Genomic DNA, 72,089 nt, shown 5'->3' with positions numbered 1-72,089 from the left:
GAAGTAGAGACATGTTTATTATCCATGCATACTTTCCACTAATATAAATTATTAGCCTTCTGCATTTCAATAGAGATGATAAATTAAATAAATACTATTTCACAGTGATCACTTTTTACAGGGTGATCGGAAATAGGTGTAAATAACTGAAATCTAAAAAGATTTCAGTTATTTACACCTATTTCTATTTATATTTATATCTATTTCAAAAGCTGACAAATGAGCTATATATTCACAGTTTTAAAGCTTTAACACCTTTAACCATTCGCACTGTAATAAATAAAATTATATTAATCTGTAAAGTATTGTTGACTGTTTTTACCAGACATGTGTTACCTAAGCAATTCATGTAAATATTTTTTTTTCTCGAATACGTTGATAAGCAAGAAACTTAAGAATAACTCGAGATTTCAGACGGCTGATTTTTTTAACAGAAAGTTCTTTTTTAGGGAAAAAAATTAAAATTCATTCAAATATTTAACTATTAACGCCTAACAAAACTAAAAATGGTAAAATAGGATGTAATCAAACAATAAAATTACACAAAAACAAATATATCGTATACAAGAGATAATAATTATAAACGTTTGGTTCCATTGTTATTAAATAATCGTGGTTTCTTATTAAGTCAACAAATGAAGTGATGACTTTGTAATAATTTGTATTGACTTCTTTTTTCTACTCAACTGTAACTTAAAAGGGTACAAATTCTATCAGAGCCGCTAGCTAATTCGATAAAACGGTGCCTACGCTCTTCAGAAAGTCCTCGAGCCTCCTTACCGAAGGTTTTAGGCTAAGCACCCACTGTGCTTTGCACCTTTGAATCCATTGATATGTAAATACCACTTGAGGAGCAGCGTAAGTTGATATATAAAAATAGCTAATTTTAAGATCTTCGAAGATTTATTAAATTCTTATTCGAGAAACTAGATGACTAGACAGGAAAATGAAGGAAAATATGTAAAAACACAAACAGATTCACTGTTTCTGAGTTCGATATAGACGTGGAAGTCATAAAAACTAGTAACATCAAATAAAAACTAATAATTGTAGTTAAAAATATCTTAATTATCATTTACGACGATAAAATATAAACAGAATAAAAATTTTACTGAAAGTCAGTCTGTATTATGAATTCAATAAATATGTTTATGTTAGAGGAAAACGAGATGGATGCTAAAATACAAATACATATATGTAAGAAAAAATTTACGAATACGATATAATATACCGATACGATATAATATAACGATATAATATACAATATAATATACTTTATGTGAATAAAAGAATTCAATTTGAACCATGAACCACATTTTAAATATTGTGTAGACAATTTAATAAGATTCCGCTTAAATATAAAGGAAGCTTCGATTTTCAGTCTTTTTCAAATGACTACGCAAATGCTTTCGTATCGTCTGCTTGGAATTTTAATATTTCCCTCTCTCAGAGTTTCGTATGAGCGTTTGAAAATATTCTTAAGAAATACCATTTAATTCAAGATTTTACAAAAGTACTGCGATAAAGGACATAATTGCGATTGTGGGTCGTGGATCGATGTTTGGGATACAATCTTATATAATTCACACTTTGTGCCTAAATTATATAGGATTGTCATTACTCACAAATAAGTTTTCAGAAAATGGGTAGTAACGTCCTCTGCACACATAATACCACAATGCGATCGCTCACCAGGTAAGCGTGGCGATTAAAGTATATCCCACAGTAGGTGTCTATATGAGGACTAGGCCTTGCAGTGGGCGTTTGTAGGCTAAAACGAAGAATCGATGTAAAACTTCAAATCAAAATTTATATTGTGTAAGTGTAAGATAATGTTTATAAATTAAACTTTTGGAAAATGGGCGAGTGAGTGTAAACTTTTAGTTACTCAAGTTTTACTACGTATTTTTGACAACATTTACGATTCTATTTTTACTTTTCTTAGGCTTCACTGGTTAAAGCAAAGTAGTCGAACACATTATGTACTACAGTCCAATCAACGCGAGTTAATATAAAAGTCACGCTCTAGAATAGTAATTAAAAATAATAATAAGATTGCATCATTTTTAACAGAATCTACTAAACTTTTTTTTGGCAGGGAATTAATATTGCGATACTTTTTCCCCGCGGTGAAAAGGACTATTTTAAAATGCCTGATTTCTAGCGGCCTATTAAAAGCACTATAGACTTCTATGACGCTTGTTAGTGACACTGCGTAAACGCATGAAGTCCAAGACTAATGGTGGATTTGGAGTTCTTCACTCGTCATTGTGAAATGCATATGAAATTAACTCTCGCTAACGTAAATCCCTTACGTAGGTGTGGCCACGAATCGTACACAAATCCAAGTAACTGGGATATTTTTATTTGTTCCATTATAATTTTTTGGAAAAGGAACGTTGATTTGAATAAGTTTCACCGTTCTTGTTTTATTTATATTGCTTCTTCTATCAATCACATTCTCTCGCAATCCATCTTCTTCCAAGCAACTGCTTTCATTTACATACCTTCCTTGCATCGCTTTCCATCTTTCGCCACTTTTTTTTACGATACTTAATTTTGTTTTCATTTTTTAACACTTTATTATACAGATCTCTCTTGATTTTTTAAAGTATTTATTTACTTTTCTTATTTTTGATTGTTTTGTTTATATCACAGTTATTTTTCTACAACTGTTTTCTATTCATTTCTTTACCTGTCAATATATTTTTGTGACCACTTTTATTATTAATTTTTCTTATTGCAAGATAGTGGGTCGATTCGAATCACCACATTTTAACTCGGAATTGTGTTTTCAGGTCTGTTTTCAGACTGCAAAATACGCAACATTAAGTGATTTTGTGCACCACGGTTTGACTTTAACAAGTTTGCATGTTGGCCTTTGAATACAATTTTCATTTGATTTTATTTTAAAGTATTTATTTACAATTTCAATATTTATTATGTCTTTTTCCTATATCACAGTGATTTTTCTACACCCGTTTCTTTATTTCTATCACCACTTTCATTATTTACAATTATTGCATTTTCCAAGAAAATGTGGCGATGTCCTCGTCAGGGAGGCGACGCTGCGGTGATCTATTTTACACCTAATTCAAGATCTGTTTTGATGACGGAAAATATGGGACAGTAAGCAATTATATGCATCGCGGTCTACACAAAAGGTATTGAGAAAGGTGGCGGTGTGACCTGCTTTAACATTCAAGTGCTGTCCAGGTGTTCCAGATGTTGATATGGAACTCTGCGAAAAATCTTCATCAACCAAAATAGATTTGTAAGCATAAAGAGCCAACACTTTGTCCATTCTTCTTAGTGGTTTATTTTTATTGTTGAAGTTCACGGAAAGCCTTGATCGAGGATTCGACGTTATTTGACCTGGCGCCGCGCTTCCGTCACTGAGAAGTCGCACCCGTCATCAGCACTGCGTCCGCCCATTGCGTTGGTGATCGCCCTCTTGTTCTCTCTCACTTTACCTATCCCTCGACAATTTGCTTATCTAGACTCTATGGTCGCCTCCAAGCTGTGGTCAAGAGCCTGGTTTTTATACGGAGTTGATCGAAAACAGATCTCTTGTCTTTTCTCCTCCTTTCTTCATTAAGAACAATACTGCATAGATTTATCCAGAATGTAAACTAAACGCAATACTTGAAACAACTCTATTTTTCCTATCTAATGCATGTATGAATACTGTAGAAATTCATTAAAAAGTTAAATAATTCATGCTAATACTCGAGTACGTCTTAATGACTATTCTTTTATTGGCGTAATACATTAAAAAGATAAATAGGAGTATAAATGTCGTACGAATTGAATTAATCTATTTTTGGAGACAAATGTTTTCCGTTATAATTTGTTTTTCGGATATCCTCGTTAGGTTTTACCAGATAATAGAAGTTTGACCGGTAAACGATAAATCAATGTAAATTTTTTACAAAAATAAATTATTTATGAACATTTGTGAATCCGAACAAAAGAAGCGCGCTTGTAAAACTTTTGCCTGTCATTCCGATAATCAGAGATTATCCTCAACAAGGTAATATTTATTGTGACTTTTTAACATACTTTTATAACAATTTTAATAAATTCTAATTCTAATTCTAAAATCTTTGTTATAACACCATCGTAATCATTTCACAAAGATGATTGTAGGTTTTTTTTTTCAAAATAACATATTTTTTTGGTGCCCGCTATAGGGGACCTCTCGTTCCACCCCTATTTTATTCGGAACAAGGATACACTTTCTTTATTAAATTTTTCACTTCCTTTAAATTATTTTCATACTGTTCTTCCATTCTTCAAAATCTCGATCATTCTGTTCTTCATTCCATAATTCAGTCTATTTTTCTCTTCCGTTATAATATCCTTTCATTCATCCTCAATAACTGCAGTTTAATTTATTTAAACAATTTATATATATCACAGATTTTTTAGTTAATTTTAAATCTTTTACCTATATACTACAGTTCTCACTTATTTAATTTATTTCTCTTATCATTAGTTCTAATATACATTTTTGTATTACAATGTTTGTATTTATAACTGTTGATTTGCTATATTCAATTCTATGACTTTTTTAAAAGTGCTTTTATTTATTTGTTTATAATCTAAATTTGTCTCATTTATATGGCTGCTTAGGTATTATATACACTCGTAATGCCTAAATTTCGTTGCCTAAATTTTAACAAAAAGTTTACAAAACCTTCATGCGTATGCATGTACGCATATATAATAAGTTCCACGAGATATCTTAGCCCTTAGATTTCTTAGTATAAAAACTAAAATTTAAAGTACGTTTTAACAATTATTATTGTACCACCAAGAGTTTTTATTTGATCGAAATTTATCAAACTTGGTTTTTTTGTTTGTTTACATGATCGAAATTATAATGTACATATAAAAAATTGATAAATTTCATTTAAAAGAGCAACTATTGTGTTTCTGACAGCTTGTCAACAAATCAACGTTCCGAGCTGGTGGTTGCTTACTACTTACATGTTGAAATAAGCGACGATTCAACAGCGCATGTAAATGTCTACTTGAATTTATATATTGTCCTTATTTTATCTACAAAATAATCAAAATTTGCACATAAAAACGTAATTTTATGTCCTAAACCGTCAAGAACAATTGTGTTTTTTTTGTAGGTTTTACTTGGTACTGCCTCCTATTAGGTCAATATAAAACTACTTATATATATTCATAAGTTATTTTATAAAAGCATAGATAGAAATTTATCTCATGTGAAATTTATACGTATTATAAATTACAATTAATAAAGTTTTACACAGAATTCCTCTCACATCAATAAGTATTCCTTAGTGCGAATTAAAAGTTTCTCCTTGTTCTGGATTCTTAAAGTTAGCATACATTTAAGTGAAACCTTTTGAAAACTTTCTATTTATTACGTAATAATGATACACTATTTTAAATGGCGTTTACTGTATGGTTATGTGGAATCGTATTATGAACAATCTAATTTTATGATTACGTATATAGAAAAAGATTAATTTAGAAAAACTGTTTATATATCAAAAAGCCTTTTGTAAGTTATGTTACTTTATTTGACTATCCAGTTTTAATATAACTTATGCTACATGTCAAATAAAGACGATATGTGCTGGATAATTGGGTAAACCGCATATTGCTTTATATGGACTACAGTATCAACCAGCCTATATCAAAGTATTTTGTGGTTAATATTAACAAATAATATATTAGTAATACATTATACAACAAGGGTATTAATAATTACAATAATTTTTAGATTTAAAACTACAAAATTATATCAAAATAAAGCATGTAACTAAAAGTATTTTTAGGTCATTCAAAAATTGTACAAGGAATTGTTATGTTAGTGAAATGAAACGTCGACTTTTTTTTCTTTTTTCAGCTGCTCAAATGGCGTTTCTAGCGAAAATCGAGAACTCTCTTCATGATTGGGAGACTACCGAACTCTAAAATTGCTTCGGCGGTCGCTCCATTGAGAGACTAAAACTAAAAGCACCCATGCGAGGATCTCGGCTTTGGCTGTCATTATTGCCAATACACGCTTAGCATTTCGATGTGTAGGCGTCCTAGAGAGTAGAACCATGAATTGGTCGGTTGCTATTACCTAGCTTATAACAGTACTACTATTTTGGAAAGCGTTAACGCTGTCAGAAGAAGAAGAGGAAGAAACTCTAGCAACTCTTCTGTCCAGTGATATGGGATTTGCCTCCTGTGATATATGATCGGGTTTCGTTAGAAATTCGACCGGTTGGCAAAGGGCGAAAGCTTCAAACTCTCTTCGCGGCTCTATGTTGTGCGTGTGCTTGTAAGTATGCAACTTAGCATTGTGCGGAAGTTTTCCAACACGTGTTTTTGTATAAAATAAACTGCCATTTACTTAACAAAGTTGTTAAGATATTATAAACTGAGAAAAGTACAAAAATTTCTCTTACGATTTTAAGGAAAAAAATATTGTAGACTGTTTTCGGTTAGGACAAAGCATTTGAACGAACTTAACCCACATAAAGCGTTGCACGAGTTAAACTACCAAAATCGAGTTTGAATTTATAAGGTATCTTAAACTTACTTTATAATAATAATATATATAACACATCTTCGTTTTTTCAAGTTTAAGGTAGCAAGATTGAGCGTTAGTCTTGTAAGTTTTGATACTTTTAGCTCGCTCTGGGTTTAAATTCAATAATGTTTGTTATTAATTAACTGCTTATAGAAATTGTGTGTCTATTTTCGATATATTTAACAGCAAAGTTTTACAATTACTATAGCTTTAAACAGTACTGGTAGGCGATGTCGAGCCGGTACGGTGTGATAGGTAAACGACATATTTCTCTCTCCTGCTCCTGCTATAATCTTTTTTTCTTATTGCTGAAGATTTTGTCCGCATCAAAATCTATCTATAAGCCATTTCGATCGTTAGTAATTGCAGTTTTTACGATATCTGGTCTGTTCAACATTTAAAACTTCCTCTCTGTGTCTTTTTCAAGAATGTCACGTACTTTATAATTTGTTTAATTTTGCAACTATTTAGGAAGTCAGAAATATGGATGAAAAGGTTAAAGACATCTCATATCTGATATTGATATTGACTTTCGAAATGGATTATTGACTGTACCTGAGCAAAGGTTTCTTTACAATCAAATAGAATGTTATAAGGGTAATAAAAACAAATTCTATTAGGGAACTAGTTTGTTCGCGAGAAAGTCAGAATATCTGAATATAATATACATATACTTTTGCTACTTCGTGACAGAAATCACGAACAGGAAAAAGTCTTTGTATGCTATAAAAGGTTTTAATAACAATAAGGCCATGTCACATTTGTATATTATGTTATTGTCATACTAATTTATGATCTTTAACTAATGAATTGCCATTTCATGTGTCTGTGTTAGTTAAATCTATTAGATTTATAAGAAAACTTCTCGACAGGTTATTATTGACAAATTATTTATTACCGTGATCAAAAGTAGGTGAATTTGTTAATAAAATGTAAATTCATTATTTATTCTTCCAAATCAATTTCATTCCCTTCAAAGTGACCCTTGTCCGATAAAATGCTTTTTTTCTTTTGGATTAGCTTTTGTTTGTTGAATATTTAGACGTCGCACGAATTCAAATCAGGCAAACACGGTGGTTGCGGAACGACATATATCGAGTCTTACGTTTTTTTTTTTCAATAATTTGTGCCATTTTGTCACTAATCTAGACTTGACGCGTTTGAGATATAAAACATCATTCAAAATGGTTTGGGCAGAGATAAATGATATTCAAACTTTTGACAAACAGTCGCAAATGTTGCACGCAGTCCTATCATCCTAGGAAAAACCTTTACCTGCCTTCCACAATTTCAACTTACCCTTTTATCACAGAGTATTTTCTATGTTACGCATTCCAATAGCATAAATAAATTTATGTAATATAAGTCAGTGGTCACTTTATACAGCGAGGTTGAAATTACTTGGGAAGGCTTTAAAGAATTTTGCAGGGTAATGAGCTGTATTTTCACACTTTTTAAGCTTCTACTCCTATCTTCAATCATTCTATATATTTTTTATGGAGCCAGTTTTTGAAGATCTCTCGTTCTCCTTTGTCATGATTCACAAGGACTTTTTCGACAAAATTAACTTTTCACATAAGATTTTTATTTTGCACTTTCATCATGCTGTATATTATGTTAACTTATTAAATGTTTACATTTACGTATCCATAACAACGCGAATATATTAAAAGGTATTTTGAATTAATAGTTTGGGTTAGTTAACTTTTATTGATATTATGTAAACTAACCTTATTGGATTAGTTGATATATTTAGGTTATAAAGTTTATGTTATAATTATTGGTAATACCTTTAATTGTAATGTGATTAATTAACTTAATGAGACATTATAATAGCATTTAATAGCAAAACCACGTAATTAGTTATTATTATATACTATTAAAAACACAGGGTGTCCTTATTTAAAATAAACTTGTCCCTGAAATATAGTCAACAAACCGTTATATGGATAAAAAGAAGGATCGAGACCTATTTGCGGCAGACCGGTCACCACTCTCTCTAATAAAGAATCATGTACATATCATATGTACATATGTATGTGTAATTAATTTATTTATACATATTATTCATATATTTGAGTATGTATTTATAAGCAGATATTTAATGTGTGTAACATTTAAACACCTGCCTACTGAATATCTTTGCACAGTACACTAATTATAAAACTATTAAATAAATATATAAGTGTATATGTTTAGGAATTGAAGACGAAAACAATATAAAGCCTAGATAAATCGGAGCGCTGACATTTCGGACTACCTTTATAGAGGGCGTTGGTAGTCGAGTGCCTCTTGTTATGGTGTGACGCGGGTAATCAAATATTGAGGTTCCGTTCAGTTGAATGGAATAAATTATATAACAACCCTAGCAACTTTAAATTGAAGGAAGCGTTTATTTTTGATATTGCTTCATTTTTTGGGCCTACCTTCCCCCCTACATGTGGAAAACGGATTTTGTTAACTTAATTTTTTTTTTTCATTTTGTTTTCTTTTCCATACATCTTAAGCTCTTTTTTTATACTTTTGTCTTCTCTTACAATACCTTCTCTTTCTTTATGTTCTTTGTATTCCTTTCTAGAACTGCCTTTCAACTCTCGTCTCCATTCCCAAGGTATCACAGTCTGTTTCTTATTTTATTATCACAGTACGTTATTATTGTGTTTATTTTCTAGTTGATACTTATTATTGTACAAACTTTCATATTTTCTTATTCGAATATTTTAAGTTCTATTTCCATTGATCGTGTCCTGAATTATACTCTTGCAGTACCTCAGAACTCCTGCAGAATCCTGGGGCGAGTCTCGTCGTCACCTACCAAGGATTATCTCTATACATTTCCCTAGCTCTATCTTGCTGACAATCCGAAGTTCCCCAAATATGGAACAGTCGATTCAGGTGCACCACGGTTTAGGATGCATCATTTAAATCCTAGTTTCTATTGAATTTGGCTCATCTGGCATTCTTTCCGTGACGTCCACGAGTGATTGCGGTAAACATACCACATTATAACATCTGTGATGTTTCTTATGCTTGTGCGTACCAAAAACAAATTTAAAAGAAAAATTATGAAAGAAAAATGAAGTTATAAAGTGGGAAAATAAATTTGAACACAATTTAGATAATGGAATCGCCCCGCGTCGGAAAAGTTGTTGCACGGAAGTGCCCTCATCCGATACTTTATTTTATATTTTATTAACTTAACTTATATTATACGTATGTAAACTAGCTGTTCCCGCGACTTCGTCCGTTTGGAAATTTAATAAATAAATTATTTACTTTATTTAGTTTCTTTTTCCTATGAGAATTTTTTGAGATTAAATTAGCCTAAGTTACTTTTTGCCTCGGGTGATAAGACCGCCTATTATAATTTTTTGTTTATTATTATGAAACTATTTATATGTATCCTAATATGTACAAAAAAGAATATGAACTAAATAAATCAAAATAAATAGTCACAAATTACTTATGTATCTTCTACATAACTCTTATTTTTTTTAATAAGGAATCTTTTGCGCGAGAGTATTTAGGTGGCTTCCTTAGTCTTATTTAAATCTGACACTAATCAGTAGAGTCATATCGATGTTTATGTGTGGCGAAGTCATTAAAATTTAATTAAAACGAGAAACTTGCGCGACATAATCTTTTCAATATTCACATTAATCCAATCGCATTGTAAATTTGCAATTTTTTTTAATTTTCGTCATTGTACACGTAAATACAAATTCTATTAACGCCTAACTTTTGATTCGTTTATCTTCTTTAGAGATTATTTACTATGCCATTCGATTATAACAAGAATTTGGAATAGTGTTGTAATTACCAAAAATTTTATTAATGTTGTCGACATACCAATATTTTTCCGACATATATATATAATACTTGTATTAATATATGAAGAAGAGAAAATTTGTTTATCTTTTGCGTACTCATGAAGTGTTATCAATAGCAAAATTATATTTTCATTTCAAATTTTTAAAGTAGGGTTAAACGTTGCAAGCGACATTTGTTCAAACATTTATTTTTCACACACAAAATTTTTCTTTCTCAGAACTTTATGTAAATTTCACTTCGATATTCAACTGAACAAAATTTTACTTTTTTAAGGAGATAGAGAATTCATATTAAGCATTGTCTATTTAAACTACTGTCATTCAATATTTATTTATAATCTTTCGTATAACTTTTACCTCAGAAAGATACGTATTGCTATGATTTTATCGGCTTTACCGGTATTAGTTAACGTTAAACTTGATTAGCTTGATTATTAGGTTAACCTCTTTGTAGTAACAAAGTTCGGAGGCTGCTTTAATATGTTGATTTGGCAGGCTTTCGTTCTTTTAGATAATATAGTGTTAAAGCGTTCAGTATGTTCACTAGGTTTATATGGTCATGGGAGATGGAATAAAAGTTTTTGGAAACATTTTAAATTATCTTTAATTAATACGTGAATATAATTCACAAAAGAAGACGCAATGAGAGTGTGGGAACGACTGGTGACGCAGTCCGTCCACCATTCACGCTTCGCTAATCATGCTGACACCATAAAATGTATGTGCACATACAATCACATAGGGAGATGCTTTGTAGAGATAGGCACAAATTTAAGATAAATAATCATTATAAATGATGCATTAATGATATATACGTTAGGGTTTAAACAAAATCTATTTGTTTCGTTACCATAATATTTCATAGGATGTCCACTGTTGGTGGCCTAGTCCATAGATTTTGGCAATAACAATAGAATCGGTTAACAACCCTACATTTAGCGTTTTCCGATGTCTTACGCCAAGCTTGCCAAACCGTAGTCTCTAGAAATTTAAGACCAGAGCGGTTATCTGTTCCGCACGATATTTGGCTTGCCTATTGACACTTGAACTTGCCAACTCGATTGGCTATATCGGTACATGTGAAAACGTTTTGTTTGTTGACACATACAAATATACAAGCATTGCAAGCAAGCGGTGGACATCATACACTTGTAATCTATACGAATAAGAGTAGGAATAAGGAAGTGGTCACACGAAACCTCATTATAAAAACTGGACACTGTTAAGGCGTCGTTAAAATAGATCAAGGGACTTGGTAGACACTGTAAAGGAAAAACGTGAAAAACAGATTATTAGAAATATTAAACGTTAAGGTAGAAACAAAGGCACGGACGCTAATATCTGTGGAATATGAGAGATCAGAAAAAAAAACCTATACAGATAAATAAAATTGGACTGTTTGTCTCTAATACAATAATAGCTTATTATATTTGAACACACACACATACACACACGCACACACACGCACACGCGCGCACACACACACATTTTTACACACACATATATATATATATATATATATATATATATATGTATATATATATATATATATAGAGGTGCATCAATCGCAATTTTTAAAATTTCAGACTGCCTGTATGTTTGTACCGTTTAATCTCTGAAATGGCTGGATCGATTCCATTTATAGGATCTTATACTAGCTCGTAGTTGATGTAATAAAGAGTACTTCAGTAAAAGTATTGTTTAATGTAGTGAATAGTTACTCCGTTAAAAATTAATTTATCATATCACTTCGGATGGTAGATATTTTCATTTATTTTTTATTCGTACCATAAAACTTACCTTTTTTTCCTAACCTAACCATTTGGTGGAATTTCTTTCAAAACACCTATATTGATTTTTAAAATATTCCTCAATTGACTACAGTTGCCTTTTAAACCCAATACAAGACAAAGGTAAGTAATTAATAAATATCTTCTTTGATACACTTTGACTAATTTTTCAGATATTTTATTTTTATTTACCTACGAATACGCTAAGAGAAAGCTATTGTTTCGTTGATATCTCCGTTGTTGTATTAAGTTCAACAATGGTTAAATTTAACTCGGGTCTTAACGTTCAACTTAGTATATTTCAAGATATAAGTTTAAGTAAATATTAAACTTTTCTTTTATATAAATAATTAATATTTTTTTACTAATACTGTATTCGGAATTTGTTAATATGTTATATATTTGGTATAACTCTATGCCAGCTAGTAAAACCGCAACGGATCAATAGCAATTAAGGATTGTTTATCTGAAACTATAACCAAATAAGCATTACAAAGAAAACAATAGAATCGCAAATAAAACACTTCCCTCTAAGCCTTGTAGGCTTTTCCGAGGTTGTCGTGAGGAAAAATACCACTACCCTTAAAGTAAATATCATGTATGTGTGTAAATTGAGCAGCGGTAGAAGACTGATAATTGGGAGTTCAATTCTAGAGATATAATCTTATATAATTTTCACACTTTGTGTATTAGCTATATCAGATTGTTATTAGGATGCTTCCTTATGTATATATACAATAAATACAAAGGAAAGACACAAGAGTTTGGTTTTAACGTAACATTAAATTTAAAAGAATTAAATCTAATTTAGTTCATTTTTAAAAATACCAAAATTAGGATTAAAAATATATTTACCAATTCTTTTGTCTTTAGAATAGCAGTAGCCGTAGATGACTAGACTTTTGATCGTAGGCCACGGATTCGATTCCTGGTATATAACAGCCTTATATACAATGGATTTTCACAACTTACAAATAATTTTCCAGAGGATGGGCGGCAGCAACCATCAAACTGCCTTCCAAGTTTGGAAATTATGGTATATCTCCTCATAAATATCTTCGGGGAGGACTATTTTGAAATTATATTTAAAAAAAATGTATAATTAATTTCAAAATCCGAACAGTATTAACGAAAGAGCGGTTGAATTTGCTAAGAAGTGTTGTTACCAATTATCCACCCAATTTTATAGAGTTATCACAAGTAACATTAATAATGTATTTAATTTTTAAAGTGAAATTATTACAAATATATTATCGCGAAAATAAACATACATTTAAAATCAATGTGCTTGGCCACCCCTGGTAAACATAATGTTACGATGGAGCGAAATTTCGTAATACGCATATTGCGTGCCAAACAGGAAACTAAGTTAGGCTTAAGTCACTTATAATTTTTAAACATACATATACAGAAGAATAAGAAAGCATCAAATAAAAAAGTGAGCATCTGCCCCAAATATTTCAATAGAAGTTTTTGTAATCTGAGACAATACTATTTAATATCAAAATTCTTTGCAGAATTAAACTTATGAAGCGATAATGTGACTTATCATGTCACTTAAAAAAACGTAATTTATACATCTAGTATACTTATAAATTTAATAATATTTTAATCAAAAATGAAGAAAAATTGCATGCGTTTTATTAAATGCCGGGGAGAATAAATGCTTTTGTATATATATCGTGTTAGTTGAGAGGTAATTTTTTTTATTGAAATCTAAAAATTACACCACGCACACGACAAAACCAAAGGGCTACGCATATAAGAGTATGGCGTCTGTCTTTAGTAAAGGCACACGTGTGTTACCGTGTAAAAATAACACAAAATCCTCTCTTTATATGAGGAGGCAGAGTTTGGTAAAACTTTCGTCAGTTTTCACTCACAAAGAAATTAAATTCATGTTTGGAATATTTTTATTGTTCGGGTTCGGACCTTTTCAAGTGATAAAGTCAAATAAAACCTCACCGGGACCATTGATAAAAAAAAGAAATTATCAACGTTGAAATACCCTGGAGGGAAACTCGTATGAAGTTATTTACAACAACCCTTAGCTCACAAACGTTTCTAAATTTAGCATACAATATAAGCGGTAAAATATAGGAATATTTTCGTTCACTTTTAAACGAATTTATTTCGTTTTTTTTTTCATTTTTAATTCTTCTATTAAAACATCTCTTGTCTCAAAATGACTTAGAACTTTTAGAAATATCTTAAAAAAATTAAACTCTTATGCCTTGAATGCTATGTTGAAAAATCATGTAAACTAATTTTAAACAGGTACTTAGTTATAAGTGTAAAAGGTACAAAGGGTAAATGCGTATCTCACTAGTTTTCAAATAAAAAAAACATATCGTTGCAAAAGATGTAAAAAAGTTACATCCTTTCCAACGATATATTTTTTTAACCATAGGTTTCAGAAATAATAAATGTTAATATAGTAAGAAAAAGCGTTTACTATATTCTTAACTACGTTTTAAAATTAATTATCGTTTACAATTTGTCTCAGCAAGTTTTATTCTACCAGAAATTATTGACATGGCGCATTGTATCAATAAAAAATAATTAATGCAACATATTTCAGAGTGATCTGTTTATACCGGGTGATTTGAAATAGTTGTAAGAGTTTTTACACCTTTTCCACGTAAATATACATTTATAAATATGTTTGTATAGTATATGTTTATAGTTATGTATATATATACACAAATATATGTACACCCTCTCCTTCATGTTTCCCATCTCCGTGCAAAGATTGTCTGGTAGAGATATCACCTCGAGCGATAAGACCACCTCTATATAAATAGTTTCTTTTTTTTTTACTTATTATCTATAGTGTACAAAAAAGTGTAAAAAATACAACCATAACCAACCAACTACCAATACATATATAATACAGTATTTTCTACCTTATTTTGTATAATCTCCTTAACTTATCTAAAATACATTTGTTAATAACGAAAGGGTTGTGAAAAGTTCTTACTTCCGAGTGATTTTAAAAAATATCTCAGCGCGCATGCGTTACCTCTCTGCTCAGTTGAGTACAGAACGTTCAGAGACCGGTGAAAGCTCTCTTGCTCGCTACGCTTACTCTGAGAGCTTCAAGTTCGTTCTTGGACACTTTTTAAATCGCGAGTGTTTATTTGAACTTAAAGTTTTGGAACTAATTGTTAAGTTACAACTATATTTGCAGTGGAGGATAAATAGAAAAATAATATTTAAAAATAATCATAATTATTTTTGTGTGGTGTTTAAGACATATTTTTTTGTTTATGCGTGTTTTCTGAGCTTTAAAGTTTTTCCCTCTCTGAATTTGTGGTTTTAGTGTAGTGTTACTGTCTAGATCACATATAAGTTAATTTAAATATAAATTTAAACAGTGGTATTTAGTTTTAGTTTAAAATGACAAGAAATTGGCGTAATATTAGTGATGTTGTGAAATTTTAAGTTAATTTAGGAAAAATTACAGGTGAGTTTTCTAAATTCATTATCACTACGATAGTTTTATAATATTTTTCTTACTATGAATTACTTTGTTTATCTTATTTAATACTAATAATTCGTACCTTATCTCAGCTGTGTAATATGTTTGAGTTTAAATATTTGAAATAAGTTATCGTTTCCAAAATATTTTTTTTTAAATTTATATCGCAGAATTATTTCCTTGAACAATTTTTTTAAAAATATCCAAATGATTATTTATTATCTCGACGACCTTTTGTACTTTTTTACTTGTTCTTGTTTTTAATTTTAAATATTTTTAAACTATAGTGTTTATAAGTTTATTCCAAATGTGACTGGCATAAACAAATGGTGTAATAAAACTAAATATATTAATAATTATGATCTCTTCTGATTATCTGTAAAATAATAAATTATGACCGAAGTCAATCTTTTATGATTATGTTTTTATTAAATCATAAATGAAATAAAAAGCCTCTTGATAATTGATATTTAATTTTAACCAATATTTAATAAAATGGTGAAATTTTTTAACATATATCATTACGCGTATTTTCAAGCCTCTCTTTAGTCTTGGCAGATTCTCAATATTTCACAGAGCAACCTTTTATATTTCCGTACGCCTCCAAATTCCATTTTCGAATCTACCTACATCACTGATCATTAGATTTAGGTACACAAAATCGATTACGAAATTTGAGTTTGCCAATACCTTGAATACGAGAGGGAGATTTTTCAAAGAACTCTTACGCGGGTATTCTTCTTTTCAGTCGTTTCTTTAGTTCTCAAGGTAGTATCCGTTTTGTCGGAATCGATTTGTCATCGTGCTCTGCTCATTCTATGCTCTGCTTTTCTTAGGGCAGTAGGAATAAAAAATCCAGTTATTAATTTGTTTTGACGAGATTAACAGATGATCATGTATATTGTCTTTACCGTATATCCCTGCAACCAGCAGTTTGTCGAAGTTACATGGATGTACGCCAAAATGACTTATAACTCGTTGGTAACATATTGTGGACTGAGACATTGTAAACCATTGCAATATTATATTATTTCTTTAGATAACAGTACTTAATCTGTATGCCCCTCTAGAGAAAATACGCTTGACTGTCTGTAGGGCGAAAGTACGTTGTAACTTTAGAGTTACGTAGGCGATACCGATAATATATGTACAATTATTAACATATTTTAAACCTAGTTTTATTAATATACTAAACTAATATTATCATTATAATAGAAAACTAAAATCGATATACATAAATATAGATTCAAAAGCGGTAACACTCTTTGTAACTGCACAAAAGCATTTAGACAGGAATTTCATGTCGCCTAGATCTATAAGCTAAGGAAATTATCTTTTTTTTGATTTAGACCGTGTTAAATCTTTTTTTACCACAGATCGTCTAAGTTAATATACAGTTTTTTGTCTCGAGGTAGAATTTTTAAGGATTAGCTTAGATATTTTTACAAACACTAAACATCGGTGGCTGTGGGAACGTAGACAACAGATGTCATGAGAAACATATTCATAATTCTTTCCCGAGGTGCTTGAATCTCAGTTTGAACAATTGGTATGACTGATTTTTGGTTATGGGTATATTGTATACGTAGTGCATCACATCGCCAGCAAAGATTCTATAGTGGCGAACACGAGCCAGTAGAAGCGGCGTGGGTAGGTATCCCACTAAGTGGACGTCGTCGTAAAAAGTCGCTAGATGAGGGCAGCATAAGACAGGTCATTGTGGTATTCTCTGGAGGAGGACTATGCCTTGCAGTGAGAATCCATCGGCTAAAAAGAAGAAGTGGTAACCCAACGATAAAGACTGAGTCTTACACTCTTAGGTCGCGAATTTGATTCCCGAGATACAATCCTAAATAATTACACTGTGTATTCATTATACGAGATTTCCACTGCTCACAAAGTTTTAAGACGGTGGACAGCACTGCGTACTATAATACCACACTGCGGTTGTCAATCTGCCTGCGAAGCGTGGTGATTATCGGATACCCTCCATAGATATCTTTGGGGAAGGCAGAAGCCTTGCAGTGGACATCTAGTGCACATGACACGACGACTTATATTATGGGGATAGTTGTTAAAGTGTATCTTTCAGATTTTTAGTAGGATACATGATGATTTTCTTGTAATAATTTTTTATTGAAAGCGTATTTGTTTTATGAAATTCAATACGGGACCTCATAACATCATATTTTTGACCTACCTACCACAGTTTACAGTACCTACTAGTAATTTAAAGAAAAAATACTCAAGTAAAAGAAATATTTCCTAAATTTTAAAAGTACACAATTCAATAAACACCTCAACTCGAACAAAAGACGATGTATCTCTCCATCTAACCAGAGCACTTCAGGCGAAATACAATGATGCTTTTACAAAGCTCTCAGATATTTTTCTGGTGAACATTCACTTGACACATAATCTATGTTCTTAAAACGCTTACTTCTTAAGTTGCTTAAATGAAAAAATTTTTAGTTCGTCTTACTTTCGTAACTTAAAATTTACTTAATTTAAAAAATTACTTTTCTTCTAAGCTTGAAAGTCGTTATACTTGCTGCAATTACATGATCTTTTATCATAGTTAAAGTGTGCCAAAATTCATATTTTACAGTACGAATATATTTTAGATTTCATTATGTATGTGAAATAATTCTGAATGATTTAATTAATTTAATTAAAACGGTGTACTTTTTATTATATTAATTACGCTTGTGAAAACCATTTTTTATTAAGGATAATAAAAATTATAGCAGAAATGATTCTAATCAAATGTGAATATTATCCACAAATAGGTTGTGCAGCGTCAAATGTCATTACGTGATAAGTCTGTCGACCTAAAACGGGCACTATGTATCGTTTATAAATGGTATATATAGAAATAACAATAATCATTTTTATTTGATGTTAACCACAACTAAAGAATGTTTTTTTAATTGTTAATTCGTCTATGAAGTGGAATCTTCAAAAAAGAGTACCAATAATTCGCTATTTCATAGAATTTTGTACTACTACTACTAATACGGCACATTTCTAAAAGAAATGTTTTCATTTTTATATATCTATTCAATTTAACATATACTGAATTTACTCGATATAACTTAATAAAAACATGCCTCTCGTAACTTAGAGTGAAGTATTATGACTTAGGTAATAAAAATATGCCATACTTAGGTAATAAATAACTCATGGCCGTTGGGGCGGAAAGGTGGGCGCATGGTAGATAGGGAGGAGTGGTGACCATGATCAGGTAGACCCCTCGTGGTCGCGGGAAATGGCTGGATGCCGGCAGCGTAAGACCCGTCAGTGTGACTACCTTTGGGAGAGGTCCATACCTTGCAGTGGAGATCTATCGCCTGGAAAGAAGAAAAACAATGAAAATATATAAAGAATTAGATATTTCAAGATATTAATAGACTAGATAAAGTTTGAATTTTTAAAAATAGCACTATATATTATAAATAAAATGTCAAAGGCATTACTGTGCTGATGTAATATTTTCACAATAAACAATACTTTCTTTTCTTTCTAAATAATATTGAGATTATACTTTCATTGTATCGCTTTAAAATACACTATAGTTTTTGTTTGATTACAACCTGATATTTCCTCTGTTTTGATTGTCATCAAATGTTTGACAACTAGTATTTCTCACATTTTAATTTTCTTTGTGTTTAATATGAGTAATATTTTTAATATTTTCCTTGCATATTTTTATTTAGTTTTATAGATAATAATTTAACAAGTTAACTGAATTGGAGAAACAGTTCTCGAGTTTCGCGCTTAGCAATTTTAATTTAAGTTTAAATTTAAAAACAAAAAAAAAATTAAGTTTAAAAACATTAATTCTAAATGCTAAAATATTTTTAATAATTCACTTTTGTGGGACGGTATACTTATCGTCGTCATCTCAGTTTTTAGACGCCCAGTGCAAAGCATGATTTTTCCCCAAATACCTCCACAATAAAAGGTCTTGCGCCACCCACATTCAGAACCAACCTTGACTATGTAGTGGACTGACTAGTGTGGAGTCAGCTGACGCTGCGTCTACCGGCGGTACACTTGTACATATATTAAATTATATCAAATTAAACGTTATTACGTGGTCGCTTACGATGAACCTCATAACAAGGCTTTAGGTCACTAGGAGAGCAATGAGGAGAACTATATTCTGAGTTTTGCTGCGAGATCTAATAGATATCAGAATCAAGGAGATCCGTAGAACATGGTTGCCAGACTTATTAGGACTAGGGGCCATTCGGGCAAATCATGAACTGATGGCGGGCCGGCCGCCAGAAGTATAGGTAATTAAAGACAATAAAGAATTGATAATAAATAGAATTCAATATTTTTCGAATGTACGAGAGTATTATTTTTGCTGTCGGCGGGCCACCAGTATTCGACCGGCGGGCCGCGGTTGGTGCATCCATGCCGTAGAAGAACAAGGTCATCGACGTATGTCTAAGAATTACTCTTGCATCTGATTAACAAACATGCCTCATTAAACCTGCTACGCGGGCTATCAGCCGCGAGCACTGTATTCGGCCCACTCCGTTCAATACAGCGGACCTGGCACCAGTACGGTGTACCGCTGGATCCTTCAAAAATCTAGATTAATTTTGATTAATAAAAGAGACAAAATATTATTGGAACAAAATAAATAGTGTCGGATACAGGCGGAGGATCATCAAGATCTCGATAACTCGAAGAATTGCTCGTCTAAAATGGAGGTGGGCGGGGCACTTCGCTTGTGCAAATGTTGGCCGTTGAGGCAGAAAGGTTCTCAAGAAGCGACCTCATGTTGGTAGACGCGAGCGTGGGTAGATCTCCACTAGGTGAAACGACGATATATTAAAGATCGTAACGACGATTTATGGAGGTGTATCCCTTACAGTGGGCGTCTATAGCTGAAAAAGAAGAAGATACTTAAAGCTAAGCGAACAATTGGAATAAATTTGATATTTTTATTCAAATTTTACAATCATTGGTCGGTGGTCATTAAAAGATCATCAATTTCAATACGCAATATCTACGAGACAATGTTGACATACGATACGAATTAATCAAAGCTTGTAGGTGCAAGCAAAACTTGTATATATATATATATATATATATAAATGTTCACATTAATTAATTTATTGTTCATATTTTATATATATTATTAGTGTTTTAATTTTACTTTTTATTCACATTACAACTATTTTGAAATTAGGAGTTTTAATGTTCTTTTTTCATAGATTAATTCATTTAATTTCTTAGAAATATATAAACAGGTAGACACTGGATAAAATGTATCGATCAGAGGTCATAAGTGAAGCTTTTATTGTCATCATTTATTTAATTGTCTATTCTTTTATTTTAAATATAATAACTAATTTTTGCCCTTTATTCAATAATTTATAAATAAAATCATATTTTTATAATCTAATGTTATGTTACATATAATATTAAGAATAAAAATACTAAAGATAATGTTATTTTAATGCGAAATGAATAAATTATACTACTACTGTTTTAATTAAATTGTAGAAGTTAAAATAAAAAAAATCGGTCTGGTTCTTAATGGGTTTCTTTTAAATCAGAGTGCGTTTAGAAACATCGTCACTTTAAATAAAAAGATACAATTATAAGGCACATTATTATTATATATTGTTATAAGCTCGGAAAAAAAAGTTATGTATTTTATAGAAAATATTTGAATCTATTTATAGAAATATGTGTTTTATTAATCAAAGATATATGCCCCATTATTTATTAGAACTTGTGATTTCTGTTTTGTTCAATTTCTCGTAGTTGCAGTTAAAATAGTCGGCCACTGATTTAGAAACAATTTCACAAGATTTTTTTCACTCTAGATAATTTTGCAGAGATCTAAATAGATATTAATCAAATAGTGTAGTATCAAGTGAAGGTGGTAGATGACTAAAAGCTTCTTATCCTAACGCATTCAATTCTTAATACTAGTTCTTTTCTGGATGCCAATGCTGGCCTTTTATATCTGATAGCTGCATTTAATTTATCTAAATGATTGAATAACAGATTCGCGTTGATAGGTTTTTAGCTGTTTCAGCAACTCGTAGTACATTGAACCGTTTCTGTTCCACCACAAACAGAAAATTACTTTTTTGATGAATACTTGGTTTTGCAACTGTTGTTGATGTGTTGGTTTTGTAAGATATTCATCACCAGTAATCAGTTTATCTAAAAACGGCTCCACATTGTGTTTAATCAGATGTAATGAATCCATTCTTACATGATCAGATAAATTGTTTTCCGTTTATTCATGAGGAATCCAAACACTGCTTTAACATAAATCTAACAGATTTAATGTACAACAGTTGTATGATGAATGCCAAAATCATATCTAATTTCTCGGATGATGTCCAGGTGTATTTTATGGTTTATTTATTACAAAAATTACCTGCGTAAATACATTAGACTAGATTAACAGAAATTTTCCTCTAACCTATTACATAAGAGCCCAAACTCATTTTATTAAATTGGACTTTTCCGGCATTTTTATTCACACATAAATAAATGATAATGCGTAGAATATAATATGAATAATTTAAGAATGTTTATTTTCTATTTAAGTGAAGACTTGTGTTTCAAAGGTACAAACATGATATTTTTTTATCCAATATATTTTCAATATTACGTCAAATTCTACTCAAAAAGATTGGTATAATAAAACTTTTACATAAACAACACTATATTATAAAATTAATCACTATATTATATAATGTATTACGGTAATTTTTAAGAACATTAAGAAACCAACAAACTTAACCAAAAAGACAACGTATTTTCAGTATTGCTGCAGCGCTTAATAGTGTAAACAATAAAACGGGAAATTAAAAGCGCATTGATGTTTTGGAAATGTGATGCCTGAGAAAGTTATTGTTTCTAACAGACTCAGAGACGCATTAATGTCTCCATTGTTTTGCAATAAGACTTTGTTAAAATTAACCAAAAATAAAAATAAATACATTGATAAAACCTTTAAAGTTAAACGGTTTTTTGATACCCATATTGTGGTGGTTGTGGAAAAATGTAAACCTAGTCCGCCATATTGGAACGGCGTCCATCTTGAATTTTAAATTTTGACATAATCATCGTGTTTTACTAGTGTAGCCCTTTCATTTGATACCCATATTGAGGGGGTTAAGGAAAAATACGTAATCCGCCATTTCGTATCGGCGGCCATCTTAAATTTATAATGTTATTGATTTTATTATATTGTATTGTCATCTAAATTAAATGTGTGTACCAAATTTCAGTTCAATCTGACAACGGGATGGTGCTTAAATTTCAATTTCTAGTTTTGATCCAAATAAATTCCGTACGGATCGAACTAAATAAAATCGTTTAAAAATATATTTACTGTGATCTATTTTCTGTGGGTAAATATTATATTTTACATTCAATACGCAAATTGTACGAGTCCCTAGGTTCGAACAACAAGACGAACACATAATGATGCCAGAGTCAGGAGAGTGAATGCATTGTGTAGTAAGAAAGTAATGTGAATTCATTGTGTGTTAAGAAGCACTAAGAAGCTATGATGCTATGAACAAATATATAAGCTTCCATTCCATATCACACAATAGATGTTAATATTTTTATACTTCCTGGCACGATATAGCATAGATATAGCGATGTCTTGTAATCCACCCGTTCACATACATATATTAATACTGTCATTCCAAATTCAATTTTTTTTTGTGAATAAGTACACATTTTAATTATGTATCTTTTCAAAGAAGATCAGACTGTCCGAAGCACAGATTCATATGTGTAATTATTTAGTGATAATAAAAAAACGACAGTCAAAGTTGTAGACGACTACATATAAACCGTCTAGCTTGATAAGTCAAGATTCGAGAAAGAGATCACTCGTCGAAACTTCTTCTGGTCCAAAATACTGCAATGTCTCAAAAGTGTTTGACCAACGTATGTTGCCGGTGATGACGAACGAATCTGAGACTTGGTCACTTACGACGGACCTCAGAAGACTCAAGATCATCCAGCAATGGAGAGGGCTATGCTTAGAGTTTATCTGCGAGACCGTGTCAGAAATAAGGAAATCTGCAGAAGCAGCTAAATCGCCGACGCAACTTGAGGAACTGCTCGTCTGGCAGTAGGCTCGTGCAATCGATGGCTATTGGAGCTGAAAGGTTCTCGAGTGGCTACCGCGAGCCAGTAGACACGGCGAGGGTTTGCCTGCCACTAGGTGGACTGCGACATAATTAAGATCACGGGAAGTCGTTGGATACGGGCAGCACAAAACCGGTCGTCGTGGGTAACTTTGAGGGAGGCCTATACCTTGCAGGAAGATATGTGTAAATATTTAAACAATAAATGTAATGTTGCAAAATAAAATAGTAAGGAAACCTAGAATGTAGTGGTTGAGGAAGGATGTGTGGTTAATGGAATGAAAGAGAAAAAATGGGAAAATTGTAGAATGAAAGAAACAGTACGACAGATAAGATGATACATGAAAGAGAAGAATGATAATAATAAAAAATATGAATAAATTACTAGAAATAAAAAGTCCCAAACAGCGGGGACCATTAAAAAAATACCTTGCAGTGGGCATCTACGGTTGAAAAGAAGAAATTAAAAAAAAAAACTTTAATTTTTCTACTGTGCTGTGGAGAAATTTTTGGGTAGAATAAATGATTATTGAATCATCCTAAGAGCGTCAGGCTTTTGATAAGTTCAAGTGAAGGTTCTCTCGGAAACGTCTTGTATATTTGCGTTGGACGTGCCTTGGTCAAGAACTCTGGTGACTTTGAGTAGGACCGCACAGTGATTTCCATTATCATGATAGCCCTTTCAAAAGCATAACACTAAAACGAGGAAGAAAAGGAAATTTGGAAAAAAAAATTCCTAGAGAAGAAGAAAAAGTCCTAGAGAAGAATAAAAAGTCCTAGAGAAATTACGATAAAAACAGTACATCTATTTTCTATATGAATAAACTAAATAAAGATCTAATTAAAATACCTACTATTATTAAATAATACAATACGCTGCCAAGATATTTTCATTAAATGTCTCATAAACTTGAAATTGTATCATATAAGAGCTGAGAACGCTTTAAGATTGTTAAAAGATTTCTCGGTGTATTTATGTAATAATTATATTAAACATTTCTTTTTATATACTGTATTATGTAAGCTTTTATTAACTTCTGATGCTTTTAGTCTGTGTTACTCCTGAAAACGAATGGTCTTCGCGCAAAAACGTTAACATGCCTGAATAAAGTCTGACTTACTTTTATAAAATTCATTCAAATTATATAAAAGAAATATTTCCATGCCACTAGGTTTATATAAGGGCTGAAACTTTTTAACACTTAAAGACTGCTATTTTTGTATGAGCTCTCTTTCTTATACCCGTCAGCAACAGAACTTAATTTATCTCAATGTAATACTTTACTCTTCCTTAATTCCACAAACATTTCTAACGTCGCGTAAAATCAACACTAACTATATGCAAAACTAACATATTTTTGTAAAAACGAAACATCTTCTTTTTGTATTTAAGATTATAGTCATTTGCGCCTATATACGCTCACTGCAAGGAGCTACCAAAGGAGGAGGAGGAGAGGACTAACCAAAATATATATATATAAAACAAAAAACTCGTTTGTGACCTTGTCGCTTGTTTGTCAACAAAAAGCTTTCAAACCTATTTTCAATCATTCTATATAAGGTCACTCTCAAATATTATAAATTAATTTATTTATTCTATTAAAATACAGGTCAATAAGTTATGGTAGTATAAAGTCTATAGGGAAAGATAGTAAACAATAGTTATTTTTGATATATACCATGTTATCATTACGTTATTTTATATTTATGAAATCGTTGAATCTCTGAATCATTCTGCATGGGATGTTAACTTTAATTGCTATAAAATAAAATATAAATTTACATAATTTAAATTTTTACACCTATGACCAATGAACCTGTATACCATTGAATGTTTACAACAAAATACAATAGTCGTTTGAACCCTTTGACGCCCACTGCAAAGAATAAGACTACTCCGAAGATATATATAGGATATATATCATAATCACTACGCTTATCGCTTATCTTATTAGAGAGGTTTGCGAACGCAGTATTGTATTATGTTACACAGAGGAATTATATATAATTTTGTGTACCGAATATCGAACCCGCTACCTACGATTACAAGTCTCAGTTGTCTACTGTGCCCCAACGATGCTTTTAAAAATACATTAAAATAGAATTTAATTCTTACGACCATGTAAAAACCAAATTGTTTTATCTCTCTTGTATACTTGTTTTTCTTGTGTAGGTTGTTTGTTAAGGAAGCAACCTAAAACAAAACCGTTTTATGCTGTTTTTTAAAGATAAAGGTAAAGATAAAATTCCTTTATTATAAATTACAACTTTTAACTTTTATTATTAATTGTCAACTTTTGAATATATATTTTTAATTTATTTTAATTTTGACTCTACCCTGCTTCGCAATGTGTCCTAGTTTTGGAGAAGAAGCAGGAATAAACTCTCCAATTTTATTGACAGTATCCTGTTTTGTGTAGCCAATAAATATATAAATATTAAAAGAGCAATATAAACATGGCTGCAACATAGAGGAACAAAATATAAAGACACGTGAATTGTGAACATTTAGACTAAAAATTGCTAAGCCAAGACCAGCTACCCAGCCTGCGCTGTAAAATCTGTCACCGATTGTCCAAAACTTTATCGTATCAATAGCTCCTTCAGTGGTAAAATTATTATGGTACACGCCTGGCGCAAATCTATACAGTCAGATCTCGACTTACGACGGTGTTCGGTTCCACAACTTCGAACGTAAGTCGAATTTCATACAAAATAAATAATATAATATAATGGACATATATTTATATAATTATATAAGCAAATATAATGGCTTTTATTTTCTGATTTTTAATTTGTTATTATTTTAGTTGGTTAATCAAATAACTACATACATAAATAAGTATATCTATAAGCATTATTCTGGCTTATGGTTGATCATCATCTGAGCTACTTATATTCATTGCTGTCTCTTGAGATTTATAAACGGGTGTATTAATAGTGCTTTTTGTTACCCATTTTTATTCGGACAGTTTGTTTTTTCTTCTCGTTATAAATTTCATCATAACAGGCAATTGCTTGATGAATATTGCGTTGTACCTTCGAAAATCTATCGTTGTTCTAGTTCATATATTAAAATATTTTAAATGCCTCTAGAAGCGTGCAAGATTATATTAGATACTAGCTGATTCCACAAACGTTGTTTTGCAAAAAAAAAAAAGTTTTTAATTAACAAATAAAAAATAAGGGTTAATCATAGAGGGGTGAAAATTTAGGGCTGTATGCATTTTTGTATGCTGTATCATAATAAAAGAAAAAAAACTAAAAAAATTGTCTAAAAAATAAAAAAAAATTAGGGGTGGACCACCCTTACCACTTAGGGGTATGGAAAATAGATAGTAGCCGATTCTCAGACTTACTGAATACGCATATAAAATTTGGTAAAAATCGGTCAAGCCGTTTCGGAGGAGTTCATGTTCGAACACCGTGACACGAGAATTTTATATATTAGATATATGTGACGAAAACTATAAAAAAATTTGAGAAATTTTTTAGAAAAGAAAAATTATGATTTTTTTACAACGTAAATGCGAATGGTCGTAAGTCGAGGTGGTCGTAACTCGAGAACTGACTGTACTTTTCTGATGATCTAACTTGTCTAACTTAAAAAAAATATGCCTATTCAGCTTGTCACTTGTAGTGGATTCTACAAAAAAGAGACTTTTTTATTTCGTGTAACCACCGTGTACTACAATAGGTAGGTAACACCGTGTACTACGACGTAGTCAAAACATTCATATTAATCCACGTTTTGTTTAGTTCTAGTCTATTTCTGGCTTACTTAATTAGCTAACTTACTTTAACTCGTTATTCAACTCGAGTTGTGTTAAACCGGAAAATGTAACTGAATTTCAAATTACTCACTGTGGTTTACATTGTTTATATTTTCCATTGTTGAATGAGAATAGTATGAGTAATACGAATGTTTTGTACTTTTTAATTGGAAAACATATCATATTGTAACTTCAACATATATCTTGTATTAGAAATAATGAGTATACTATCGAAAAACCTTATTATAATGAAACAAATATAACACGTATTGTGAAAGTTAATACAGTATATATATATTGAATAAACGACTCGAACCTTGTTTTACACTGCTACCGACACCGCTTTACCGCGCCTGAATCATATGCGCTGCGAGACGGAGGGGGGCTATCAAGTGCACCGTTCTGAAAGACGTCAACGTTCGCGACTATAATGCTCTTTTTCCTCGGCTCCCACCTCATCGTGCTTTTTCCTAAGGCGTGGTACAGCGGTAACGGTAACACTAGAGCGAATGCTGATGTTTTTATCCGTTAAGGTTCACTTGGGTACGCCATTAGATGAATGCCAGAAACAAAATTCAACCTCCTCTACAGTGACATCTAATCTAACGCTTCGAAAGTTCTAATAGACGTTGATCTGGAATGAGTCCACGACAAACACACGGTTTTTTAATATACCACATACTATAGAAGATAATTGATTTCTTTGTCCTTGTTTTGTGTGGTTTTCTTAATCTTTTCAATTACTTTGATGTTTATAGGTACAAGATTATCGCGTTACACTAAACTTACAGGTTCTCGGATCATAAACCGAGTTTATTTCTTATTAAAACTAACAAAAAACACCTGTTTTATTTAATTAAAGAACTAAAGACTTTTACAGTTTACAGCATATTTTACCAATATTTAAAATACACCATAGGGCTAATAATAGAATTTCGTACGTATGCTCATCAAAAGCATCAAAAGTAAATAGTGGAAAACACATATTACATGTAATAACAAGAAACTCAGTGCATGTATATTTACGTCAGGATATAAATTCAGACAAAATAAAATACAAAAGAGAACATTATTTTCAACGTTGAGATTTAATCGTATGATGTAATATTGAATAACCATTTAAATACACGAATCCGGAACATTTAACTAAGGTCAGATTGATTTTTTTTTTATTTATGAATAAAGGATGATTGTTTATCGGTATAAAGGTTTTAAACAGGTGAATGTTTAGGTCCTTTGTTAGCTTCTATAAATTGACCGTTGTGAAATATGTTATATTAATTTATTTCTTCTATTAGAATATGACAGTCTAATAATTTCTGGCAGTACAATGTTTACAGGGACAGACATTAAACAATAATAAATTTTAATACATATACAATCCAAATTTTGGAAATTCTTTTTCTAATAGAATCAGGCGTTACCTCGCGGAAGTCCATCCTAACTAAGAAAGGAACTACTTCTGCTATGGAGCAGTAGTCATGGAATGAATTGCACCGCCCGCCCACCCGTAGATAAATGCGCGTGCGGTAAACAATGCGAAACACAACTACCGCCGTTAATTTACTCTACACGTGTTTCACTTCTCCACGGTGTATTCTTGGAAGATGTTAGACCGACCAGTGGCAATGACCAGTGGCTCGGTGTTTGGTCATTTATCAGCAGGCGGGTGGGCGGTGCAATTCATTGCATGACTACTTCTGCATAGTGTAAATAGATAGATATTGGTTACTTTTTTTTCTTGCTATATTAACATTATTTTATTTATTATTTCTAAAATCATTAATTTTTGTATAGGGCGTCCCATATATAAATTGACAGTGAATAAGGTATAAATTACGAGCTACTCAAGCAGGTTCAAGTTGGCCCAGAGAGCAAGGTTGAAGGATATGCTCGAAGTTTCTCTGCGAGATCGAATCAGAAATAAGGAGTTCCGCAGAAGAATTAAGAGACCACCGACGTAGCGGGGAGAATTGCTTATCTGATGTGATAGAGGGCGGAACACATCCCTCGTGCAACCAATGACCGTTGAGGCCGTAAGGTATCTTGAGTTGTGACCAAGTCGGCGGCGAATCTAGGCTCCCACAAGTGGACCGACGACATGGTTATTGTGTGGGAAAGCGTGTGAATTCGCTGAATTCAAGCAGCGTATGACCGGTCATCGTGACAATGTTTGGGAGAGTCCTATACCTTGCAATGGGCGTCCATCGCCTGAAAAGAAGATGTACAAAATCACGCCTTTAAAGTTATTTACACGTACGAGAAACCACCCCGTATACCTTTCCATCTCTTAGCAACGTATAGTTATTTAATGACACACGTGTGTGTCAACATATGTAATCTCTTTGTTCAATTTAGTTTTAAAAATTAAAATATATTTGTGAAAACAATGTTATAACGCGTATTTTGTGATCAATGTCCCTTTTTTATAAAAATAACTTGTTAAAAATAATTTTTGGCGTAAATAAGAGAATGCTTACATTTTTTACAAAATTTCCTTTCTTTACATTGTAACCTATAGTATATAAACAGGTATTTCTAGAATTAGCATAAGAAAAGTAGAGCGTATTAAATGGACTTTGCATTTGAGTCGAAATTTGCTTGAACTTGCAGATTCCATCCTCATTAAAAATCTGACTTCACAGTTTTCGGGGAATCTTCTTATTTCGACAAGTCTCTCTCTATTGGTGCAGCCAGTGCGCTAACAAGCGACTTATATACGTCTATCAATTATGAGATTTTACAATGCAGTCACGACTACATGTACTGTATTTAATATGTATTGTAATAATACATTTAATTTCCAATCTCGTCTTATATTTGATGAGCGCCTGCCTTTTTTTCCTTGTTAAAAATGTCCAATAAAGGATTTTCCGGAAGAAATTTCCATTTGCAATAATACTGTTTGTTCTTACTCTTTTCGTTTAGTTCATTTCTAATGATTTATTTTTCACGCATGAAAACACCGGCCGTAATGCAAAAGGGCCATTTTCTTATTAAACTTTTTTCTTCTTTGTTTGTTACTGGCGAACTATAAGCTGTTGTTGACCTAACTTATACAACTTACATCCTTACCACCACTAAATTAGTAAACTTTGTCAGTTTAGTGGTGATAAGAGTTTAGGGGATTTTCTTATTTCATTTTGGCCAGTAATTACAATAGTTAGAGGATTCCTGTAAACGTTTTTTTAAATATTTTATTGTATGTGTGTGCGTCTTCAACGCATTTACAATAGAAGGCGTTTAACATCTATAATATAAAATTCTCGTGTCACGGTGTTCGAACTTGAACTCCTCCGAAACGGCTTGACCGATTTTTACCAAATTTTACATGCGTATTCAGTATGTCTGAGAATCGGCTACTATCTATTTTCCATACCCCTAAGTGATAAGGGTGGTCCACCCCTAAATTTTATTTTTAATTTTTTAGACAATTTTTTTTGGTTTTTATTTTATTATGATACAGCATACAAAAATACATACAAACCTAAATTTTCACCCCTCTACGATCAACCCTTATCTTACATTTGTTAATTAAAAACTTTAATTTTTTTTTGCAAAACAACGTTTGCGGGATCAGCTAGTATAGATATAATATAATATTTAACTTGAAATTACTGGTTTAGAATTTTGTAACTTTTCATAAAATAAATAGTGAAATTATGTATCTCTATACTTTTTTCATGTGGAATAAATAAGTAAAATAAATGATGTAAAAACTGTGGTTAAATGCTCTAACCACAGTTTTTCCTCTCTCTTTCTCAACTTAACTCACTTTCCATCACGTATTAGCTCGATGCTATTTCATTACAAAGCGTATCCAATTTAATTAATTAGTAATTACGACTCAGCTGAAAAGTTAGGGATGAAATGATTCGTTTGAACAACGCTGAATATTTGAAAAAGGTCGATATGGTTGCAACAAGTGTTTATTAAAAGTAATAAATCATGTAGTCTTTTTTGAAACATTATATTATTTATTTTATAATTAACTATTCTAGTTAGTTTTAATATTCTGTATCTCGTCCTTTGTCTTTATCTAATCTACTTTCATTTTCTAACAATTCTCAACTTCCTAAAAATGTTATTTCAACTTAAATCTCTCCGGGATAAGCTGCGCTTAATGTAGAGTGTTTTGTTTAGCAGTAAGTTTAATAGCAAGTCTCATGTTATGGAAATTAAAATTATTACGAAAAAATTGAACGTATGAAATGGAAGAGGATGGGCACATCGCTTGTGCAACCAACGTGACTACGGCCGTTGGAGCCCGAAGGTTCTAGAGAAGCGACCACGAACCGGTGGATGCGGCGTAGATAGACCTCCCAGAAAGGCAATATAGTTAAGGTCCCATGACGTGGTCATACTTGCGATCCTTTGGGGAAGGCCTATAACTCGCAGTAGGCGTCTGTTGGCTGATTCAATGTTGATTATTTATTTTATGTTTTATTTATAACAAAAAAACTGATGTCGATAAGTAAGACAGATAGTTGCAGTCTTTAAATAAAAACACGTGAAAAATCAATGTCAAATTCTATGGACCGTGAATAGCTATAAATCTCCAGTCTGCCTCATAATAAGAGGATTGAAATGTTAATCTAAAAAAGGTATTAAGTTAAACCACAGGCGCTTACCATAAAGACGACTTTCCGACCTTCGGGCAACCTTTTTACCTTACGCACGTTTGCACAAACGACTTTGATTACATCAATTATGCTAATACATTGTACTAGTTGAATAATTTATCATATCACTTTTTGCTTTAACGTGAAAAACATTTTCAGTTTTATATTTTAAGGAACATATATAAGGTAAAATACAGTGATTAAAAAAGTAAGGTGAATTTGTTGATAAAATGTAAATTCTGTATTTATTTTTCCAAATCAATTTCATGCCCTTCAAAATAGTTCCCGTGTGATAAAAGGCATTTTTGGATCGGTTTTTCCGGTCCTCAAAACAGTCGGAATAATCTTTTCAAATAATCAATCAATCGTATAAAAATGGCGTCCCCGCATTGGCCTTTTGAGTTTGTTAATTAGCCAGAAGTCGCACGGAGCCAAATCAAGTTTTTGACGCGTTTTTTCCAAAAAAAAATCAATTTTGGCACTGAGCGAAACTTGACACATAAAAGACACATAAAATTCATTAAAATGGTTTTTGATGAGTTAAATTATATTCCAAATTTTTATTAACAGACTGCAAATTTTATTGACATTCCTACCAATCAATGAAATAAATTACCTGCGTTCCTATTGCCCGGGAGTTTTAAATGACAATTTCAACTTACGTTTTGATCACAGGGGACCAAAATCGCCGTCGTTATTAGTCTTTTTACAAAAATTAGAGAAATACGTAATCAGTTTGCTGATACGTCTGTTTAAGTTCATTTCAATCGTAATATAAATACATTTAAAAAACTTTTAAGTTAAACGGTTTTTTGATACACATATTGTGGTGGTTGTGGAAAAATATGTACCTAGTCCGCCATATTGAAACGGCGTCCATCTTGAATTTTAAATTTTGACATAATCATCGTGTTTTACTAGTGTAGCCCTTTCATTTGATACCCATATTGAGGGGGTTAAGGAAAAATATGTAATCCGCCATTTTGTATCGGCGGCCATCTTAGATTTATAATGTTATTGATTTTATTACATTGTAGTGTCATCTAAATTAAATGTGTGTACCAAATTTCAGATCAATCTGACAACGGGAAGGTGCTTAAATTTCAATTTCTAATTTTGACCCAAATAAACAAATTCCGTACGGGTCGAACTAAATAAAACCGTTTAAAATTATAAATAGTAATAGTTTTAAAAGTAAAACAGTATTCAAGAGTTACTGTTAAGAAAATTTTAATGTTTCTAAAATTTAACGAAGTATTTACCAATTTTTTAAATTAATTATTTGTAAAAATAAAAAAAATAGATTATTTTTTAAATAAGTCTGCGTGATCTTTCTATTTATTGAAAAAATTATTACGAAATATATCAAAGAGAATAGCGAAAATATAAAAAGGCTAGAAAATTGTAATACGAACCATTTTTTCTTTGAATTTCACTTATTATTGATTCAGAGGAACACTTAATATAAAACTTACTTTTTTGTTATGATTGTCGTCAAACTTTTAACAGCTAGGAAAAGTTGTTAATTTACTTTGTGGTTTGTTGTGGACGGAAGAGTGTTTTTTTCTATTAATACTAATATTACCTATCTTTTATAAATATAGATTAAATGCTAAATTGCAGCATAAATTTAAGTTTTTCACTTGTTTACTTTTGTAGACCTTTTTAGATAAATTAATACATTATAAACAGGATTATTGATTTCAAAAATCTTTACTATCTTGTATTTTTAAATAAAAAGTACTATTTGCCATTAGATTAAAGCTACTCTATGATTTCTTAGGTTTCATCATCATTCATTCAACACACTTCAGTCGTAGTATATTAACTACACATCTGGATACAGGCGCAGTCCATAAATTTCCAATAGGACTGGTGGAAAGCGGTCTATGCTCAATGTCTTTCGAGGACTTTAAAAAGACCGTCCACACAAGTGAAGATCTTACGCTGCGTTTGCTGGTCTATGATCTCCATTCCAGAAATGTAAAACACCAGATAACACCTATTCAACGTGCTCTGTGGTCTGTTTATTGCTACTTAAACATGTTAATCCGCTTTGTTACCTCAGTTCATAGATTAACATGAATATTAAACAATGGATTTAAAGTTACTTTTTCAGTACTAAAACAGTAATCTTTTTCAAACCATAGGTAATGCAAAGAAGTTGAAACGTCTGAAACATAAATGTATAATTTATACACAATCTACTAGAATTTAATTTATTTTCAAAGTATCTTTTTTATTATTTACGAGATAGCCTATAAGCCTGCGTCGTGAAAAAATAACTGGACTTGGTTTATAGTTTTCTAGACAATATGTCCTCTTTTATGTTGATTACATTTCTTATGCCATACGATAGATGAGATAGTAGCTTTTTTTAATAAATTATATTTTGTTGGATATGTGGAACAAATTATTATATATTTGATCTAATATTTGAGTTAATTATTTATTTTAGTAATACGTCAAAGTACAACATAGTTTACTGCAATTAATTCAAAAACGTGGTTTCGCATACTACATCTCTAATTAGGTTTTGATACAAACATTAAATGCAATTCCGCTTTTAGTTTCGTCACATGGTCTTGCTTAATATCAAAAGATTAGATTCGGGTAGAGCTCGACCACAGGAATACAAAATGTTATAAAATATCAAGACAACTATCGATGTGATAATAGAAAAATAACAAATTAAAAAATTTCAACTAAAAATTGTCAATAAAGAAAATAAAATTAAAAATATGCTTAAAATTAGGTGATGTGCGAAAGATGATCAAAATGTGATAAATGAAAGAAATTGTGAAAGACGTAACGAAAGTGAAAAAGAAATTGAGGAGATTGAAAGGAGAAAGATAAATAAAAAATATAAGTATTGAAAAATATATTTAACCCGATATTGTAACGTCCTTCCCCACACAAAGCAGAAGGAACGAAAGTCCTTAAAAACAAGGACCTTATAAAAAAAAATATATCAAAAGATTTGTATCCGTCACACTTTCCGTGAAATTGAGAAATAGTTAGATGAGTTTTCAGATTGTTCTTACTCCTTCTGTACTTTTTACACGCTTTGGAATTCATATTCTTAACGTAGTATAAATAATATCTGCTTGTAATTGAAATTCACTATTAATAATAGTTGAGCAGTGTTAACACAGGATACAATCTTATATAACTCATACTATAGGCATTAATTATACAGGATTGCTATTGCTCATTAACAAGTTTCCAGGGGATTGACAGCAGTGTTTGCGTTACTGAGTTTGTGAACCCGTCTACCAAGCGTGGCAATTATGGTACATTCCTTCAAAGGTAACTTTGGGGGGCCTGTGCATCTAAGTTGGAGTTAATGGCTTGAAACGACAATGGTTTGAGAAATGTTTATTTTAGTATTCAGAAAATATCATCCTTTCCTTTATTGAGCTTGAGGTCGTAGTTCCCTGGAAAGATTATTATTTTTGTCATCTTAGATCAGCAGGAGCCTTGGTTTCTAGTGTAAAGCGGGTATTGTCTGAGTAGCGGATGAGAATCCACTGCGTGACTTGTCAACTTCGCCAGCAAATTTATTTTATTTTAGTCGGGTAATTCACTTGTCAGTACAACTTTATATGCTTTTCCTGGGCTAGTACAAGTGTTGGCTACCAAAAAATTACATTTTATATTAGTTAACGGTCCGTTAGTGCTTGTTACAGGCTAATCGAATAAAGATTATTTTGATTTTGATTGTGGCATCACCCTACATGGCCCTATCTAGTCTCAATCGTTTTTTCTGTACAGCCGCACAACGTTTTTATGTTGTAGATATTTTTGTTCTCCAATGAGAGCTCCAGGGTAACAGTCAGAAATGGGAATGTCTTTGTTCTTAGGGCAGGCATACGACAGATATTCCTGACCAGAATGCCTAGCTCCTCGACGACCTGCCATCAAATTATACGGGTATGTCTCTTACGACAACGCGGAGTTACTTGTCTTCATAAGGCATAGGTGAGGAATCTTATGCTGTGGGCCCTGAAGTGCTTCGTGACTTTTTAATAATCTTCTACCGTAGTGACTTTTACAACTATGCTCTGGGATGTATATTTCGTCCGGAGCATGCAATATCACTTCTGTTTTGCCACAGCTACTGGTCGTCCCATTTGCTCTTCTAGAGGATGATGAGCAGAGGTGGCTTGAGATCCTCAGGGGTTGGGAGTCTATTAATAGTAAAAGATAATGACACTGTTGACGATGCAGTTGTATTTCTGTACACCACCTGCACTATTTATTGGAATGCACCCGTATTACTGGTAATAGGGTCGTTGCGTAGGATCGATCTAATTTATTGCGCATGCAAATCAGCCTCGCCTTTGTAACATACTACACAAGAGAAACGTGCGCAGTTAATTGTACTGAAAATAAATGTAAAACAATACTTCAAAGTTACGGTTACATATATTTTCACATTTCTGTTAAATACTAATATGAATTTATTTACTGGTATCATTTTACATTATGAAGCTTTCATAGCGATTATGTTCTAACAAAAATGGAAAAGCCCAATTTGAAAGAAACAATAATAAAATTGCGCTTAAAAACGCACTAATCTGAGAGCCACGATGCCAGCACGATGAACTTATTTATATATTTCACAACTAACCTAAATCGTCGTTGTTATTTCAGCCCATAGACACCTACTGCAAGGCATAAGCATTACACAAACATATGTATTGGTGGATATACCATTATCGCCATGCTTCGGAGATGAGTTGACGATCCCAGTGTGGTATTATGGTACGAAGTAGACGCTGTTGCTTATCCTCTGGAATTTTTTTGTAAGCGGTGGAAATCCTGTATAATTAATTAGTGCGAATTATATATAACATTGTATCATGAAGTCAAACCTACGACTTATGATCGCGTGTCCCAGTTCTCTACTACTGGGTTACCGCTAGCTTATTTTTAATCTAGTACCTACTAATATATTGAGTATAGATTTTGTTAGGATAACCTAAGAACAATCACTTAATAATCCTTAACACTGTAAGAGATAAACAAACACAGAAGTTTATTGTCAAACTGTACACAAAAACGATTATAGTTTTATTGATGAAGAAAAATGTACTAGCTTACTTTTATTTGAATTTTGTTTTTTTTTTCTTATTGGTTGCTTTGTTTTACTGTATTACTTTGTTTTCTTATTGGTAACTTTTGTTACGAAGACTATGTGCAAAATTATTTATATATCACAACAGTAAATTGTCATATTTTTTTCACAAACATCTCTGTTTTTCTTCCCGTAGGTACAGTCCGTCAAACATGGATATCGACAATTTGACGTTGATGTACAACGACAGCTATCCGCAGCTCACAAGAAATCCGTCGACAGAACCGTCGATGGTCACCGTCAGAAACTCGACCGTCGCCAGTAACGCGTACGAGTGGCGTTTCGTATTGCCACCTTACTTCATTATTTTTCTTTTATCGATATCAGGAAATTGCCTTGTGATTACAACACTAGCCAGCAATCGACGCATGAGGACAGTTACCAATGTGTATTTGTTAAATTTGGTAAGTTGTATTATTAATGTATAGAATTTTCAAACGAGCTTGCTCTATGTGTATACTATATATGAATGTGTCTAACATATATTGGGGGGGGGATCGAAAAGTAATGTCGCTTTCTTAAGTTAAATTCACACGACTACATTTTGATCAGATTTTATTTCTAATCAACAATATATTCACCTTCGTTATTAACAACTTTTTGCCATCTAGTATACAAATTTTAAATGCCGGGGCAGTAACAAATCAATCGGTTTCTTCTGTAAAATATGTCGACAGAAACGACATTGCTTTCAGGTCCCCTTAATACATGGGAGTGCTAACTTTAAGCAGCAACTATTAAAAAACGACTGGTATATAAATATACGTGACAGATGATGGTTATGGTTGTAGATATTTAATGGAATCAGGCGTTACCTTGCGGAAGTCTATCCTAAGTAAGAAAAGGACCAATATTTAGCCACTTCCGCACATGCAGTAGTAGTCATGCAACAAAGTTCACCGCCCGTCAGCCCGCTGATAAATGCGTATGCGGCAAACAATGCGAATAACACAACTGCCAAACATAGAATTCGATTGTTTTTCTATTGAGTATCCCACATATATTATATTTATAACAATGTATCTTTAGACATATTCTAATGTAGATGCGTTTAGTTATTTAAGATATTTTAGTAATATGACCTATGTGTTGTTCTCTACTTGACAACCGTTGAATATCAGTTTAAGAGTGTACATAATATTATACGCATATATATGCAATAAAATCAAAATACACTTATAATTTATGAATTAATTTATGAGATTTCCCTCTTTTTAAGAGGAAATTATCATGCTACTTTGACATCTATAAGCAGCGATTTTTTTCACAACTCTTTGTTATTTTATTCGTTCCTCTGTTGTTTTTTTCATTCTATTCCATTCCTTTCCACAGCTCGTTGTTACCTTTGATACATCGCCTCTCTTTCATCGCTTACCCTCCAGAATACTGTGAGAATTCTAATTTAATTTTTTGACCTTTATTTTACAATTTTTTTAAGTTTTATTTAATATCTATTGTGTTGTTATCCCTTACATTATACATTTCTATACTACAATTTTTATTTCGGTTTTTAATAGTTTATTCAAAATATTTATCTCTCTTCTATTAACCTACTCTTGCAACCGAAACTGACAATCTGTTTGTTCCGTGTCAAATACAGGACAGCCAGTCACGATATCTCTGGAACCATAATGCTTTGAACGTATGCTATGTATGTGGAACACCAGATGTCGTGTAACGGGTGTTCAAAGGTCGTTAAGGAAGCCCCACACCTGACTGCTCACGACTGCATATACAACTCGGCCCCGTGTATCGTGAACATTATATAAATATAATGGCCACTTATTACAGTAGTATTGGTGGCTATTATAAAACCATTGTCACATATACATAACATATCTTAATAAGTTTCTTGTAATTATATTTGCTAAATTAAATCATCTGTCAGTAGTACGAAAATTCTTGTCACCGAGTAGAAGTCAGATAAGAAATGAATTATACGAAATTCCACCCATAAGGGTAGTTAAGGCTTTAATTGAGTTCGCGAAGTAGGCGGGGGTAGCCAGTAATTTGAATAATATTTTAAATTTTAATATTATTTTAAGTCATCTAAAGTAATTTTTATTAACTTTAAGAAACCTAATCTTTTAAATAAAATGAAATAAAATAGTATATATATATAAGATAAAGAAGAACAAAAACTGTTAGTGACGGAACGCAAAATCATGCGGAAGATCTTGGGACCAGCGAGAAATCAAGACGGATCTTGGAGGCTCCGAAAGAATGCCGAAATTGAGACTTTAGTAGCTCAGCCAAATATCATTGGCGAATATAAAGCTCAACGAATCCGCTGGCTTGGTCACTTGGGGCGAATGGGATCGTATCGGAGCGTGAAGGTAGCGTACCTTGAAAAACCGAGGGGTCGAAGACCAGTGGGTAGACCCAGGTATCGCTGGATTGATCGCGTTGAGGCAGACTTGCGCGAATTGAATGTCAGCCAATGGCAGACGATGGCGCAAGATAGAGGAAAGTGGAAGTCTCTCGCTTCGGAGGCCAAGACCCACTTTGGGTCACTGAGCTAGCGGAGTAGTAGTATATATAAGATAAACAATTTTATTTATATTATATATTCGATTTGATGATATTTATGTAGGTGTGTTTATATATTTATCAATTTTGTTATGTGACATTGAAATTATTTTAGGCAATCTCAGATTTTCTACTTGGCGTCTTCTGTCTACCGTTCACTTTGGTCGGCCAAATATATAGAAGATTTCTATTTGGAGCAGTACTATGCAAGCTGATTCCGTATTTACAAGGTAAGGCGAAATACATGTCTCTAATTGTTATTTTAAAACTAGTATCCAAATTTATTTCTATAATATTTTTGAGATAGTTTGATTTGTTATTTTAAAACTGAAAGACTACTATTAATATCTATGGTCTGGTAAATGGTGGGAAAATTATAATTTCAATAAATCTCTGTCCAAAACTACAAAAGGTGCCTTCCAATTGTCCTTCGTTATCCTTTATGCTAATTAATATAGTGTATGATATTTTACATTAAAATGTTATACGCTGCTTTTTAATCTCTGGTTACACGTATTTTTATTATCATATCAACATATTATTTTTGTATCGTAGTGACTAAATAAAGAGCAAATTACGTAGTTTTTAATTATCAAATTCTTTATAGTAAATCAATTTTTAAGGTAACAGAATGGACAATGGTTCTACTGTGTATCGGTTTCGAAAGTAGCTTGTAATTTTAAATTATACATAATTTTTGACATAGTGCTTCCGAAACCTTTATACCGCGTCTTAGGTAAGCGCGCAGCGAGACGGGGAGGTGGGATAAAGAGCCGCTCTGTTACGTCGGCTCGCTGTCAATGCTTGCTGCGGCGCTCATGTTCTATTATCAATTTGACTCATTGTAGATGAAGTAGATTCATTTATATTTACTTAGCCACTCATGCGAATCCTACATTTAACAAAAAAGCGAAGTAGTAAATAAATTTCGTTATATTAGGTTACAGACACTTGAAGGATGTATTTGATTTTAAAGTCAAAATTAAAAAAATCTGTCATAAATAAATACAGTAAAACGTTTCATATGTATTTGTCTCCGGTGCAACGCACGATTACAGATATATATTCTTAAATTATCATCCAATTTTGGCAAAATATCGATTATACCTTGTTAATCATGAGTACGATTTTAAATTGCTATCGATTTTCAATGGCTAACAAAAAATAATCCATTAGATCTATCTCGCAACTGGGATTGACGAGGCGTCCATTAAATCTAGGAAGCGTGTTGAGGACAACTGATCTGAATTCTATACAAATAAATACATTAATAAATAGACTGTCTGTTTGTTATACTGAAATAAACGTTTGCAATACATGCGTATTACATATAAAGATAAATGTGGTACATATACCAAAATTACATTTTATATTTTTGCCTGTCTGTCTGTTGGTTCCGGCTAATATCTGAAATGGCTCTACCGATTTTTACGGGACTTATACTGGCGGGTAGCTGATTTAATAAGTAAAACCAAGGCGTATATTTCAGAAAAAAAATTCTCATATAATGAAGATCACAAAAACGCATTCGCGTGATTCGCGAAATGAAAGCAGAAGATGTAAATTTAGAACTAATTCTCTATTATTGTTTTACCCAGCTGTGTCAGTGTCAGTTGATGTGTGGACCCTGGTGGCGATATCTCTGGAGAGGTACTTCGCAATCTGCAGACCTTTAAAGTCAAGGAAATGGCAGACGCAGTGCCACGCGTACAAGATGATCGCAATGGTGTGGATGCTGTCGTTGATTTTAAATTCGCCCATATTAATCGTGTCTACACTGCAACCCATGCGAGGAAGTGGTGAGTTGTTTATTTTTTTTTAAGTTATTCATATCGCTGACAATATTTTTCTCATCGATATCAAGTTCATGTGTGTAACGTGATAAGTTTTTTTATAATGGTTCCTGCTTTTTGGGGATCTTTCTAAATATTTTTTTGGGACAGAGATTTTTATGTAAAGTTTTTCAGTGTAGTTATATTTACATTTCTTTTTTCGTCCGTCTAATGTCTGGTATTCTATCTTCTTCCTTCCTTAATATTTACTTTCATTCTTATTGCTTTCATTTGCATACCCTCTGCTTCCTTTGCCACATTCCTTCCAATATTACATTTTATGTACATTTTTTTTTATATCCTTCTTTAAGTTTTCTTTAACAATATCCCGTTTGATTTTTTTTAGAAATATTTATTCACAATTCTAATTTTTGATTGGAACTTGACGCATTTGAGACAAAAATCATTCTTTAAAATGGTTTAGGGTGTTCCAAATGTTATTCCCACTTTTGATAAAAAGATGCATGAAAAAGTTTTAGCCTGGGAAAAAAAAACTTACCTGCCTTCCAAATGCCCAGGAGTTTTTTAAGTCATTTTCACCTTAATGATTACAGAATATGTAATGACTTATTTGATGACATTTTTCTACCTGAGATATCAAATTGTATCAATTACTTTGACACACCCTAGAGCGTCTGCTTGTCATTGCTGTCAAAGCTGTCAATTCTTCAAATTATAGAAGCGGATGAAATTGTTCATTGATTTATACTTCGCACGTAATATATTACACAGAATTATTTTTAATGAGGAAGAATATGTATTTATATTTCTAACGATATATATCTCATGATTTTTCCTTAAATACGCTATGTTAATGAAGATAGGTTTATTATAAGGCTTAGGATAAGATATTATCAATTAGACAGAGGCGGGTGTACCAAAGTTCCTAAATCCGCTTTTAAAATGTAATAACACAGCCTAGAAAAGAAAAGAAGAATTAAATAGGAAAAATATAGAATTAAATAATAGAGAAAGGAATAGAACAGATATATATTTAGCAGCAAAAAGAAATAGGTAGGTATCAAATAAATATTAATAAATGTAAAATTGAAATATAAAGTAAATAACATTATTAATTAAAATCTGATTAAACGGGCTTTATATTAGAGAGCGATTTTTCATGTAATTAGTTTAGTAAAACTAGCTTAAAGTTACGTATAAATACAATTGCATATATGTACGTAAAGAAACATAATCGAAAGTCACTAACCATAATTGATTAATACATATTGTAACTTAAATTGTATGCTACAGACTAATATATAATAATCATTTTGGTATTAGTTCGAGGTTATAAGATTAACTTATATCTAATTTATAATTTTGGTGAAATTTGTACTTCATTAATTAATATCAAAAGCTAATTTAGTTAAAGAAACATACAGATGTGAATATTGTTCTAGCGGTAATTGTAAATTTCAAACGAAATGTCCACAATATAGGTATTAATAATGTATTGAATCCTGCTGTTTGGAAAATTAAAAATATTATTACAACCTTTGCGTATAAAAATTTAAAAATTTTGTTATTTAAATAAAGAATAAAATTTCGACATATGTTTTATCAAAAGACGCTAACTTTAAAAAAGTGCGAAATGAATTTTAAAAGTCTATCACCCATCTCGGTTTATCTATTTCAGGACTCGGCAATAAGTAAGTAAGCTGAAATAACGTGGATATTTGGCCACTTTATTCAATTCTTTTTAAAAAAAAGTTGAGAGCGGTTTAGTGATATAACATAGAAGATTAAGAGAAAAGTCTAATTTAATCAATTTAAAATTAATTTCATTTTCTGCTACGATGTAATAATTATCAAAAGGAATCTTATTTAACACTTGTATTATATATTTAAACAATGTAAAAAGTTTGATGATCCTATTAAAGTGTCTGTCTAGATTTCCTCTGATCGCGGTAATATATACTATTTAATTGGTAAAATAAATGTATTCACACACCATTAATTATTTGAAGATATTTAATCACTGGAATGATACAATAATTTTGTCTAAAATAAAGAAAAAAATTCTATGTTTAAGAGAAAACTTTTTTAATAGCGGAGTTTCCTTTTTGTCAGACGCTTTTTGCGACGCCCCGTATAAAAAAAGTTAATTTTAAAAATAGCGCCATTACAAAGTATTTCTCCTTCGAGATCCATACGTCTTTTGAGTTGGTATTTAGCGAAAATTAGAGTTTATTCAGTTCACTTCACTTTAGTATCTCTTATATTGGGCTCTCTTGAATGTATGTCGTTACATGAACTATTGAAATAAATATTTATTACGTGGATTAATAACAGAGTACATGAATAGGCATAAATTAAATAACTTAGCTAGCGGTCTATTGTTTTGACATTAATGAATGTATTAAGTAAATCTTCGATCAATCGACCGCTTTTTCATTGGAGAATTATGCTTCATAGAAATATGCAAGTCATAGTCTTTTAGTCAATAATCTGATGAAGTGTCGATATTGCCGGCTGACTTAGTTCAAGTTATTTAATTAATGTCACATTGAATACATATTTTAATATACGTATCAGTGTATAGTAATGTATGTATTTGTATGTACAACCTTAATTGCCATCTCCTTCATGTCTCTCATCTCCATTCAAAGGTTGTCTGGTAGAGACCGCCTCTTGTACCACTACATGAATTATTTTTTTTATCATTGTTATTATCTATGCCGCATAAAAAAGTGTAAATGTGTGTATAAATAAGATAAATGTTTTGTTTTCCTTAATCATTAATGTTTATTATTGGTAAAAAAAATAATAAGTGTTTTTTAATACTTTTATAGTGCGAACAGCTTATTGTTTCCAGCCAATTATAGCTTAGTAGTCTTCAAGACATGAGTGAAAAGGTTTTTGGTAGGCAAGTATGTACCATCGCAGACCTGGTCATCGCTTAGTATCAGGCGAGAAAGAGATCAAATACTTCACCTAAAAAGGTTAAAAAAGTACATTCGGTGGTCTTTTTACAATCCGTGAAGTTTTCCAGACAATTATTGAATATAGTTTTTAATCAAATAAAAATAGAGAAGTCATCAATTGCACTTCTTACAAAAATATTCTATTTTTACATATCATTAAATTCTTTAAAAACAATGCAGTTTGTATTAAATCTTATTATGACGCCAATTTTTTAAAAACTAATAAACTGAAGACTTTTTATGAAGTTAAACATTGTTAGACTTCCATTACTGCGATGTAAATATACAAATTAGTGGATTTTAAAGGTAAACAGCACCCTATGAAATGCACTATTATTTTCATTAAGCATTTCATTTTTTAAATAGTAATAATTTATTTGTCGAAATATTGGTACACGTCGATACAGATCACAAATAATAAATCAAAGTAATAATAAACTATTGTTCTAACTATATTATTTTATTATTTTTACTATTTAAAGCAAACAAGCAGTTCTTTCGCGTTTAAATATAATATAACATATAGCAGCGCATCTCTAAATGACTTATTAAATGGTGCCGTCGGTTTCAGAAATAATAAATAACTAAGTGTTAGTAAAGAATCTAAAAGCGATCTTGTTTAATCAGGGACAGATACGCTTTAGACTTTGTACTACCGGAAATAATGGGCCTGTAGCATTTCATTGGAAAAAATTAATTAATGTGACAGCTTTCAAAGTGATTACTTTATACATAGTGCTTAGAAAAAGGTACAAAAGCTTAAAGATTTTGTTGATAAACAAGGTATATATTCATACTGATAATCAGTCAATCTGTATAATGCCTTCATTGTTTTAAAGATAAAGATAAAAAGATAAAATTCGTTTATTCAACAATGGAACTTCTAACAGAATTCTTATTAATCAATAACTTATTATCTATTTATTTTCTTAATTTATTTTATTTTTGACTCTACTCTGCTTCGCAAGGTGTTTTGCTTATTGATTAGAAGCAGGAAGAAACTCCACAACAACACATATTTTCATAAAGTTTAGCACAAATAATTATATACATTTATCACATACAGCCTAAATTAAATAAAAATATTCAGGAAACACCACTGCCAAGGATCATTATCATTTAAATATTCGTGTACTGAAAACAGCTGTTTCCGACAATTGATAAATTGAAATAAAAAAAAAATGTAAATAATGACAATTTACGTTTTTGATCAAATTTTAAGAAAATATCTAAAGATTATACCTAATTATATATGACTTATTATTTAATGGATTCAGGCGTTACATTGCGGAAGTCCATCCTAAATAATAAAGGACCAATATCCGAGTCACAGCACAAACACAGCCTCGGTGTTTAGCACTAATCTGTGTAACGACTCCTGAAGATGCCCCGTGTGGGGGTGAAACACGTGTTGAGTGAATTTACGGTGGCGGTTGTGTAGTTTGCATTGTCTGTCGCATGCGCATTTACGAGCGGGCTGGCGGGCGGTGCACTTTCATGCACGACAACCACTGCATGTGCGGGGGTGGCTAGATATTGGTCCTTTATTATATATGACTTATTAACTGTACGAAATCTATTTACTTTAGCTCTAATTTGGTACATTTTCTTTATTTATTTTTTGATATAATAAGATTTTCTTTTATTTTAGCGTACAAATGCAGGGAGGTGTGGACAAGTTTGGAGTTGGAGAGAGTTTTCAATCTAGGTTTGGATGCAGCTTTACTGTTGATACCGTTTTTCATAATGTCATTCGCATATTGTTTGATAGTAACAAAACTTTGGAGGGGCATGCGTCATGAGATTCAACACAATTTCAACTGGCAGAAGAATCGTAAGTAAATAAACTTTGTTGAATAATTAATTTATCGGGGAAAGGTTGATATAAAGGGTTTAAATAGAGTAACATTTAATATAACGTTTTAGCCGGTAGACGAGGTTGATAGGCCCACAATAGGTAGACTGGTGTTGAGGTCACGAGATGTCGCTGATGTGGGCAGAGCAGGACCAGTTTTCGTGGGGATCTTTAAGGAAAGCCTATGACTTTCAGTGGGCATCCATCGGCTGAAAAGAAGAGTAATAACAGGGTTTCTGCCCGCTTCTTTTCAGCAGATCCGTTTTCTTCCGAAGAATTATTGTCTCTATGTAATAAGTACATGCAAATGTCTAATTGAATAAAAAAAATTAGAGTTTTGAACTTGTAAAACTTATAATAATTATTATAATTTTATATCAATCAATAAGCTGTTTATTTTGTATAAGTGCGTGTGTGTGTGAAATGAGGCATAAGTAACTTTTCAAAATATCGAGTTAATAGCGACTCTAAATACAACTGAACGGTCTCTTTTCATTTAAAAAAAAAATATCTCGACTTAAAAACAAAGTGACTTATGCCACTTTTAAAATAAACGGCTCAATATTTCGTGGAATAAGATATCCGGTACATTTCTGCCTCCACGAACATTGAAGACGATCTGAGGTAGGATTCGTATCCTACTTCATATCGCCAAGTGGTCCTCGCTGCCATCCCCAGCCGCAAACTCACATACATAACACTACTCACTTACACATGTAGAGTTGCTGTATTTGTGTGAACTTCATCTTACGTCCTGTAATTTTTTTCGGTTCACGAACCCTTTCATACCGTGAACTAAGTTTCGATGAAGCTTTAAAAGCCCTCAGTGATAACAGCGAAAACAACATCAGAAACATTAGAGGATAAGGTGTAACAAAACGGGCTAATTTATTAAAGTATATTGTTAGTATGTATAATAAAGATGTTTCTGAATTTTTAAAAAAAAACTTGTATTTCATAATTGTACACTTTTATCTGAAATCCTATTTTAATTAGTTTTTTTTTTTACAAAATTATTGTATAACCATATCCACTTATATTAGAACTCGTAATCCTTTGTTTTAAGTCGAATTGAATATCTGATTTTAATATTTTTCTTATTGTCACCTGTGGATCTAAGCCCTTAGTTCAGAAAGTGGCCCAGGCGGATTGCCAGGAACCAAGGGAGACTCGATAGGTGTTTAAAAAAAAACTGTTTAAAATTCGTTAGCGCGAGTCCACGAAAATTTTTTCTAATGGTGAAGAACAAAAATATTGGCTTGACTTCACCTGTAAATATAAGCAGGTTATACTATAAGAAAAACAATGCTTGTTACTTATCAAAACTTGCATATATTCATAATAACAACTAGTGTCAAGACTTGAAAAGTAACAATTTTTGACGAGTTTTGGGAATATGATAGTAATGTATCTGTGGAATGTTCACCGGAGGTCTAGGGATCCCTGATTTAAATAAAAAACTGAAAAGTAAACATGATGTCACAAAATGTATATGTTGCTGACTCACTCTTGCAAACGGTGTTGACACAAGTCTTCGGACATTGTCAATAATGTCAGTTTACTTTATCATCCGTGATGAAAATTATTATACGCGTAAATGCAGGTAATGTTGCGAAGTAGTTTTTTTATTGGACGAGTAAATCAATGTTGACGTGCCCGGCACATAACGCGCGAAAATTACAGCGAACGGCGTACAGGCTTGTAAATGGATGGGGTAATGAAACAGCAATATATAAGGTTATAAATATTAACAAAATTTACGTTTAATGCTCCTCTAGTGTTTATTGATCGAGACAACGATTAATTTTTTAATGACGTAAGGCCTTGTTCTTCCGTAGTAAAGTGCGCATTGAAGTAACAGGATCTTCTCCCAGCAAACAGCTTACTTCGTGTGATTCCAAGGCCTTTCGCTTTTATTCATCTAGCTTTATACCGGCTACATGCCGAGATCCCAAAGTCAATTAGGTATTCTTAGGTCATGATGGTCATCAGAACTCTTCAAAATCCCTTCCTTCTCCCCAGGCAACTTCAATTCGAAGCCACTCGCCTAGGTTAGTAGACGTCAATCTGACAAAAGCAAAACTTTAAGAAAAATATTTACTTCTCATAAGCATGTAATGGTTTATACAAAAATTTAAAAAAATGACGGTTAAATCATAATTGGAAATTCCAAAGATAATTTCTAGACAATTATATACAAGTTAAAAATTATAGAAATAGGCTGTCGATAATTCATTGCTGAACAAAAGGTTAAGAATAGTTTCAATTTCACTTTGTACACATCAGAACCAATATAAAGTAGACCTTTATAGGTTACGACCACTTAAATTATGATATACACCAGTAAAACATAGAATAACTTAAGTTTAATAAAATGAGACACACTACAATCAATTTGTATTTGACTTAATATCTGAGTTGATATTCGTTTGTTTTAGTAAATAGAGAGGAGTCATTCAAAAGCAATCACTTACTGCAAAGGACGCCGACGGTGAAAGGAAAAGAAAGAGATGTATGCTACAGAGATTCTTGGGGTGCAAAGAATCAAAGCAAGGTAACACGCTTAGATCAATGATAGTCATTAGTAAGTTATTAGGTAAGTTGTGATTTGATTTTTGATTGGTGTACATTTGTGTGATTCTTCCTAGGGCATGTAGGTAGGATGTAAGTTTATTAAACTTAGCCCATATTTACACCGATTTTAAAAACTATTGAAACAATATTCAACCAATAAAAACCGTCAGTCAATCACAAGGCTATATATTGTAGAGCGCTCTCTTTTGCCCGATTTAATATAGCATGTTCCTTCATGTTCAATGCGCAGCTGACGATAATATCTATATCTTGAAATCTGATCAAAAAATGTGGAAAATGTTTGTTTTAATTATTTTTCCTATTCAAGCCTCGATAGATAGATTTTGTTAGTTGGACGTTGAACAAATCGAATAAAACTTCACAACAAATTTAATATCCTCCAGTTAGTACGTACGTATTTGTTATTTGGTAAATAGAAATTTCTTCAGTATCTAAATGTAAAAACTAATGAAGAAATTTAAAATTGGAATTAAAACTCTTAATGTGTCAAATCAACAGGAAAATAACCACGGGTTAGAGGCAGAGAAGAAAGAACCTAGTTATTGTATGCATTCAGAGTTGGAATTTCGGCATGTCGTGCGTTCTACGCATATCGATAAGAGTATAGAAGCTAAAAGAAAGGTACCTTCATTTCAATTCTTCATTCACAATTTAAAATAATATTTTTAAATAAAGAATACTGCACGAACTACATTCATTTTTAACTTTATTTGACAGACAGTGGCGACAATTAGCCAGTATTTTTAAAGTTTTTAATTTTAGCTAATCTCGTGACTCATTGTGATTAGTTTAAATTTGATTGAATATTATATGACATAGCATGTTACGTTCGTTATAGCATTGCTATTTATTGAAAGTAGAATTGATATTTACTAATATAGCATTTAGTTTTAGCATTTAGCAATTTAAAATAATAAAAAATAATGTTTCATTCGCAGGTCATAAGAATGCTATTTGTTATTATATTGGAATTTTTCGTTTGTTGGACTCCACTACATGTTATAAATACGGTAAGTATTCCGAACATAAATACTATCACTATCAGGAATTTCAAAAAACTACATATGTTATCTTTTAATTGACATATTTATGAATTTTCCTATATGTTCATGTATATTTATATTCTTTAATGGAATCAGGCGTTACCTCGCGGAAGTCCATCCTAAGTAAGAAAAGGACCAATATTTAGCCACTTCTGCACATGCAGTGGTAGTCGTGTAACAAAGTGCAACACCTATCAACGGGGCATCTTCAGGAGTTATGTTACACCGATTAGTGCCAAACAAAGAGTCCAGTCACAAAGTGGCGGTGGCGATTGTGTGATTCGCATTGTTTGCCGCATACGCATTTATCAGCGGGCTGGCGGGCGGTGCACTTTGTTGCACGACTACCACTGCGTGTGTGGAAGTGGCTAAATATTGGTCCTTTTCTTATTTATTTTCATAATTAGGTATATTTTATACTGAATTTCAAGAGAGATATGGATTGGAAAATTATCGTTGTTAAAAAAATACTTTAATTGTTACAGATTTATTTATTCTATCCAGATGAGTTGTACCAATATATAGGTTCCAAGGGAGTGGTTTGCCTTCAACTTCTAGCCTATTGTTCGTCATGCTGCAACCCGATCACATACTGCTTCATGAATAGAAAATTCCGACAGGCGTTCATAAATCTATTGAAGTCATGCAAGGTATTCAAGTAAGTTAGCTCTCGTATACAATTACACACAAAAATTTGTGATTACATTTCTTTCATTACAGTTAATATATAATAAAGGGAGATACACTGCAAAGAAGTCCACGAATTTTATAAAATTAATTTACATAGTAAAAGATTTTATCAATTACTTTACTGTTTTCATAGCAACACTTTTGCTATATTTAAGTAATGTCTGATTTATCTTATTATATATTTTTTTGTTTGATTACAACCTAAACAGGCCTTCTTGGTTTTTATTCACTTTATACGTGGTAGCTTGAAGTAACAGTGGGCAAGCCACATACCGCGCAGAACAGAACGCGCAGGCCTTAAAGTTCTGGAGCAGGGATGACCGACGGTTGATGATGTAATAATGCGTTTTAGTGATCAAATTTGAGCTATAAGTGACCTTATGTCTATATTTCCTTTATATTATTAGTTTATAAAAAATAAACAACGTGCTCTATGCTCCAGCTTCCGAAATGATATAAGTATTTCAGGCGCTGTTTCCCAGAAAAGTTGGAGTCTGGTAAACAAGCTACCCCGCCGCCGTCGAGTCAGGACGCGACTGCTTGCAATGTAAGGGGCAGCCACACTGGTCGCACAGGCAAGTTCAAATGATTCAATAAAAATTATCACGTCGTTTTATGTATATATTTATTCCTACCACTCACTGCATTCTACATTATGATTATATATATATATATATATATATATATATATATATATATATATATATATATATATATATATATATATATATATATATATATATATATATATGTTTGTTCGCAAAAACATTTAAAAGTATTTTTTGTAAGGCATAAAAATAAGCTGTTATATTCATAGTTTTCATCTTAAAAAATTTAATAAATCATTTATAGCATAAGATGCACGTATATACAATAAACGTCCCCCAATCAATTTCAGGTGTGACAATAGAGTGATTTAGAACCAATATTAAATAATGTTATTGAAAACAAATCATTATAGTCAAGAATACTTAAATGTTGTCGATGCTCACTCGGGAAGCTAATTATTGTCAAGCACGTTTTATAAAACTATATTAGTAAAGAGCAACTGTTGAGTTTCTCGTCTCCTCTCAGCAGAACTGCCTTTCGAGCGGGTGGTAATTTCATGAAGAGCTAACAATTTATGTTGATTGATGACTTGAAAGTTTTTGTAATTGCCTATTGGAAGATGCAAAAGCATTAAAGGGGTAATATGGTAAATGTATACCTCTTTTTCTTTTAATTAATTTATCGTAAACAGTAACCGAAAATGAATGATTACAGAAATAATAAATAATGTACAGATAATATAGAAAGAAAAATCGTTTTTAAAATTCGTATTGCTGTTTTATCTTTCCTAGCTGACTTTGTACTGCCCGAATTTATGGGCCTGACGTATTAAAAAAATAATGTAACATAATTCTGAGTGACTATTTTATACAGAATGAAAGCAAATATATGTAAAACCTTCTATACTTTTTCTTAAATGAGATAAAAGTTCATATATTTTTAAATTTTCACAACTATCACACTGCATATAAAAAATAAATTGCATTGCAAAAGTTTTAGAAGTAGTCTGAACTAATTTGAATACGCATAATTTTCTTAAAAATTTAATTTAAAGTCTGTTCCAAAGTTACGAAGTAATACGATTATGCTATTAAGTATTTATTAATGTTAATTCTTTTCTTCTTATTTTAATTGAGAATATCAAAAGCCTTGCTAATAGTTAGATCTATTTGATAACCTGTTTATCTTATTTTGGTGAGCGTGGTAATAAAAACAACAAAATATTTAATAAAACATTGTAATAATATTGCTACATAAAAAGCCGCCATATTTGAAAGTTCCCGCGGACTTCGTTACAACGCTCAACCGTTCACTCGTCTCGCCCACTCGTCTCGCTCACTTGCACGGCGTGCACTATATGCGCTCTTGCTTGCGCCTTGGCAGGTAGCCAAGGCGCAGTATGTGCGCCCGCGGTTGTTGGAGTTCTCGGGGAGTCTGATTTGAACTAGGGAACGATGCGCAACCGCTCGTAGGCACATTATTCATTTTTCGGGCACAAATTATGTTAATTATTCGATAAACGTTTTTCCATATCACAACAAAATTTTTTTTTTATAAAAAAGTAATTATATTTTTTGTCATTTGATAATTGAAATTATTTGAGATAAATTATTAATTAAATGATATTTATTAAAGATTATAATTATAGAGCTGGATGGACTGGAAGGTGAGGAGTGTGTTTAGCAGCGGCTCACAAAGCACCGCGGTGGGAAGCGGCATTCACCCAGCGCTGCCCGCGCCCGTCGTCTCGCGGCCTGTCACTCAAGTAATTTTTAAACGGTTTTATTTAGTTCGACCCGTACGGAATTTGTTTAATTGGGTCAAAATTAGAAATTGAAATTTAAGCACCTTCCCGTTGTCAGATTGATCTGAAATTTGGTACAAACATTTAATTTAGATGACAATATAATATAATAAAATCAATAACATTATAAATCTAAGATGGCCGCCGATACAAAATGGCGGATTACGTATTTTTCCTTAACCCCCTCAATATGGGTATCAAATGAAAGGGCTACACTAGTAAAACACGATGATTATGTCAAAATTAAAAATTCAAGATGGACGCTGTTCCAATATGGCGGACTAAGTACATATTTTTCCACAACCACCACAATATGGGTATCAAAAAACCGTTTAACTTAAAAGTTTTTAAAATGTATTTATTACCCTTTTAGTTATCAAATGTTACAACTTTAATATGTAAAAGATGCACATAGCTATTAGATCCGGCTTAAAAATGTAAAAAAGAGGTTTTAAGCCAGGCTTACTCTGAGCCCTTCCACTTGCAGAATCTACCAATGCCATCTTGTTTCATGGCTTTGGCAGGTTTATCGAACTCGCGGATTATGAACCCTCAAACTGAAAAACCTAGTCTATTTGTGTCAAGACAACAGTGACCACTTTGATCATAGTGACGACAGTACTTTTAAATGTCCTACAGGTCAATGTGAACACTGCTTTCGAATTGGGCGTGGCTAACCTAACAGGGACGGGTTAATATTTTTTTAACGCGGATAGATTATAGTACGCAATTTTGTTATAGTATTTTGGAGAGTTTATTTGCTAATAAGTTAACCATGGATACTATTTATCAATCTTGATCTGAATTGAGAATCAAATGGCACGCAGGTTATAGAGACGGGCGAAGAAGGCAGCCAATTCCTGTACCGCATCACGTGGCCAAGAACCGTTCAATCGAAAGGCAGTACTCCAGTACAACCACTTTATGAATAGGCCCGGGTAACTTCAAATCGTTTAAAATGTGACATTTCATCGGCCATTGTGATAAGTAGTGTAAAACCCAAATTGACTCTATACGTGTGTTAATCATATAAGATATTTTAATCTATTCGAATTTGTAACGATTAAGAAATAAGGTTTTATGTATATATTTATATGATGTGTATATGTTAAAAAATAAAATACGTTTAAGTGATTTACGCGAATAAAATAATTATTGTGCACAAATTGAACACTAGTTATTTTTAATATTATATATGTCACTGTTACAGATATATTAACAAATAATAATATCAAAGTTAAATCATTCATAAAATAAAAATAAAAAAAAACTAATTTATTAATTTAATTAAAATTAGCTTTAAAATACTGTAATTAGTGTAAGAAATAATTGAGACAGTATTTTGTGTGATTACAACTAAGAATATTGTATATTTACTATTTCATATATTATGTGTGTATATTTCGAAATTATAATATTAATTAAAACAGCTTTAGTTATTTTAAACTTATAAGAGCATTACAGATTGTACTTGGTCGTTCGTGTCAATTTAAAATTGATCAGAAACATATTCTTACTCTTTTCTACAGCGAAACTATTCACTTTAATATATAGATATCTATTAAAATTAATTATAGTTTCCATTACCAAAAACTTTTTTTAGTAAATTGTATTTGTAAACAGCTTGGAATAAAAAATAGCATCTTTTAACACAAAAAACAATGTAAATATGGCTCTGTGTAATAAATCGTTCGGTAATAATTTAAATTTAGCCTATAGATGCCTAGAACAAGACAGAACTCCCCAAGAATATTTATAAGGGGACATACTATAATTGCCTCGCTTGGCAGACAGATTCGTAATCACAGTGTTGTATTAGGATACGCAGAAGACGTTACAAAACCATCCTCTAGAAACTTGTTTGTGAGCAGTAGCAATTCTATATAAATAATGCACAAACAATTATCATAATAGGTTATAATAAGAAATCAAATAAATTTTATTAAATTTTATAGAGACTGCTTCAGCCATTTAATGGATTAAGAATAAACTGTATTGTTTTCGAAGCGGTTTAGATTTACAAAAAGTGTTGCCATCTTACTAGAATATTGACCAGAGATTCATAACATTCAGACATTTTTTCGATACAATAGTTGCAAGGCTGAAGGAATATAGACGAAACAGAATGTTTTAGTATTAATTGCGAGTGTTTTTAAGTGTGTATAAATCTTCATAATATAGTTAAAATTAAGTTACAAATAAATTACAAATCATACGAGTACATTTTTAAAGTTGCTAGATATCTATCTAGCCAGATTGATTTTTGCACACAATTAAAATGATATAATATTTCTTCTTTGAATAGTGTAAATGTAGATATCATTACAATAAATGGTCTAATATTTTAAAATTTCACTAGTGTCATACTTTTACGTCTGCAAAGTGATATATAAAGAAACAATCGTTTGATTTTGGTAGTTTAAATATGTCAAAAGTATTAATAAAAATAATTACACGAGAGTTACAATGTTTGTATAAGAAAAATGCTTAATACTCTAGATAATGCGTTTTAATACTTTCTTCGTTGTCATCGTCGTCAATGTTACGTTAGTCGATAGATACCCATTGCAAGGTATAAGCTTCCCCCAAAGATATCTGTGGGGGGACATACCATAATCGCCACGCTTGGCATGCGTGTTGTCGATCGTAGTGTGGTATTAAAGTATACAAAGGACGTTGCTGTAATATATTTAATGCTGTATACAATTAAAGCAAAAATTGTGAATTATATAAGATTTTATCCAGAGCTTCGAACCAGCAACCTATGATTGCAAAGTCTCAATCCTCAATCGCTAAGCTATCAACCCAAAGACGTTCTTATAGCTAATGAAATCAGATAAGTTAATTTTGTTTTTGTACACAGTTTTTTCACATTTACTCTACAGTTAAATTAAATACAGTGTAGGTTTTGTTACATAAATGCATGAGAAACAGTGCCCAGAGAGCTTTTTCATTATCGCATATTTATAATCATTGCTGATAGTTGCGATCCCATAGTTACGGATTATTTTAGAGAAATACAGCAATGACTACATTTTCCTTGTATGGAAAAATATGTTTTCGTAAGAAATAGTATATGGAATAACTAATTTGACCGCAGACTGCGGAAAGGTTTATGGTAATTTTTTAGTCTTTTATTATATTGTACTGTTTGTAAATAGGCTCTTTCTCTTACTATTACATCAACTCCTTGCTCCATTTTTTCTTTTTCCATTTTGAAACTTAAAACATTTTAAAGAATAGAATGTTTTGAGTGTCTGCGAAACACATCAATCATTGTTAAGACCTTGAGCTATTCACTTATAAAGACGCTAGCAGTTTATTATGGTGTTCGCGCAAATGCTTTTCCTTACCTTGGGTATATGACAATTGGGGGAGGCAGGGAAAAGTAAAATCGTTTGTTTTTAAATATCTCGTGTGCGTCTTGTCAATCACGCCTTCCTTGTCAATGTTGGATCAAGATTCGTATTCAAATTGTACTGTTATTCAATTAAGGTACAATACGATTAAGATTACATAGAGAGCTTAGTCGATACCTGACAATATTTATGTATTTTTACATCTGTAATTTTGATGTTGCTACTACAAATTACTCGTACTTTAAGTCACTGTAACGAAATATCTCCAAAGAAACAATGAAGTCATTAAACAAATCTTAATGTTGTATCTCCGTTATCATTCTATTAATGTGTTTTAAATTTGATATATTGTTGGTATAAATATACTTTGTATATAATAATATGTTATTATAAATGTATACGAAAATATTGTGAGAAAAATTAATAAAAATTTCTATTATTCTAACGAGTTTCTTTTTCCATATCTTTACGTAGAGAACTGAAAACAGATGGCGCTGCAGATCGTCTGTCTGTGTCGTACAATGAAGAACATTTACACACTTAGCTGCAGTATTATTCTGCTAAATATTAGGGTGACCGGAGAGTAATGTCGTTTTCTTAAGTTAAATTCACACGACTGCATTTAAAACAAGGTTTTATGTCCAGTCAACAACATATTCATCTTCATTATTAACAACCATTTTCAATCTAGTATAAAAAAATTTCAATTCCAGAGAAAATTTCAATCGGTTTTGCTGGAAATAATGTCGACAGAAACGACATTACTTTCCGGTTCCTCTAACACAAGCATGATAGCATATAAGTATCAAAAAACTCCAATTCACAACACAGTAAGTACTTTTATTCCACTTTTAATACTCATATAGGCCAACTAGCATAGTTTGCACTAGACAACTTATCACTTCGATGGTTTCGAACGAGTGACCGAGCTCCCGACTCAATAATCAAAACGCTGTTTCAATCCCATCACTCTCAATCCTTTTACCGGAAGTTGTCACAAAACAGTGACAGAGTCGAGTAGCGTTGCAATTTAAGAAAAATAAAACTACCTTTTATAAAATTATTGCATAAGATTGTAATTCTTCTAGAATTTTCCGGCGTGATTGCGTAATGAAAATTATTGTGTGATTTAAACACATGTTTTGAAAGAACCTTATTGTTAAAAATTACTATTGAGAGTAGACGAATATTTCAAAGTCTTGTAGATATCTATAATGACTGACAGAAGTCATGGTGTTGTCACTTAACCTGCCTTAGCGTTTGAACGTTTCAATAGGGTTCTACGTAAGTCAGATATAAGTAGATATATCGAAACAGTGTTGGAAATTTGTTTCTATCTCCCAAAATACATTAATAATGTCTACAAAGCCGATATAACTTCTTAAAAAAGACACCAGTTAAGCTATTTATCAACCTTATTTTTTAGCAAATATTGTCAGAAAATAATAATTTCATTTCATAGTGATTTTATTTTTACAAATAGTATTTATAATTAACATTAATAAATTCGTATAAAAAGAATCATGTATATTTTGAAAGTATACAAACAATATAGATTTTATAAACAGTAAAGAGTCTAATGAAGCAAAAGAAAGAAATTTTACTTAATTACGTAAACGAACTATTTATGGAAAGCTTTTAAAGAAAAACTGTAGCAGTATTGAAGAAAATAAAAGAGAACCTTTTTTAACTTAATTTATATCTCTGTTGAAGCAAATGGTGACAGCATAAAACTAATAATAGTATCATAAGAAATTACTTAAGTATAAAATGCAAACCATGTTTTTAATGAAGTCGAGTTTTTCGAGAAAAGATTTTATATTTCAGGACACACACATTTTGTCTAGTCTAATATCATATCTGTTTATTATTTATTAAAATTGTAATTACCAGAATAGAATTCAATAAAGTTTTCCAACTGTTACTGATCTTCTATCGTTAGCGCACTTTTTCTTGAAGAAAGCTGCCGTAACGGACGAAGTGCTCTGAAGAATCCACCACAGACGACTCTCTTTTTAATACGTCCTATAACTGTAGAAATTATTTCAGATGTTATATCTGTCGATGTAAAAATAGCCACAGGTATTTGCAAATATAAGCATCTTACTTATCTAACCATGTCAACTTATTACCATTCGGCAGTTCCTTCCCCTAAAAGGACTAAGTATGTTTGGCTCCAAAGTTCTCTACCACAGACACAACCGCAAGATCAGTAATAAGTAGGTTTCACTCCCTCCTTTGAAACCTTAACAAGCTCTTACGGCGGCATAAAGTTCTCTTCAATGCTTGCAATAGACTAGTATTCTACGTAAAAGCTGCTTTTACCCATGTTAAACGGCTTCCATATTAAACCAACTCCAAGTTGTACAAAACCGATTCCTCTCAGTAACCTCAAGCTACCGTCGGCTCCAGAATTTTTTCAGGCTTGCTCAAAAAACTACTTTGAAATAGCTTCTAACCTTAGCATAGATAACGCATGACTAATTTCAACACAAAGCGATGTTCACTCTTACCTGACGAGAAATTAGTGATAAATGAATGAAATATAGTGAAAAAGAACCAAGATCACCGAAGTTGTTATTTTACAGCGTCTATATTTGTTTTCGTAATAAGATAACTATAACATATAATTCTTACATCGTCACTGTTCGCATAACTTTAAAGCAAAACGACAAGAAACTGTCATATCTTAAGACCAAAAATCAATTGGCTTGTATTGTGAATTCAAATCGCTGTTTGAAGAATTGAATTTGGATTATCGTTGTATGCTTACCGAAAGGGAACTTGTATCTTATTGAAAATAAATGACAATTAATACAATAAAAAATGTAACTTTCTTTTACTTATTTTTATATTATTTATATATATTTTAAACTGTATATTCTTTATTTCAAATATAAATGAATATTTGTTAAATGGTATTTATTTTATATTTAGTTTAAGCCCTAAATTTGTAGTCTAGATGTCTAATTAAAAAGTTAGTTGCATTAGACTAACGATATTCAATCTAATATAACTCGTATACATTTGATATTAAATAAAAAGTTTTATTTTAAGAAATTTAAAACAAAAGCAATAGCATAAAAAAAATAGAATGTTAAACAGATTCTTATTTATTCCTTACAACGTGGATGCTTTTCTTGGTAAAATAGAAACGAATAGAAAGGTTTTAAAAATAAACACATTGAACTTTCTCGGAAAATATTTTCTTGATCCTTGTCTAGTACAAAGTAGTCTTAAAGAACAAAAGAAATACATAAAAATGAAATTTTAAGGCGAAATTGAACTTATTTAGATATTATCTGGATTAGTAATATAATCATACTAATGTATTGGTTATAATTATTTTTTTAACTCTTCCGCGTTTTTGGTTTGCCGTTGATTTATGGGACAGTGCAATTTTTACTTCTGAAATAATTTTAAAACGATATCCTTTGTAATAAGTAGCAATATTATATGATTCACACAAATTGTTCATATACCAGGAATCGATAGCGCTACACATGTCCGAAAGTCAAAGGTTTAAAGTACCAGGCTATCTTGTTCTTAAATGAAAACATAATACAAATTTCAATTAAAATCTTCAACAAAGGTAAGTTGTCTTGCTTGCAGGGAGCCTGTATATATATATAACTATATAATACACTGAGATTACTTTACCGTTAACGAAGCCATCAATGACCAAGCATGCAACTTTTAATTAAAAACTAATATTATTGAGCTTTCCGAGGTAACCTTTACTTACCACTTAGTAAAAACCTTAGAATTTTGTTAAAAAATGAAATATATTTATACTTATTTAATTAAAATAATGCAGGCGATATATTCTATTTCCGGCAGTAAAAAAGACCGAACTAAAAAACTGCTATCTTCAGAAATCAAATTAATAATATATGTGACATCCTTAATCCATTATAAATATTGCTTATCTTGCCATGATCAGCATCATTTCAGCTATAGTCAGACGTCCACTGATGGACATCTCTGCTCCATAGATTTTCAAAACTAAACAGGTGACTGGCGGCTGTGACCGAGCGATAGTGAAACGGGCACTTTTCTATGTGTGTGCATGTTATGGACTTTATTTTTGACGCACAACACTAAGCACACATGTCCACTCTTATGTTTACTTTATAAAAAAGGATAATTAACCTGAGAAATTTTATTAGCTGTGGCACTTTTCACACTAAAACACAGTAAACTTGTTCGCTCCTGTTTTATTCTTGGACAGTCTTCAGAATCAATAACGGTGTTAATAGTGTTATCTTCTCATTTGAATAGCCGAAGTGATTAGACGTGATACAGTATAAAGGATATTGATTAACTATATACGCTTTTAGAGTAAACTTCTGTTAAGTTAAGCGTTTGTAACAGAAATATGATGCAATAAATTTGAATAAGTAAATTATATTTCAATTTATAATCTATTTATTGTTATCTAAAATTATTTTATAGTAAAGAGAAAGATTAGTCTATGATTGTGTTCAAAATGAATCGGTATAATATTTGTACTGAGAGGATAAGACAAAATAATTCGCTAAAAAAACTGACCAAATGTTATCTCTTCTATGATACGAACTCGTTCAAAGTTCTCGTAGATTTCGTAAGAGAGATCAATTTGATATAATTTTGTCAAATCGGGAATTCATATGTACACATATCCAAGTAATCACAATAAGTAATAAAAAAAGAGAATATATAATATGTATACATGACGGGGTGTAAACGATATAGTTTTAATCTATATTAGACCTAGTGGCGCTATCTGTCGAGCGAACTATTGACTTATCCTACGTTGAGCTCAATAAGGAAATGATATTATGTATGTACCGATCTCCTTTGGTGACTTTAAAAATAAAATGGATTATTTTTAAACATGATAAATAAATTTAATACAGGGAATACAACAAACAATTTTCTTTAAACCTAAATATAAGATTGAAAAAGTTAACAAATCTCTCATGGGTCTGACTGTGCGTATATAATAAAATTCCACAAAATATCTTAGACCATACTTTTCTTATTCTGAAATCTTTATTTAAAAGTATATATTAAAAAAATCTTACAGATTTCAGGAGTTTTTGGTTAATTGACGGGTGTGAAGCTTTGTTTTGTTTACTCATTTGCATGGCTTATGTCATAATGTGCACATAAAAAAAATGTTAAATTCTGTTTAAAAAGGCTTTTCTCAGAGTAGATTATTATATAGAACAGATTTCTGAGAACGGAGTATCAAAAGTACATATAAATGCCTACTTGTTTAAAGATATTTTGAATTTAAATTTGAATAGGTATATAATTAGTAAAGCTGCCAGATAAAAACTAGGCTCACATTTTTCGCTGGAAAATGTGTTCAATGTTTAAAATAAAATTAACTTAGTTGTCTACTTTCACATCTGAATATGTAATGTAATTGAGAAAATTTATGTTCTCGTTTTTTAAAACTATCTATTTACACAATTCAATATGAAAAAAGTTACATTTCGCAAAAGATTAACTATTGCTATTGTAATTTTTGTCACTTGAAAACATTGTCGATTTCATAAAAGTAAATTTCTGATTATTTCCACAACTTTACTTTGTGTTTGTAATTTTTATCTTCGTTTCAATTTCAAGAAGAAATCTATGGGAAATATATCATAATCGCCATGCAATGCAGGCTGGTTGGCGATCGCAGTGTAATATTGTTTAATATTCAGATTATTTGAATATCAATAAATATCACTCTATAAACGGTTTTTTTTCTATTGGACTGCCACAGACCAATAACTTTTACGGTCAAAGTTTACCTGAGCACCTAGTATATATTAGATAGCACGTAGCGTTTTAAGCAATAAGTCTTACATCAGCTGGCAAGTACCACTAAACCATAATTTAACTGTTTTTTAGCAATCAGTAGAAATAAAAGTTTAAAAATAAGAATAAGTGTAAACAATAAAATAGCAAATAAATAAAAAAATATAAGTATATAGAACGAAATGTTTAAAACAAAATAATGAAATGTAAAACTGAAGAATGAATGATATCGAATGAAAGAGAAAGGCAGAAGAAATGTGGAGAGAAAGATGAAGTACGAAAGATTATAAGAAGAATGCAAGAAGAGAGCGGAAATAAAAGTAATGTAAAAAAAAAAATATTAAATGAAATAATACGACCCTGTCCTTCCCAAAGAAGGGGTTACAAGAGGCCCCCAATCAAGGACCATAAAAAATGTAAATGTTTGATAGTATAGATGTCCCAAAGATATCTATGGAAGATATACGGTATTCGCCACGCTTTGCAGGCGGGTTGGCATTCACAGAGTGATATTATGGTACGCATTACCAAAGACAAAGGCATAAGAGGCCCCCAACAGCAAGGGCTATAAAAAATGTTAATGTTTGATAGTATAGATGTCCCAAAGATATCTATGGAAGATATACGGTAATCGCCACGCTCTGCAGGCGGGTTGGCAGTCGCAGTGTGATATTATGGTACGCAGAGGACGATGCTGCCTATTCTCTGGAAATTTGATTTGTTAGCAGTTACAATCCATTATAATTAATGCACGGAGTGTGAATCATGTAATATTGTATTCCGGAAATAGAATCCGCGACATATGATTGCAAATCACAGTCCTCTACCGTTGGGCTACAACTGCTCTCTTTTCCTATTAACACTTAAATTCACGACTTTTATACCTTAAAAAAAGTATATTTCTTGCAGATAAATACAGTACAATGCAGAGAACAATACAAATATATATGTGTGTGTGTGTGTAACTTTTTTACACTGATTTATTAAAAAAAACCTTACTTTGCAGATATGTACTACTACGCATTTACTTTTAAGTATAGTACATTTTACGTTTAAGTGGTATGATGCAGTTTTTCATCATTATGCATTTAAGGGTTAAACATACATGTTAAAAGTCAGAAATATATCCTCGTTTATGTTTTATAAAAGAGAGTGATGACAGTTTTGTTTTACATCACCAATATAATTTTGGTGGTAACTCCACGCGTTATTATTTCGATGAATGTTAATATATTCGACAGTGATGAATTATATCAATTTTTTTCATTGTTTTCGTATAACAAAGAGTCTCGTCAACCACTACATATCTCTGGAAATAGAATTAAAAAATATTTTTAACACAATTCTCTTGATTTTGAAACACAAAAACTTAAGTTATGCACGTTTTCGCTTAATTAAGTCTAGACAACTAAAGTGGCACGTTTCGTTAGCTAATTAATCAAACCAATTTCAGTTTAATTTAAACTTGAAAACGAGATCAATTTTTAAGTACGCGAATAAATTTACGTTGATTTAAAACGCACATTTTATTAATACAGTACATAAACTAATTAACCCTGTAATATAAATATAAATACTTGATATTAATAATACTTGATTATAGTTAATTTGTCAACAAAAAGATTTAATGCTTTGACATCTATTTTCAATCCACTTTATTATGATCACTGTGAATAGAGAATTGAATTGAATTGAATTCTATTGAAATACAGCACATACTAATATATAAACAATTGCACACCGCTATACAGGTTGATTGCTCATGGCTGTAAAAGCTTTAAAGTAATTAAGCTTTTATATCGAATCTTTTCCACACACCCTGTATCAAGTGATCACTCCGAAATATCTATCACAAATACGCTTTTCTATTGGAATGCACATTGGACATGCACATATTTATATATAAGCAGTTGTACACCCCTAAACAGAATAATTTTTATGTCTATAAATGTTTAAAAAAAATTTTCTACAATTTCTTTATCAGTGAAAATCAATAAAGCTTTAACTTCTAACTATTTTCAACCATCCTGTATCAATTGATCAATTGGAAATATGATTAATTTATATTTTACTATTTAAATACGACAAGCCAATAACTTCTGGCAATATAAAGTCTGTAGTGTCATATAGTAAACAATAATTATAGTGCGTAGTAATCCGAATTTTGGAAACGCTTTTTATTACTAAAATATAATTAGGTTATTTGTATTAATGAAACTATTAATTTTAGGATAGGATTTATAATATATTAATTGATAATACGTGAACTAAACATTTGCCACTGTAAAGCTTTTGCTCCTGTGATCAATCACCTTGTAAATGTACATTCTTGGACAATTTCGTACCTAGCTGTCGATTTTTATTTAAAATATATCAAATTAGACACGATCATCGATATTATGACTTCTTCCTATAAAATTCCAAGTTACTAAATATTTGTTCTTTCAAATGTATTATTATATTATAATATATATATATATATATATATATATTCAATATAATATAATATAAATAAAATATGTAAAAACAATATAAATATAATATATATCTATTCATATTCATATTATATATATTCCCACTTACTTACAGTAAAAGACCCCTAGGCATTTTCTTCGCCCTATATCTAACCTACATTACTCTGGAAAATTAGATGAGTAGTGAAAATATAATTCTGTTGTAAAGCGGCGATCCAAATTGTACCAAATTTCTAAAACCAATAAACTCGGTGTAAACTCTACAAACCGAAATTCAAGAACTTTCGAAGTATAATATGGAGTCCCTAAGATTGGGTTCACTGATAAAAGCGTTTCCTAGTTACATTTTCATGTGTGCCGCGTGAGATTCATTATTTCTTTATATTGAAATTTTACTCTTTGTTATCTAATAAGCGAAAATGTCATCGGATGCGAAAGGAAGCAACGCCATTAGAAACATCGTTTCTCAGAAAGTTTTCCTTTGCGCTATTCACTTTTATTTCAAACTTCTCTATTTATATTTTCTGTGTAATGTATTGAATATTAGGTTGTATTTAATTACCTTATCTTGCACGAAGCTACCTCTTTTAATATTTGCGACCTATACGTACGTTCGTAACTCCGTTAGAGGCATTTATTTTTGGTATTATTATTAGAAATATAGTGCGCTTAGCGAAAGAATCTATAACTTCTGGTAGCCACGACAGATACATCTAATTTCCAGTTACTAAATTCATATTGGAGAGAAGTGGTCGTCCAGTGGCAAGGACTGGAACTTGCGATTGTAGGTCACAAAACAAGTTTCCCAAGGATGGTCAGCAGCATATTCTGTGTACCATAACATCAGACTGCGATCGCAAATATGCCGGCTAAGCGTGGCAATTGTGGTATATCTCCTCATAGATATCTCTGGGGGAGGCATTTTCCTAGCAGTTGCGTCTATGAGCTGAAATGAAAAATAAATTCTTGTTACTTCAATTATTTATATCCGATTTAAAACTTAAATTAATATACTAATGTAAATATGACAAAAGTATTGAAATGAATAATTGAAAATTTACTCCTGTTAAAAAATATTAGCAAATTAGTAATTTAGTAATTTTGCTAAATATTATCTGTAGTGACTAATTAACGATATAGTTTCTTTCATCTGGTTCTTTCTTGATCTGGTATAATTTTAGTAGAAAAATAATGAAGGAAGGATATCTTTAGTTGAAACAACAATAACTGTTTATTATCTTGTAGCTGCCATTACAAAATCTACATTTTAACGATTGTAACTCGCGAGCCTCGAACGACGGCACGCTTCCCAAATCAAAATAAAAATATTCTTTATTCGAATAGTCTATTACAAGCACATTCGAAACATCGATCAACATTAAATGTCCGCATTGTTAGCCCTACAGGAAGCTTTTGGCGAAGAGAACTACTGTCTTATTTGTCATGCAACTTGCCTTTTAGAACGACTAAATGGACACTGCTTTGGAATACAATAATAACAGCCTCCGCACATGCAGTCGTAGTCGTGCAATAAAGTGCACCGCCCGCCAGCCTCCTGATAAATGCGCATGCGGCAAACAATGCAAATCACACAACCGCCACCGTCAAATCACTCAACACGTCTTTGACTCAATATTTATGTATTTATTTATTGTATGCCTTAGATAATAACTAAAAAAAGAAACTACTTATATACATGTTTCCGTGGAAAAGGTATTACATAAATGCGAATAAATAACAGATGATGCATAATAATGCTAAAATCATTATTATGTATTAGTTTATCTATTACCCTTCTATTAGATCTCGACCATGGAACGTTCATCCTTTTCAGTAAAGAACAAGTTAGCCTAACTATTCAGTAAAAATAATAATGTGTAGCATCTAGAGCTACAGCCTCTGAAGGAGCCTTTGAACCATTCTATCTTTAACGTGGTCTAGGATGAATGCCCTGGGCTGTGCTCTACAAACCCATGGACTCTGTTAATGGCTGAGTTAATATATCCAGGCATACATCACACAACCAGTCTATTGGCTTAGCTTATTTGTTTAATACAAAACGCGTTTTAAAAATACTATTAAAAGCATGTTCCCTAGTATACTTTTATTGGTCAAAAAACATCTATATTTACAATTATTACTTCGAAAAAATTCTTTTAAAAAGACATATTTGTTGCTTGCGTTTATATTTTGAGCATATATGTGGGTGGAGTCCTCCATTAGCTGAATCCACCAACGCTTATTACGTCGTTAATTATGTCGCATTGACGTTTTGTATCATTGCGTAGTAGTGATATATTCAGATGACATATGTGTATTGTATTGTTTCTGGAGAAGTTGTTGCTGTTAGCCTTGCGGCTTTTACAGCTTCATCTGTATGAGTTCACGGAACGGAGGGGTCCGTGAACTTTAAAACTTAACAAAGTTTGAGTGTCGGAACTCGTATCAGGGACGGTGGTGAGACTTATGGAGAGCGACGACGATGATGCTCAGGAACACGGGAACAACCTAGGAACAACCTGGTCGGCCCCTCGAAGACACAGTCGGTCGCGGACATGCTGGCCGGTAGAACGCACGGTTAGTGCGCGTGTATAATCGATGTTGCTGAAGTGTGATGCATGAAGAGTTATGTACTAACGGCAGCGTGGACCACTCGGCAATCTAAGGTAGGATACTGATCCTATCTCGGATCGCCCACGCTGTTCGCGGCGGCGACGCCAGAAGGCCGGCGTCGTTTCTTTTTTGGACGGTGTGAAGTGTTGCGTCTGATTTTGGTGCTTCGCACGCGTGTTTTCGTGCGGTGAGAGGTTGACGGTGGAGTAGATGATGCTGTGGGGGAGTTCCTGCTTGTGAAGCTGCGAATGTCTGAGGGGTGTGGTGTCAGGTGAGTGGGTTGAGTGAACCCTATGATTGGATCTGTGAGGACATCTTTAGGACGTCTCACGAGGTTTCTGAAAGAGGAGCCGGGGTTGTAGCGAGTTGAACTCGCAATGAGCGGGTTGGGGTGGGCAGAGGCCTTCTCAAAGTATGCTTTAGAGCATGCTTGGAAGAACTCTTGCACGGTTTCTAATTTGAGGTCACTGTGGATATCTATGTTGCGTTGGAACCATCTAGCACCAGTGACAAGTCTGGTGAAGCGATTCTGCAGCAACTGTAGGGGACGTAGGATATGAGCTGGAGCGTGGGCGAATACTACGCTTGCATAGGCGAAGACTGGCCTTATGCAAGTTTTGTAGAGGAGGAGCTTGTGTCTGAGGGACAACTTGCTTGAGGGGTTGAGGAGGGGGTATAATCTGAATAATATCATGCGGGCTTTATTAGCCACTTGTTTCGCATGAATTTGGAAACTCAACCTAGTGTCAAAGGTGACACCTAGGTATTTAACCGAATTAGACCAAGGGATGGGACGATCATAGAGGGAGATTACTCCCGGGTTGTGACCTTGTCTGGGTTTGGTACGACGGGACAGCTTGAAGACGATCGCCTGACTTTTGTCAGGGTTCACGTCAATACGCCACTTGCGAAACCAATCACCCAGCTGGTTGGTTGCACTTTGGAGGTGGCGTGTTTGAGTGGTGGGGAATATGCCTGTGGCGAAGAGAGCGGTGTCGTCCGCGAACAGGGCTAGTTGAACATTGGGGTGGGTGGGGATGTCACTAGTGTATAGTGAGAAGAGTAAGGGGGATAAGCAGGAGCCCTGAGGGACGCCAGCTTTGAGAGGGCGGAGGGAGGAAAAAGTACCGTCTAGTTTGTATCTAAAGGTACGATTCGACAGAAAGGCTTCGATGATCTTGACGAGCCTATCTGGCACACCTATTTTCCACAGCTTATATAATAAGCCGTTGTGCCAGACCTTGTCGAATGCCTTAGCGATATCAAAGAACACCGCACTTGTGACGAGGGAGCGGGGCCTTGCGAAACCATCTAAGATGTGTTCCGTAAGTCTGTGTGCTTGGTGCACACAAGAATGGTGGGGGCGGAACCCGAACTGTTCGTCGGGTATGAGACGGAGGTCATGTGCAACTTTCTGGAGGCGCTTAAGAAGTAAGCGCTCGAATAGCTTACCTAGAGTGCACAGTAAGCTAATGGGTCGGTAGGAGGACGGGAGGTTGGGGGGTTTTTTGGGCTTTTTGATCCCTATTACGACTGCTTCTTTCCAGGTGTCTGGGAAGGTGCAGCTCGATATTAGGGAGTTAAATATTGCCACTAATAGAATGATTAGGTGGGGGGGAAGGATCTTTAACATTTTATTTGAGATGCCATCGGGGCCTGGAGCTGATTTGTTTTTGAGCCCCTTGATTAGATCAGTGACCTCGTCGGGGGTTACAGGGGTGATATTTGGGCCAGTGTGAGGTTTTATCAGCCGTTTTTTAACGGTGATGTTGACCTCACGTCTATGTTGAGGGGACATATGTGTCCTAATCACTCCTTTATAAAGACCGTTTCATGGGTGGTAAAAATTTGTAAATTTCACTCTTCGATATTACTATTATTTTCTCTTTCTACTTCCTCTTTCTAATCTATTTTTTTCTATGATTGTTTATCTTCTTTTTCAGGACTTCGGTTCTGACTGGAGGGATTTTTGCTGTCTTGTAATATGTATGCCGGTTTCAGAAGATCAATAGATACAATGGTGATCTTTCCATTCATCACTATCCTAAACACTTTCTTTGTCTTCTGGGTTACAGGTGTCGACTCTTATATAGACATGACTCGTATTGCGTAGCAGTGATATATTCAGATGACATGTGTGGGGTTGCCCACATATGTTTGTTAAGTGTGTATTTGTATATATATATGTGTGTATTAATACTTATACATAGAATATATATAATACCCATAGAATACCCTTCAGTGGACGCCATTATCGTTTCGCTTTTTTATTAATAATTTTTAATACAATCAAGTTTTATTTACTTATCAAAAATAAGCGAAGCATCTGACCTCTGTCTGGCCTCATCTTATTCGATAACGAGGTTTACGATGATACATGCTAGAAGAAACCTATTCGCTATTCTCTTGTAGACTCCTAAGCTATAAATGGCTGGAAACAATGACGCCGGCGGGCTGTTCCACTTCCTAGCACTGGCACTATAACAAAACTCTTACTGCGGGTGGAGCTATTTTTTTTTAGCTGATGTGTATAGTCGTTTCTATATATCTGTGCTGCAATTAACTGACATTTCCAATTGATTTAATGTCAAATAAATTTAAATGTTAAAAGCATTAGCCGTACACCTTTCATCGCTTAGTGTGTCGTGCTATAACTCCGTTTAATATTAAAGGTAAGGAATATGATATTGTAACGCTATTTAATATATGAATAATTAGATCTACACTTCAATCACTATGCAATACGGAGTAACATAACGAACGTTATCTGCTATTTAAGATTGATATTTAAAATAGCAGATAATTATTTTTACACACTACATTACTTATGATTTATTGTTCTTCGTAGTTAAAGTGTAATTCTGTATCTAGAGATATTATCTAGCTATTTGGACCGGTCTCGTTATAAATACGATTTTTTTTACAGAGCTGCGCAGGAGTTTGGGCTACCTACCACCATTAACATGGTCCGGCAATTGCTGCGCAGGATATCCAACCACAAAACCCTGAATGCTGGCATTTAATGCATAACAGATATCATTCGGAAGAATTGATGACGACGATGATTTATACTGTCAGATGATCACCGTATATGTTACTTACAAAATCTTAAAGAAAATTTTAGCCTTTACCAGCCCTGGTAGTTCCTTAAATCCTCGGTAGACGGATACGATGTAAGAAACAAAGCTCTATAAATACGAAAAACAAATGTTACATATTATTTACTGGTTGACCCGATATACGTAGTGCTGCTATGAATAATAAATCCGAAAATTAATAGATTAAAAATTAACTTTGTTTGATATAACGCTTCTTGATATATAACCTTATTAGTTATATTTTTAGGCGCATAAACAAATAACATCCATGCTATTTAATAAGGAAACAGACAGCGTTACTCTACTTTTAAAAAACTTTGATTTTAAACATTGATGCTGTAAACACACAAAGGCATTCACTTGCTTTGCATTAGTGTTAGAATCTTTCTAAGTGTTACAGGAGGTTTAGAAGGAATAGTTATTGAAATCAGTAAAGACTTTTACAAGTCACCGACGTTTTAAGCAGACAACTATTCGCGTGTTAAAAATCGTCAATTTTTTTTTTATTTATGCATCAGAAAGAAACTGATAAGGTATACATATACACATCGATTTGATATTTGGAAATCAAGATAACGTATCTATTTTATATTTCATTGATATACTATACTTAATATATCAAAGCCTGATTTATTGACATGACATCAAGTAGCCGATAATATTTTCGGTATTGTTTCGTAACATCTTATTTAATGTTTTTAGTTGTTTATTATAATATTTATTTAGAAAAACATATATCTCATATGAGCGTATGCAGACCACAGAGCACGTAAAACCGAGGACAGTTCGAACCTTAAATTTGTGAAGTATAAGTACAAACACAAGGCAGATAACGGTGGTAAGATGATTGATGAAGAAGTCTTCCAATCTATAGACGCCTATGTCCAATAGTGGACGAACTATGACTAAAATCACGATGACTTAAAAAGATGAGAAATGAGCATGACAATAATAAAATTCAGTGAACAAATATTGATTGTATAAATAGTCTCTACTTTACAATGGTAGGGGCTCTTCCTTACCATGGTAAAGCAGAGATAAGAACTTCTCCTTAAAAACAGACCATAATAATAATTACGATATATACATACTATAAAGATACACTATATAGATACACTACTATAAAGGTTGTCTGGTAGAGATCGACTCCAGCGATAGCACCGCCTCTTGTACCTCTATATCAATTTTTTTAGATTATTATCTAGGGTGTACAAACAAGTGTAAATGAATAAATGACTCTTTATGCTTACTTTTAATTATATAGTAAGTTTAGGAAGTTTATACGTTGATTCAAAATTACCTTACCTATGAAAATACAGTGGTACAACTAAGCAAAATGAATTTTCATCAGTGCTGGGGAGTTTCTACATGCTTCTTCTGCAAAATTATAATACGTTGCTAAGCAGAGTAGAGTCAAAAAAATATTAGATTAAAAAAACGATATTCAATGAGCTCTGTTAAAATTTTAAATGTTAAACTACTGAATTTTATTTTTTTCATTGTCATCTAATATATACCAGAAGATGTACAAGTAACCAAATAAAAAGTATCCTATTTAAAAATCTATGACACTT

The 72,089-nt window shown here is 32.1% G+C and overlaps 1 protein-coding gene across 1 annotated transcript; it reads left to right on the top strand.

The window, feature by feature from the left end:
- Window positions 1–37,503: 37,503 nt before the first annotated feature.
- LOC137928931 (cholecystokinin receptor-like) lies at window positions 37,504–53,054 on the top strand. The gene is made up of 10 exons (XM_068771937.1): window positions 37,504–37,755; window positions 39,996–40,110; window positions 41,479–41,679; window positions 46,291–46,473; window positions 48,933–49,037; window positions 49,586–49,710; window positions 50,028–50,099; window positions 50,618–50,782; window positions 51,283–51,397; window positions 53,020–53,054. The coding sequence occupies exons 1-10, from the start codon at window positions 37,504–37,506 to the stop codon at window positions 53,052–53,054; spliced, it is 1,368 nt and encodes a 455-aa protein (XP_068628038.1).
- Window positions 53,055–72,089: the final 19,035 nt, after the last annotated feature.

This window comes from Battus philenor, unplaced genomic scaffold, assembly GCF_028537555.1.
Source record: "Battus philenor isolate CCGP_79_NKW_IND1 unplaced genomic scaffold, ilBatPhil1.0.hap1 SCAF_4, whole genome shotgun sequence".
Taxonomy (NCBI): Eukaryota; Metazoa; Arthropoda; class Insecta; order Lepidoptera; family Papilionidae; genus Battus; species Battus philenor.
Note: the sequence above shows the minus strand (reverse complement) of the source record. Positions and strands in the feature narration are given on the sequence as shown.

Coding starts and splice junctions, on each gene's coding strand:
- LOC137928931 (XM_068771937.1), top strand. CDS start 37,504: ATGGATATCGACAATTTGACGTTGATGTACAACGACAGCTATCCGCAG. Junction 41,680..46,290: donor GCAACCCATGCGAGGAAGTG/GTGAGTTGTTTA, acceptor CTTTTATTTTAG/CGTACAAATGCAGGGAGGTG. Junction 51,398..53,019: donor CAGCCACACTGGTCGCACAG/GCAAGTTCAAAT, acceptor TTATAATTATAG/AGCTGGATGGACTGGAAGGT.